Raw genomic sequence first — 60,948 nt, 5'->3', positions numbered from 1 at the left:
GTGGAGTATCATTTGCTAATCCCTGGTCTGCTGAGGTCGCTAGTCTCCCTGATCCCCTTACGGTGACCCTGAATACTGGTAGCCACTAATCTCCGACGCTGAAGATCCAAAGGCTGGTTAGCCCTCTTCCAGGAAGTTTGGTGGGGAGGGGAGAGCCCCCCCCAGTTTACAGATACCCCTAATGGCAGGACCTAGGGCCCTCACCAACACAGATAGGAGCCCTGAAGCCCAGAGAGAGACAGCAACTAGCCCAGGATCGCACAGCCTGAGATGGGCTAGGCAGCCATCCTCAGCCAGCCCTGGCATGGCCACCTCCAGGCAACCTAGCTCCCTGGCTGACCTGTCCCAAGATGCTCTGCCTTCACTGTGACCTGGGAAATAGAGCCTTTCACGGAGTTTGAAAAGGAGTGGCCAGTGCACAGAAGCCCGGGAGCAGACTCTTCTCCTTAGAGTCTGTGGTTGCCAGGGTTGCCAAGGAGCAGGTACCCTCATAATCAGGCTGCAATGGGCATTGTCTCTGCAGAATGTTCCTTTATTCTCCTGCCATCCCATAAGGCACTGGGGCCTGGCCCACCTCACTTCCTCGCTCTTTTCCCCAATGAGTAGTCAGAAGAGCAGGAAGTCCTTAAAAGCCTGAGCACCCAGGTCCTGTGCCTCACTGATGAGGTAGCTGCTATCAGGGTTGGTCAGAGCCAAGGAACCCTCTCTTCCCTCCTCCCAGTACTCCACTTCCCTGCTCCTCCCCCATGCAATCCCATCCCCTGAGGTAGCTTCCCCTTGCCGCCTTGCCTTACCCTGTCCCTCCTTCCTTCTGTCCACCTACCTCCCACCTCCAGCCTCTCAGAGGCTCTAACTCAGGTCAGGAAGAAAGCAATTTGCATTAACGAATTTTCACTAAGGTGTAAATGACTGAAAGGCTTCTAGGAATATCTGCTTTTTAAAGGGAGGAACTTGGTAACTAGCAATGTTTTTCTAGTTCAAATCTCTCCTGTCTCACCCCTTCTTTAAAACTTTTCTGTGTCTTCCTGTAGAATTTTAGGTAAAGGCCAGACCCAACCAAAACCCAAACCAAACCCACTGCCGTTGAGTCGATTCCAACTCATAGCGACCCTATGGGACAGAGTAGAACTGCCCCATAGAGTTCCCAAGGTGCGCCTGGCGGATTCGAACTGCTGACCTCTTGGTTAACCGCCGTAGCACTTAACCACTATGCCACCAGGGTTTCCAAAGGCCAGACAGCTAGGGCCAAAAAGTTCATATTAGTCACCCAAAAGCATCTGGCATACTGGACTACATTCTGCACCTGCCTGCTGCTGCCTCTTCTTGCTCGGAGTTTAAGTATAGACACAAATACTCTTTTAGATTGTTCTCTGACTGTCCCAAACCCCAACCCCTCCAACCTCCCACATAGACCCTCCATCAACCTCCACCACAGGCCTTAGCATATCCTGGGTGTGTGTCTGTCGGTCCTTCTGTTATATGGATGTCCCTGTCACCACACAGGGAGTTCCCCAAGAACAGGGCCTGGCACACAGTAGATGCTCAATAAATGTTCACCAAGTAAACTGGCATTGGCCCAGGTCAGGTTCCCAGGTGGAAGGGTGTCTGGTTGGCCTGAGCCCAGGGTGAGCCTCTCAGTACACTCTGCCCCCAGCCATGGCCCGCATCATCGACCTCGTGCCCTGGGACGATGGCTCCACCCACGTGTACGCATCCCCGGCCATCCTGCTCCCCATTGAACGGCAGCACAACATGCTGGCAGGTGTAAAGCAGCAGCTCTACCACCCGGTCCTGCCCACCCTGCGCCGCATGGACATGGACACCGTCAGGGCCTGCCTCTCCGATGAGCACTGTCAGTCCAGCACCTACTGCCGCAAAGGTCAGGCCACCTCGGCTGTCCCACTGCCTGCCGCAGGCGCCGGAGACCCTCTGGGCCTTTGTCAAAGGGGTGAATAAGTGTGAGAAGGGGAGAGGTCTGGGAGGGAAAAAGCCATAAGTGGCATGGCAAGGGGTTGATGGGGCCAGTCTCAGCTCTGCAACTCGAAGCCCAGAAAACTTCCAGCAAGTCACTTGGCCCGCCTGAGCTATTACAAACAATGCCAAAGTGGGTAACCTTCTACCCTCATTATTTCCTACTTGTGCAGCTATGAAGTAGGGTAAATTCCCAGAGGTAGGGCTGTGGGTGGGGTCAAAATGCATGTGTATTCATAATTCTGATATTATTGCTATTGGGTGCCATGGAGTCCAGTCACCCCATGTAACAGAACTGCCCGCATAGGGTTTTCTAGGATGAAATCTTTACAGGAGCAGATTGCCAAGTCTTTCTTCTGCAGAGCTTCTGGTGGATTCAAACTGTTAACCTTTCAGTTAGCAGCTGAGCACTTAAGTGCTTGTACCACCAGGGCCCCTTACCAAAAAACCAAAACCAAACCCGTCGAGTCGATTCCAACTCATCGCAACCCTATAGGACAGAATAGCTTTGCCCCATAGGGTTTCCAAGGAGCAGCTGGTGAATTTGAACCGCCAACCTTTTGGTTGCAGCCGAGCTCTTAACTACTGCACCATCAGGGCTCCTTAGATAATGCCATATTGCCCTCCATAGGGTGGAACCAATTTATACGCCATCAGGCAAGGTATGAGAGACCCTGTTTCTCAATAACTGCGCTAACTTTTCCATTGTTTCCAATCCGATAGGCAAAAATTTGTACCTTAACGTAGTTTAAACATAGATTTATCTTATTCAGTATTATTACTATGAATGAGGTTGAATGTCTTTCCATACAGTTAGGAGCCGTTTGTATTTCTTTTATTTGTGTGTAAACCACCCAGGCGTGTTGTTTACCCATTTGGGAAGGGTCTTGATTTCTAGGAGCTCTTTCTATAATTGGGAAATTGCCCCTCATCTGTAACATATTTTTCCCATTTGTCTTTTGACTTCTGTTGTATTGTTTTATGTCGTCAAAGTTGTCAATCTTTTCTTTAAGGCTTCTGGGTTTTAAATTAGAATTAGCAAGGCCTTCCTCACTCTAAGGTTATGAAGGAATTTGTCTGTTTTCTTCTAGTACACTTTTTATGCTTTCATTTCTTACATTGAATCTTTGATCTGTTTGGAGTTTCTTCCATTGTAAGGGGTGAGATATGGATGCTACTTTAACTTCAATTTTTTAAAGCTGTTAAATATTTCAAAAAATTTTTAACGCACAGTGTGGTCCAAACCTCCCCTGTGCAGGCATGTGACCACTGGTGGACAAGGCCCTATTCCCCTCTTCTCTTCTTTCTACAGATGAGTTTGACAATGCCCACTTTACACTCCTCGGCGTCCCCAACAAGCCCCTGCAGTGCTTGGTGAGTGTCCTTTGCTCAGGGGAGAGGACACAAGCCCCAGCCTGCCCCCAGCCCCCAGCCCATTGGGTCCTGGGCTCTGCTTCTGGCACAGACGCTCGAGAATTTAAGTTCACCTGCCTGCTTGTGACCCCGGCCCACCACTGGCCCTGCCTCGGGTGTCCCCTCGGTCAGATGGGCCAAGCGTCAGCTCTGGCCAAGGTGTGGTCAGGTACGGCCCCCTAGACTTCCACATCTACCGCGGTGGCCCTGACCCCCATCACCCTGGCAGGACATCACCGCCACCGGCCAGAAGCTCCAAGACAGGTACCGCGCGGGGAAGCTGGCGCCCATCGCGCCAGGCATCAACCGGGTCGACTGGCCCTGCTTCACACGCGCCATCGAGGACTGGTCCCACTTCGTGTCATCGGCCGGCGAGTTCAAGCTGCCCTGCCCGGACAAGAGGGGTCGGTCTGCCGGGCGCGAAGATGAGCTAGGGCAGGGCTGTCGCGACTACGGGGCCCGCGGGCAGCGGCAGGGGGCGTGGGCGCAGGGCGAGGTTCCTGGAGGGCTGCCGGGCTCCGGCAGGGACAGGGCGAGGGAGCCGGGGAGCAGTTGGAGCAGGAACTGCGGGCGGGACTGAGACCGGCTGAGGGCCGTGGAGGCGGGCTTGTCCTGGGGAGAGGGCAGAGCTGGGGCTCGCACCAGGCCGGAGGGGGTCCTCGGGGCCAAGGCTGGGGGCCGGACTCTTTCTGGGACCAGCGGAGCCAAGCCTGCAGGCGAGCTGGTCGGGCGGGCAGTTGAGGCGGAGCTTACTCTGGGGGCGGAGCTTGTTCTGGGGCGGGGCTTGTCGGGGGCGGGGCTTTCCGGGGCGGCCTGGGGAACGCAGAGGGACTTCTCTCCCCGCAGTCGAGAGCTTCAGTGGCTACGCAGTGCGGTACTTGAAGCCGGACGTGACCCAGAGCTGGCGGGTAGGGAGGGCTGCGCGCTGACCGGGTCCTCAGGGCCCGGGTGGGGAGCAGTTGACACGGGTCAAGAGGCCGAGAGCAGAGTCTCGCATCCCCAGGACCAAGGTCTCCAGCAGGGGGAGCTGTGTGGGGTGCAGGCGGGGTGTCCTCGTCCCTCCCCTACGGCCCCACCGCCTCACGGACCTCCCCCAAATCCCTCTGGCGCCTCAGTACTGCCTCAACCAGAACCCCAGCCTGGACCGCTACGGACAGAAGCCCCTGCCTGCCGACTCCCTGTGAGTGCCCCACACGCCCCGGCATCCCAGACCCAGAGGAGGGCGGGGAGGTCTTGGCTGCTCTCCCCAGTGCTCACCTAGTGGCCCTCGAAAATGTGCGAGGGAAAATTGATCGGCTCCAATACACCGCCAGAAAATTGCAGTTTCAGAATGAATAAATGTTTAATTCCTACCAAACGGAACACTTTTGTCACCCTTTCGGAGTGATCAGGTGAACTCCGTTAAAGCGGGGCAAATGTGCAGTGTAGTCCTTCTGGTGAGATGGGCGGGCACTCCTGGAACGGGAGTGAGGAGCCCGGCGAGGCTCGCCTCTCCCCACCTGGGCTCGCCTCTCCCCACCTCGGCTCACTCTCCCCACCTCGGCTCATTCTCCTCTTTTTTCCAGCAACGCTTTCCGACGCTTCGGCTCCCACTACAGGTATGGGAATGACTCCGTCCCCGCCCTCATCCGGCCACGCCTCCTCTAGGCTCTTTATCAGCCCCCCTCCCCCCACCCCCCATCCCCCGACTCAGCAGATTCCCAGACCCCCCACGGGGCCGGGGCGGGGACTCGCGAGGACTAGTGTCCTGGGTGATGTCAGGGGAGACGGAGCTCTTCCCTCCGGAGAGATTCTTGCAGGCAACACCCCACTGAGGGGCGTGAGGGAGAGCAATACACGTCCCACCTGCTTTGGCCCAGAAGAGGCCAAAAGGAGGGGGAGTTACTTGGGAGGAGAGCAGGGACCAGAAGAACAGACAGACATACAAGCTACGTGACAAAAACCCAGCACACACACAAAAAAAAAACCCGGTGCCGAAAAGAGCTGAAAAATCTGTCTCCCAGGATGTGGACAGGTGATAAGGGAGGAGGTTGGTGTTCCTGGCAGGGTCACCTTGCAAGTAAAGGCTTGCTGATGAGAATGAGCATGGGGGGTGGTGCAAGATATTCATTTTCCTAACTGGCCAGCTCCCATCTTTCTAGCCCCAACCCACCAGGCACAACCAAGCACTCCACCACACCTTTGCTTTGTGCTGTTTTAGTGCCTGGATGATCCTGTCTTCTCTGCCTGGGAAACTCCTACTCACTCTTCAAAGCCCAGCTCAGATGTCCCAACCTCCTTAAAGTCCTCCCTGACCCTCTGTCTCTTCTCCCTAACTCCCAGTTCACACCCCCTGCAACTGGTCACCACATTTATCCCTGTCTTATAGCACTGAGACTATTGCATTATAATTATTGCTGGGAAGTTTGCCTTTCTCACTCTGTATGCGTACTCATGGGAACACTGGTTTTTTGAGGGGAGGGATTGTTTTTTTACTATTTATAATGCATGACAGTAGGTTCACTCAGTGATTGAAAAATGAGGGAAGCAGTTCATGGTTGGGGATCAGTGGGAGAAAAGAATGAGGCAAACCAGAACTGGGGTGGGGGAGGGTAACTCGAAAACCCAGCAGAGCAGCCAAAATCAGGTGGAAGTAAATAGGGAGCCACCGAAGGCTCTTGAGCTTCAGAGAGCCTGGATGGAAGCTGTGTTGTCAGAGCCTCAAGGGCAGGAAGGTAGGCTTTGGGGGAAGGCCCAGGGAAGGACAGCCTGATTTTCCCCCAGGATACCCTGGAGTCCCCACCTCACCTCTGTTTCTCTCCACAGTCGTGTAAACTACCTGACCCCCTGGCATTAATCTGTGAAAAAGAGGCTAACCCCCAGGCTGCCAGATCATGCCACCTTAGGCCCGGCAGTGGGACAGAGGGTATACGGCAGCACCATTCATCTCCCCAGCAGTTCAGCCTGGCTAGAAATAAACTTAATACTCCCACAGAGGGGGGTACCCGCCCACCCCTGTGTGTCTCTGTGTGTGCGCGCCTGTGTGTGTGTGTGTGTGCGCTCACGCGCGCACGCACATGTGTGTGTGTTGTGGGGGCTGGGGAGGGTCAGGACCTCTGGATGAAGAACTTTGACCCTTACCTCCCCTCCCAACTACTGGGGGACTGGAGGGAGATATGGTGACCCCAGGTGGAGAGTCAGGGTCTGAGCCCCAAGGCCCAGCCAGGGCTGGGGTACAGGGGCAGGCCTGGGAGTGGGTTTTCCTTGTGTCCCCGTCCCCTGCTCACAGCCCCACACCTAAGCCTCCTCCACCTCAGACCCTGAATTTGGGCCCTAAGGAGAAAGGAGGGTTAGAAATGGATTTTTAGATGCCTCTCTCTGAGGCGCTCACCATACTAGTGTGCTTTGGAGAGCCTCCCTAGGGCCCAGAGTCTCCCTGAAGGGATGGAGGCAGACTCTGAGGGGCTGGCCAGGCCTATTGGCTCTGTTTCCCATGAAGCAGCAGGGTAAAGAGGCATCAGCCTTGATGGAGTCTCTAAGGCCATTCAGAGAAGAAAGTTCCCTGCTCCCCAAGCCACAGCCAATGAACATATCATCTAAGCAAAAAGTTGTCTGCTCTAAAGAAGAATGAAGAACACCAAAGACATAAGGTAAAGATGAGTCCAAGAGACAGAAAGGGCCACATAAAACAGAGACTACATCAGCCTGAGACCAGAAGAACTAGATGGTGTCCAGCTACCACCGATGACTGCCCTGACGGGGAACAAAACAGAGAATCCCTGATGGAGCAGGAGAACAGTGGGATGCAGACCTCAAATTCTCGTAAAAAGACCAGACTTAATGGTCTGAATGAGACTAGAGAGACCCCGGAAGTCGTGGTCCCCGGACCCTCTGTTAGCCCAAGACTGGAACCATTCCCGAAGCCAACTCTTCAGACAGGAATTGGACTGGGCTTTAAAAAGACAGAAAATGATACTGGTGAGAAGTGAGCTTTTTGGCTCAATGAGACTATGTGGGCAGCTCCTGTCTGGAGGTGAAATGAGAAGGCAGAGGGGGACAGGAGCTGGTTGAATCTCATTAAGGGGAGAGCAGCTAGGAGTACATAGCAACGTGTGTATGAGTTTTTGTATGAGAGACTGACTTGATTTATAAACTTTCACTTAAAGTACAATAAATTAAAAAAAAAAGTCTGCTCTACCTATGCAGCTCCAAGACTAGCCTTCTGCCCACCAAACTACCAACCCTAAGGGCCTCCTACAAAAGGAAGGCATGACAGCCCTGGGGGCTCCTGGGCCAGCTCCAGACTAACCCCACCCAAAGGGGCTAAGGAGAGCATCTCCATTCCTTAGGGCAGCCAGATCTTAGCTCCCGGTCTTTCCTGATACCCCATCCCTACTCCATCTTCCGGCAGCCTGCAGAACAGACAGGTAAATAGCCACCAAACTGAACAACTGACTATACAGGACTTCTGTTCCTGGGATCTGAAGGACCCATGGAACACCTCGAATCATATGCAAAGCCACGTGTCCACTTAACATATTGCCGTGGAGGCGATTCCGACTCATAGCGAGCCTATAGGACAGAGTAGAATTGCCTCATAGCGTTTTCAAGGAGTGGCTGGTAGATTCAAACTGCCAACCTTTTGGTTAGCAGCTGAGCTCTTAACAACTGTGCCACCATGGCTTCACATGCATGTGTCCACCTGCATGTGCATTTTCTATGGAAAGGCTCTTGGCTTTCATCTGGCTCTCAAGAGAGTCCGCGCCCACAAAGGTTAGGATACCCTGGTTTATACCCTCTCGGTGCTCTACGGCTGCTAACCAAGAGGTCAGCAGTTCGAAACCACCAGGCACTCTTGGAAACTCTATTGGGCAGTTCCACTCTGTCCTATAGGGTCGCTATGAGTCGGAATCGATTCGACGGCAGTGGGTTAGGTTTTTTGGTTTGGGCACCTATTGCAAACAAGGCCAGGGTGTCAGGTGGAAGGAATTTAAAAATTTAGCACCAGCACTCTCACTTTCAGACTCTGAGTTATACTATTTAGAACATATTCTCATGTGATCCATTATCTCCTCCAGGCCTTATAAGCACCTTGGAAAGTGAGCAGAACCAATGCTACTCCATTTCACAGATAGGAAAACAAAGGCCCAGATCAGGGAGTTATCTAGCCTTATGCCAGAGTGTTGATGGCAAAGCAGGAGCCAGAATCCAGGACTCAAAGCAAGTCTTAGCACTTGGCACAGTGCCCACATATAGTGTGTGCTCAATATTTGTAGACTAAATCTGTTCCCAAAATGGTGGTCTTTCTGCTGTATCTTGGATAATAAACAAGGAGAGGTGTTGTGGTGTTATTTGATATGTCAGACAGAGCCTGCCCGTTATGGATTGCATCCCCCAAAAATGTGTGTCAACTTGGCTAGTCCATGATTCCCAGTATTGTGTGATTGTCCACCATTTTGTCATCTGATGTGATTTTCCTATGTGTTGTAAATCCTACCTCTATGAAGTTAATGAGGCTGGGTTAGAGGCAGTTATGTTAGGGAAGCAGGGCTCAATCTACAAGATTAGGTTGTGTCTTAAATCAAACTCTTTCGAAATATAAGAATCTAGCAGTTAGCAGAGAGACAAGGGGACCTCTTACCACCAAGAAAGGAGCACCAGGGGCATAATGTGTCCTTTGGACCAGCGTGGCAGGGGGGTCCCTGCACTGAGAAGCTCCTAGACCCAGGGGAAGATTGATGACAAGGACCTTCCCCAAGAGCTGACAGGCAGAAAAAGCCTTCCCCTGGAGCTGCACCCTGAATTCAGACTTCTAGCCTCCTTGACTGTGAGAGAATAAATGTCTTCGTTAAAGCCATCCACTTGCGGTATTTCCGTTACAGCAGCACTAGATGACTAAGACATTTCCTTACAGACCTGAGGCTGTTTTTATCTTCTTTTAGGGGTGGTGGCCCTCACACAGAGATGAGGGTCATGGCCTGCATTTCTCTGTCCTCAGGGATGGGCCTCTGCTGACAAGGGGGCAGGAGACAGGAGCACAGGGAGGAGCAGATAAGAAGTGGAAAGCAGATCACAGAGCCTCTTCTTCCACCACATCCTGAGGGAAGAAACCCTTTCCTCCAAGCCCAGCAGGCAGCCCAGGCTGGCTGGAACCTTGGAAAGTCATTGGCAGGGCCTCCAGGGGTGTCAGAGCTTCATTCTGCAGCCTAGACTGCCCCCTCCAACATCACAGTCCAGAGAGAGAATGGGTTTGCGGGAGGATGCACAGCAGGGATGCTAGAGTCCTGGCCAATATGGGACTGGAGGTGGCCAGAGAGCTCCAGAGAGCACGCTGGGACACTGGAGAGGGGGTCCACAGTCTGGGGTTCTTTTCCTAGCCCTGCTCTGGCTACTGAGTGACTGGGCAAGACCTTCCCAGAATTCCACCCAGCAGACATTTGAACCCTGTGCTGGGGGCTGGTAGACACACCGACAAGATGCCAACCTGTCCCTGCCTTCAAGGTGCTTCCAGTTTGGTGGGAGAGCAGGCAGGCCCAGCGATTCAAACCTAAAAGCAGAAGGTGATAAGTGGGCACATCTGGACCTTGTTCCTCAAGCCCAAGATGCCAGGAATGGTAACATACACCCACAGTTTAATTAGAGATTTTTGTCCATCAACTGGACATTTAATCCTGACTTCATAAACATAAAACTGTGAGCCTAAGAATAAAGGAACTGCAGAGTAGTCGGACATAAACAAGGCTGATTTGGTACACACTCCCTATTTTTTAAGTGCAGAGCAATGTATTAAGCGCTTTGCAGGCCATCCCATGAGGTGAGTAATTTTAGACCCATTTTACAGATGTTGAGATGGGCTCAGAGAGGTCAAATGACTGGCCCAAGATCACACAGCTGGTAGTTGGCAGAGCTGGGAATTGAAGCCAGCCTGCCTGACTCTGGGCCTGTGCTCACGCATGTCCACCATACTCTACTGCCTCCTGCTGTGAAAGAGATGCAAGCCAAGAGTGGGGAGGAAACCAGAGGGGACTTCCTGGGGGTGGGGGCATCTGGCCAGAGCTTAGAGGGAGGATAGGATATCCCACCAGAAAGCTCCCTCAGAGCTGCTGACAGCAGCAGAACCTGAGGTTGAGAATCCCACCCAGAGGCCAAAGGCTAGAGGCCAAAATTTGGAAGGAAGCCCTTCACTCCCATCCAGCCTTATGGTTTCCCTGCCTAGGCCTTCCCTCAGCCTCCAGGGACTCTTTGTCCATCACAAACAGATTACATCGGAAATCTTCCCTGCAGCCACTACCTTGGGGACAGCCCGGCCTCTGTGTGGCTCCCATGCCTTCCTGGCCTGTCCCCCACCCACTCCCTGGCCCTGAGCCTCTACCCTTTACCCAAACACAAACCTACCAGCAGCTGTCTTGCTGTCTCCCAAACACCCCAGGCTCTTGTCCACTCCCAAACCTTTGTTCAAAGCCTCCCTTCTACCTGGAACATTTTTCTCATTTCTTCCTACCCAATTCCCCCTCCCCGCCCCTTTCTTCTCGGCAGGCCTTCCTCAAGTCCTCTTTTCTCCCCCTGCCCTCCCCCAAGACCAGGAGGACAGGGACCGCAGCTGTTTCAGGGGACTGACTCGGGGCCCCTTGGCCGACATGAGCTGTCAGGAACTATTGCGCTTACCAGCTCCTCTTCTCCCTCGAACTGGGTTGGGGCTCAGGAATGGGTCCTGGGGCCTCCCATTAACACTGATCTGGACTAATGGAAACAACGATTATAAAGTGATTTCGATTTCGACTCATAGCGACCCCCTGTGACAGAGTAGAACTGCCCCATAGGGTTTTTCAGGCTGTAATCTTTATGGGACCAGATTGTCAGGTCTTCCTCCCGTGGAGCCACTGGGTGTGTTTGAACTGCTGACCTTTTTGGTTAGTGCCGGAGTGCTTAACTGGTGCATCAGGGCTCCTTTACAAAGTGATGGCCATGTTTATTACAAAGTAACATACCAAGCACACATCCTGACCCTGCTGCTGGGCCTCCCGGATCCTTGAACTGCTAATTCCCAGTGCCCACCAGGGGCCTGGGGCTGGCAATGAGGGAAGGTTCTGGGGTGAGGTGAGGGCATGAACTGAGACAGGGTGGTCTGAGGTTCAGGGAGGACCCTAGCACATAGTATTTTGTACTAAGTATCAGCCCTTTAAGCATTTTTGGGTCTACCTCTTCGATTCATGAAAACCTCAAAACTGCTTCATCAGAAGTTCTTGCTTCAGCAATGCAAGGCAAACAGTAGGTGCTCATTAAAGGCGGGGGTGCAGACTCAGGGTGGGGATGGACACCCACATACACACACAGCCCTGTGGGCAGGGAGACCCCATACCTCCCCACCAGCCCGCTCCTTGACTTCCTTTTTGGGGCTTGAGGAGGACAGAGCTTTCTGAGCCCAAATCTTTGTAGACTGGCCAAAATCAATATGGCCAAGGCTTTTCCCGGAGGCGTGACCTTCAAAGAACAAAGAAACTACCGGCTTGAGGATGGGATGCAGAGTTTATTGTGGTCAGGCATGGCTCCAGAGAGGGGTGGGAGGTCCTGAGTGGATTTCCACAGCCTGAGTAGCCATGATCCCATCTGGGGCCTGCTCCACAGGAGGGAAGGAGGTGTGGGGGCTTGGGGGTCAGGATGGAGACTGGAGACTGAGAGGAGGCCTTCCAGAATGGCTTCTGCCTAGGGGTGCCTCTGCACAGACAGGAAGATGGAGCACGGTGGTTTCTGTCCCTCAGGTTGGCTGCCCCTTTGCCTGCTGGTGAAGTGATTTCCTACTCCCCTGGGCAGATCCGGTGCCGGGACCAGTCCCGGCCATTGTTCCTGGCTTCCTGGCCAGTGGAGGCTGGTTTAGAGCCAGAGCCCCAGGCCGCCATGGCTGGAGCTGGGGGCCTTCATAGCCCAGGGCTGTCCCAGCCCCACTGCCTATCCCCTACCTGTGTGTAGGTACCCAGCCCCCAAAAGTCCATGCCACTTTCATCATTACCTGTTCAGCTTTGGGCAGCCTCTGGACCTCTCAAGGGTCTGTACATGGGAACATTCAGGCCTACCCTGCCTACCTCATGGGACAGTGTGAGGCTCAGACCAGCTGGTGCATGGGAAGGTCTTGTGAACAGGGGTTGACATTCAGATGGGAGGGCTGGGCTGGCTCTCTCTCTCCTCTGAACTCTCAGTGCTCTTCCTTGTCTGAGTGGCTACAATGTACCAAACACTTCACATGGATAGAGTGAGGTGCCATTACTGGCTCCATTCATAGATGAGGAAATTGAGGCTCAGAGGGGTAAAACAACCTGCCCAAGGTCCTGGAGCCACTGAGTGGCAGAGGTAAGAATCTAGTCAGGTCTGATTGTGGTGTTCTCTCTTTTTTTTTTTTTTGGTGAAAATATAAACAGTCATATACCATTTTAACAGTTTTCACATGTACAACTCAATGACATTGATTACATTCTTCAAGTTGTGCAGACATTCTCGACATCCTTCTCCAAACTGTCCCATCACCATTGACTTATTAAACTCACTGCCCTCTAAGCTTCTCGTCTAAGCTTTTGAGCTGCTGTTGTCAATTTGATCTCACATAGATAAAAAGCACAATGCTCAAGGCAGGCATATGTTACTAATTAAGCTATTTTTTGGCTTAAAAGAAAACTTCAGGGGAGAGTTTTGGTTTAAAGTTCAAAGATTATCTCAGACCCATAGCTTTGGGGGTTCATTGAGCCTCAGTGGCCCCAGAAAGTCTGGATTCCATTGAGAATTTGAAATTCTATTCCAATTAATAATCAGGATTCTTCTATAGAATCTTTGATCAAAACAATCAGTAATGGTAGTTGGGCACCATCCAGTTCTTCTGGTCTCGTGACAGAGGAGGCAGTTGTTCATGGAAGTAACCAGATATGTACACCGTTTCCTCCTCCTGTTCCTGACTCTCTCTCTTCCTTTGCTGCTCCAGGTGAATAACGACCAATCGTACCTTAGATGGCCGCTTGCTAGCTTTTAAGATCCCAGGTGCTACACTATGAACTAGGCGGTAGAACAGAAGCAATATTAGGCCACCTGACAGGGATGTCCTTCAAAACTATGACCCTAACCCTACTGACTGAGGTGTTCTTAGCTATGACACAACACCACTGCCACCATGTCCATGAGTACAGGCTCAACTCCCAGAGAGCAAGGTCATCTGCAGTCTCCCCGTAAGGCCTAGCAGAGCCAACCACATAGCAGGAGTTCAAAAAAAGCATCAGACGGTCCACTTGCTGGGAAAGCCCTTTGGCTACCTGCAGGTAGTGAATTACTTAATATAGCCCTTAGTGATTCCCACACAATGATTGGGTGGGACTATTCAAATAAAGGGTGTGTGGCCCACCAAGGGGACTGGACAGCCTGCTAATAATGTGTGTGGAACATTCGTGGGGGTAGGACCATGTAAATTAAGTGTATGGAACCCTAACGAGGGGATGGTAAGTTTTGCCATCCCACTAGATTTTAACTGAGCCATCCCAGAGGCTGGGAATTTAGGACTTCACTACGGTCAAGAAGAAAACCCTGGTGGCGTAGTGGTTAAGAGCTGTGACTGTTAACCAAAAAGTCAGCAGTTCAAATCCACCAGTTGCTTTTTGGAAACCCAATGCGGCAGCTCTATTCTGTCCGATAGGGTCGCTATGAGTCGGAATCGACTCGACAGCAACGAGTTTGGTTTTGTTTATCATCAAGAAAGAAGACCTAGGAGTGGAGCACATCCCTTGGACCCAGGATCCCTGCCTGCACTGAGAACCTCCTAGACCCAGGAGACAGAAAGAACTGTAACACGAGAGTTGATGAGAAGTGGCGGCAGAGAAACGGCAGCAGCAGAACCAGGATACTGGTGTGAGAGAGTGCGGTGGGCTTCCTGGCCCATAGAGCAAGGAGGCTACAGTGGCTGTGCTGACCCACAGAGCAAGAGAGCTGAGAGCCTTTGGGCAGGAGGCTTCCTGGCGGAGTGGGATGCCTCTGGGCATTTATCGGTATAGCTGCAGAGCTTTGTAACACTCTCCTGAGCAGGGCAAAGGCCAGGCCTGAGTGGGACCAAGGGCCAAGGGTTGAGAGAGGTGGCCTGTCCTCAGGGGATTGAGAGGAGCCCTGCACAGCTGAGAGGAGCTGAGAGAGCTGTCCTGCACTGAAGAAGGGAGATTTTGCCTACATGCTTCCTGATCCTGATTCCAAGTTGTAACCTGTTACTTCCCTAATAAACCCCATAATCGTGAGTGTGGTGTATGAGCTCTGTGTGGCCATTGCAGTGAATTATCTAACCCAGCAGAGAAGTAGAGAGTGCTGTGGAAGGGACAGCTGGTGTCAGAATTGGGAAAGAATTTGGAGACAGGAGATATGCCTGACCTCCACTTCATAGGAATCAGCCTTGGGCTGTTGCCGATCCTTGATTCTGTCTCCTTCCCCTTGTGAAGTCAGACAGGGAGGTCTGACAACGCCACCACACCATTTTTACACCACCCCACTTGCCTTGGCACTGACCTCTAGGACCCGGGAGAATGGTCCCTGGAGTGGCACCCCTTTACCCTAACTTTAGAATATCAAGTTCATGTCAGCCTCTCCCTTCTTCCTCCACCCACCTCTGTCACCCCCAACCCAGGCACCACCCTCTTCCCCATCCTGTCAGTGACTGGGGCAAGGGGACTGATCACCTGGAGACTAAAGAAGACAGTATTAGTGTATAGCCCCAGCACAGAATCTGAGTTCCCCCGTTACAACGCTCTGCTTGAGAGAGGGAGACTCTCATCAGAAATGGGACACAGGAAGCTGAAGTCATCCCGTAGGCCAAGTTCGCCAGGCAGGTAGGTGGCAAAGGTGCCTGGGCATGTATGGCTAGGGCAGCAATTCAATCCCAGTTTGTGCTGTTTCTCCCACTTGCAACCAAGAGAGACCAGACTGAGACACCGAAGGGGAACAGGCTGGAGGCCAGGAGAACAGGGCAGAGAAAGGGGACACAGGCTGATGCTCTCACCTTCCTAGAAGCGGAGCATCATGTCTGTAAAGTTCCTAAGAGATCAGGGGTAAAGAACCACACTTCAGACAGGTCCCTTGTTACCAAATGGCCAGAACTTGAACTGAGCAACCGGCTTCTCAGGGTAGGGCTCTATCCATGACCCTGGCTGTGGCCCAGGCTAGATCCCAGAGTCCCAGAGCCAGGTGGGAGCAGCAGGAGCCCCACTGCTTTGAGCTGGGGTTGGGGGTGGGACAAAGGAAGAAAAGCCATTGTAGGTTCCATGTGAGCTCAGCCATGCCCAGCCAGGGCTCCTCCTGCCCCAGCACAGGAAGCACATGGAGGGCACGTGTGGTGTGATGGATCAGCTTTATATGGGCTTTCTCCCTATAGTCTTAGAATAGTCACCAAATAATTGGGTGGGGCTATGCAAATAAGGTGAATGGAACCCTAAGGAAGGGATTGGTCAGTTTTGCCATCCCGCTAGGGTTAAAAGAGAGCCAATCCCAGAGCAGAGGGGCACCTCACTAGCAGAGGCCTATCTACAGAAAATGGCGCGTAGGGCAATTAGTGTTAAATTGCTGAATGATCTCTCACAGCTGGCAGTGGAAACTGTGGTGGTAAATAGAAACTGCTCATTGGCACCCTGCCTTAAGTGACACCCAGGGCACACACGTGACACCCAGGACACACACCATACCTGGGTTCCCCCCACCCCAGTTAGGCCTCTGCTCACTACCACCAAGAAAAGCTAGGAGGAGAGAACATCCTTTGGACTCAGGATTCTGTGCTGAGACTCTCCTAGACCTAGGAGAAAAAGAGAGAAAGCTGTAATGCCAGAAACGACAAGAGACCGTGAGAAGCAGCGGCAGAGAAATGGCAGCAGCAGAGGCAGCAGAACCAGGAAACCGGCAGGAGACTACAAGGTAGGATTCCTGGCCCACAGAGCAAGAAAGCTGAGCGCCTTTGAGCAGAAGGTTTACTGGTGTAGCGGGGTGCCTTCAGGCACTTGCCGGTGGAGCTAGGCTTGCAACCCACAGAGCTAGAGAGCTGAGTGCTTTCAGGCTGAGGCTTACTGGTGGAGTGGGGTGCCTCTGGGCACTTACTGGTGGAACTAAAGGGTTTTGTAACACTTGTCTGAGGAGGACAGAGACCAGGCTGGCCCTTGAGGCCAGAGAGGCTGAAGGCTGAGAGGCAGAAGGCCAGGGAGACACCTGCCTGTGGGCACAGCCAAGCTGCCCTGACCAAAGAAGTGTATCCTGAGTCGTTCCTGATCCTGAATTGTAGCCTGGTATTTCCCTAATAAATCTCATAATCATGAGTATTGTCTGTGAGTTCTGTATGGCCATTGCAACGAATTATCTAACCCATCAGAGAAGTACAGAGTGCAGTGGGAAGGACGGCTAGTGTCAGAATTGGTAAAAAGGTTGGAGAGAGGAGGTACGTCTGACCTCTGCTTCATAGGAATCGGCCTTGGGTTATTGATCCTGATTCTCTCTCCTTCCCCTCCTAAAGTTAGAGGAGGCCAGATGCCCCCAACACACCACCATTTTTATAGCATGCCAATGCTTTCCAGCATCTCTGTGAGCTGGGTGGAGTTTTCCTGAGGTTACACAGCCAGAAAAGAAGCTGGGGTTTGAACCTGGCATAGATACAAGGGGCGCTGGTCATCCTCTTGCTGAGCAGTGGACCACAGGCACCATCCTGTGGGAACAAACTACATGGATTCTTAAGGGCAGCAACAAGAGTGTGGTGTCTGTGTCAGAGATGGGGCTCCCCAGCATTCCGACTAAGCCTTCTGCACCCAGTGTCTGAGCCCCTGGGCATGGGTAGCTCCTTGCCCTCCTGACCTTCTAACCTCCCTCCCTTCCCACCCTCTCCCCAGGGCAGGGTGCTCTTCTGATCCGTCTCCACAGGCTCTCGGATGCTCAGACCTGGCTCTTTCTCCCTCTTTCTCCCCACCTACATCCTCACCTTTGAGAAATGGAAGGGGCCCCAAATGCAGTTGGGCCACTAGGTGGGCAGGGGTGATGGTAAAAAGAAAAGGTGCGTAGAGGGGCTAAGGCGAGGGTGGCTGAGCTGGGCCTGCAGGTGGGGCAGTGTGTGACAGGCGAGTGTAGGTGGACAAGAACAGGTGGTCCTCAGAGGTGGGGCTGCCTGGGGATGGGGGAGGTCCCTTGGTTTCCCAGCAGAGCTGAGCAAGCTCTCAAGTTTAACAGGCCTGAGGCCCAGCTTCTGACCCTCCATCGGCCACTGGTCTCTCACAGCCTGGCTCCCTTCTCAGGGGCTGCACTTAAACTCCAAGGAGGTCAGGAGGCTGCAGGCCCATTCCTGTGAGGCACCTTTCCCAGCAGAGCCTCCATACATGAACTTATTCAATTCTCACAATAACTAAGATGAGTGTTAAACTCTCCATTTTACAGATGAGGCAACTGAGTCTCAAAGAGGTTAAGTGATTTGCCCAAGATTCCACAGCCAGAACAATTGAAGCTCAGGAGTCGAACCCAGCCCTCTGTTTCTACCGCAAGCCTACTGCCTGGCCTGAGCACCCCACTCTCCCCCTCCGCAGCCCATTCCCCTGTAGAAGAACGACCAGAAAAAGTTGTGCTTTGGTCTGTGACAGTCAATGTCTTTACTTCTAAAGAGTACATTGGACTCACTATATATTAACATCAAAAGTGGCTACCTAAAATGGAGTCATCCTTTTTAAAAATCCAAATTCTGATTTTTATATAAGATCCAAAATGACATGAAATTAAACTATACAATATAATGAATGGTATAACAAAATGCTTTTAGAAAGCAAAATGAAAGGAAAAAATTAGCAGTTGGGACTTTGTAAGCTTGGGTTCCATGTCTTTTGAGGCATTGTGACCAAGAGCCAGCGCCAAGGGGGGAGGAGCCGTCCCTCTGTGGGCATAGGAGGGGGACCCAGTTAGATTGAGGAGGCATATGTGGGCTTTTCAGACTTCGTAAGGTGAGAGAGAGGCAAAGGAGCATTTCCCTCCTTCTCGGGGCCCTTGGTGCACTGGTTAAAAGTCTTCTTTCAAGACCCATGACCAGGGAGAGGTAGGGCTGGAGGAGGGCAGGGAGCAGAGCTGGGTTCAAAATAATAACCTGGATAATAAATGTCCCTCTGGGCTTCCCAAGGGTGCCTGGGTGGCATAAACGGTTCGCTATCAGCTAACTGAAAGGTTGGTGGTTCGAACCCACTCAGAGGTGCTGTGGAAGAAAGGCCTGGTGATCTGCTTCCACAGAGATTACAGCCAAGAAAACCCTATGGAGCAGCTCCATTCTGTAACACATGGGGTCACTGTGAGTTGGAATCAACTCAGTGGCAATAGATTTGATTTTGGTTTTTCTGGGCTTCCTGAGGAGGGGCCAGGTGAGTCTGTGGAGGGCCTAGGCCATCCAGCCGTGGCGATTGACTCCATCTCCCTGCCAAGTACATCATCTACTTCTGTCCTTCTTCCACCACCCATTCCCTAAGCCCTGGACACCTGAGGCTCCTTGAGCTCTGTGGGCAGCCAGAGATCCAGAAGGACCCTAGAAGCACCCAAGGGAGAATGCTCTGGCCTTGGAAATAGCTGGATGTTGTCCCAGGCATCCTGTTAGCACAAGGCCCCTAGGGTCCAGGCCAGCAGTCGGACTGACTGGCTGGGGGAAAATTCCCAGGGGCTGGGAGGGCACCTGGGGTTAGAGGCTGTTCCCAGCCACACCCTTGATGCTTTGGCTCACATAATTTAGGGGAAGGACACTTGTGTGTTTCTACTGAGGAAACCCTGGGCTTGCCTGCTTGCTCCTGGCCCCAGTGGTCTAAGAGTCCCCTCCTCACACACCACTTCTGTCTGGCTGACAGCACATTGCCCAGCACTGCGCCAGCGATGCTGCAAAGGTCGGAAGGGTGCTTCCAAAACAGCAGAATCAGCCCTCAGCAAAAAGAGGCCGCCTTTGCTCCTTTCCCCCGGACGGGACCAGCCCCAGCCAAGGGTGTCAGAGGACTTCTCTGGCCCCCCTCTGCCTGGGCCGGCCACTCTCTGGGTAGACCCAACCCTGAGACCTCAGCTGGTACATCTTGCCCGTCAGATAACCTGCCAGGCACAGGCATCCCAAGTGGGAGCAGACAAAAAACATGTGGCTCACTGCCTGCCCTCCTGGTCCCCAGGACCATGTCACAAATCTGGCCTGCTCCCCCAAACAGCAATTTGAGGGGGGTTGCCCTACATCCAAGGTCCCTGGGTGGCACAGATGGTTTGCACTTGACTACTAACCTAAAGGTTGGGGGTTCAAACCCACCCAGAGGTGCCACAGAAGAAAGACCTGAGAATTCGCTTCTGTAAAGATTACAGCCAAGAAAACCCTGTGGAGCACTTCCACTCTGTCACATACGGTGTCGACGACACGAGTCATCACCGTGACAACAGGTTTGGTTTTGGTTTTTGCCCTACATCTGACTGCCCTCTGGGTGCGGGCCCTTCTCCAGGCTCTGCCGTGGTCATTCTCTTTCCTAACCTATCTGGTTTCTAATCAGGCTGAAAGGGGTCGGGAAGGTTGGGCTGGCATCACCCCCTCCTTGGGGTGGGGAGAGGTCACTTGACTTCCGGTCTGGCTCCAGGTCCCCTCAAGAAACCTAATCCCATGATGTGAAAGAGGCTTCGGGAATCAGGGCCAGCCACAGCAATCAAGCTGCCCCAACCCAGGCCACGGCCAGGAGTGTCGGGCAACCACCCCCCCCCCATCTGCCCACTGCCCTCTCTGTGCTCGGGGACCTTGGAACACCAAGCTGGGTGGGAGGCTGGGCCTGTGGGGGCCCCTGTGAGCTTAGGGCAGGCAGGCGGCCACCTGGTAGGCGCCCTCGGCGGCTGCGGCAGCTGCGCTGTGCTGTGCGCTGTGCTCCTGCAGCAGAGCCACGTCCAGGAAGCGCTCGCCGCACCACACGCACTTGAACTGCTGCTCGCGCGCGTGCACACCTTGGTGCTTGTTGAGATGCTCACGCTGCTTGAAGGCCTTGTCGCAATTGGGGCACTTGTAGGGCTTCTCGCCCGTGTGCACCCTCCGGTGCCGCTGCAGGTCGGACGCGTACTTGAAGCGCTTCTCGCAGTCCAGGCACTTGAGCGGCTTCTCACGGGCTGGGTCACAGCGGTGCTGCACGAACTCCGAGGAGGAGAAAAAGCGGCGCTCGCACAGGGTGCAGCGCAGGGGCTTTTCGGCGGCCGCGCAGTGGGCCAGCTGGTGCTTCTGAAGGGCTGACGCCCGCTTGTAGGCCTTGTTGCACACAGGGCACTTGAAGGGCCGCTCGGCAGCGCCGGGCAGGCACTTGTGCCGCAGCAGCTCGGCCGACTGGTCGAAGCCCTTCTGGCACACAGGGCACTTGAAGAGGGTCTCGAGGGTGTGTACGTGCTGGTGGTAGAGCAGGTGGCTGGGCTGCCCGAAGCCCTTCTCGCACAGGCCGCACTTGAAGGGCTCCTCGGTCTTGTGCGTGCGCCGGTGCCGCATCAGCGCGTACTGCTGCTTGAAGCCCATGGGGCACAGGTCACACTTGAAGGGCCGCTCGGCGCTGTGCGTGCGCTCGTGCTGCCGCAGGTCCGACGGCCGCTTGAAGGCCTTCTGGCACTCGCCGCAGCGGAAGGGCCGCTCCCCGCTCGGCGTGCACGGGTGCTGCAGCAGCTCCGACGACTCCTTGAAGTGCAGCTCACACACGTTGCAGCGGAACAGGTGGTGCTCGCCCGAGTGCGCGTACATGTGGCGCACCAGGTGAGAGCGGTGCTTGAAGGTCTTTTCGCAGACCGCGCACTTGTAGGGCCGCTCGGCGCTGTGCGTGCGCTTGTGGTGCACCAGGTGGGACGATTGGCTGAAGCTCTTGTCGCACAACGTGCACTTGTACGGCTTCTCCCCCGTGTGGATCCGCTCATGCCGTGAGAGCTCCGACAGGTGCTTGAAGGGTTTCTGGCAGATGGAGCAGCTGTAGGGCTTGTCCGTCTGTTCAGCAGTGGTGACAGTAGGTGCCGGGGGCAGCGCCGGGGCAGCGGTGGCCGCTGGCTCAGCCGCCTCTGCTGGCTTGTAGGTCTTCTCACAGATGGAACATTTTACCAGGCCGCCGGCACTGCTGTGTGCGCTGTGGTGCTGTGCCAGCGAGGTGAGCAGTGAGAAGCCCATCTTGCAGACACCACAGACAAAAGGCTTCTGTTCCGCCTGCACACACTGGTGCTCCAGCAGGTCAGTGGCCTGGTGGAAGATCTTGAGACACTGGGTACACTGGAATGAGCGGTCGTGGCCCGCCAGGCACTGGTGTTCATGTGGGCTGGACAGGTGCGCCAGGTCGTGCCCACACACCCCACACTTGGGGCTAGGCTCACCTGCCGCCTGCAGGGGCGCGTGCTGCGGGGGCTGCAGGCCTGGGTCAGGCTGCAGGAGGATGCCATAGACGGCACAGCCCAGGGGGTTCTCGGCCGTGCCTGTGGGCAGCGTGTGCTCAGCCAGGGCTGGTGGTGGCTCTGCATGGTGCTGAGGCTGTGGAGGCTGTGGCTGCTGTGGCTGCTGCGGCTGCGTCTGTGGCGGCTGCTGCCAGCTTTCTGACATGCTTGGGAAGATGAAACAGGGTTTGGAGAGTAATGGCTTCAGTTTCCCACTTAAGGTGACTCAACCCAGAGAGAAGCTGCCCAAGTTTGGGGATGGACAAGGACCTCAGACAAGGCACAGCAGAGGGACTGGTCAGAAGTCCCAACTCATGAAGCAAGAAGTCAGACTACAGGGCTCTGTGGACTGGACAGAGCGCTCTTCCGGGCAGGGTTCCAGCATGCCAGGAGGGATCCGCCTTCCTTGACGATCAGTTCTGTGGAGAAGAGAGAAATCGTGAGCATAGGTAGGAAACACGAACAGCCGTTCCCTGGACCGTCCCCGTCCTGCGTGCATTCACCACATGGGCATAAACCACCTTAGGGAAGGGCGAGACATTCAGGGCTGGGAGATTTGCCCCCTTCACACATGATCAGAGATGTCCACTGGCAGCTCAGCTCCTCTAGGCAAAGGGGATGGCAGAGGTCTCCCACTCAGTCCCACCCACTTCAGTCTCCCATCCCTGGGCCTGAGCTGAGCGTGTCAGCCTTCCAGAGTTCCCTCCAGCTCTCTGCCAACCCTCTTTAATCAGGTGTCTCACCGGTGAGAGACTGGACTCATAAGCCCCCAGTATAGAGAAGCTACAAATTCTCCTGCCTCTACTCACGTTCTATGAGTCACAGTATCCAAAAAAATAATTTTAGTAGTATAAACATTTCACAAATAAATTTTTACTTGGAAGCCCAATGTATAAGATAGATAAAAGCACAGGGGCTCCGGCTGACACTTCCCTGGATTGCCAGCTCCTCCCTCCCTTGCTACTTCGAGCCTGACTCAGGACGACACTGCTTGCTCAGGGGACCACAGCAGCCTGCTGAGTAGAAGAGGCCAGACGTCCCAAATCTGAGACCCAGCAGCAAACTGCCTCTGGCAGTCAATATTTAGGACAGCTGCATAGAACCGAGGACAATTTCAAAAACCCTCTCCAGTGAGGTGCTGGGCCACACCCCTCAACTATGCCCTAGCCACCCATCCTGACCACATAACAGGTATGGGTGGCCTTGCAAGGACCTGGGCCAATGGATGATAGGGGCTAGACGATAAGTTCCCAGATCCACCCCCCCAACCCCGCCTCCATGTCCATGTCCCAGAGCAGCAAAACAGTCCAAAATCATCTGAATCTCTCTGATGGTGTCAAGGCCTGCAGGAAAATACAGGCAAATCCATGGGGTTGCCTCCACAACGTGGGAAGGAGCATGCTATCCCCAGAGTGTTTCTCCTTGTCATGTTTCCTGAGACAACCCTCTTCCCTTGCTGCAAGGCTGAACATTCCGGGTACTCAGCGGAAGGTAAAGGAGACCCAGCCTAGGCAAATCTCTAACTCACCACTTTGTGGCAGCACGAGGTAATGACAGCAGAAGGGAGGAACTTTTAGAGTCAGATGCAACCCACTTCCAGGTTCCCAACTCATCTGCCTCTTACATTTAAAAGTTTGTAAGTTTTCTAATCAAGGGAGAAGAAGGAAGGGGCTGCCTTCACAAGCCAGCCTGGCCTCTAACTGTTCCACCAAAGAAATCTAACAGTCAGGCTAAAAGCTGTCATCCTCAGCATCTTCCAGGAAGATTGGAAGGAAAAGACCTGCTGCTCCGGGCAGAGGCAGCAGGTTGCAAAAGCAAGTGGATACCAGTCCGTTATCTAAACCTCCCCAGGAAAGAGGGCAGCTGGGCTGTGGTGTGCGCCTTCTAGGTCTGGCTGAGCCAATCCAACTGTTTTTTCGGGCGTGAATGGCTGCCAGACCGAGGGCCGCTCAGCCTGAGCCCCTGGCCCCACTGGCCACCCGGGCCCTCCACCTCTGAAAGGTGCAGCTGGGAGGCCTCTTTGGTCACTCCCAGAAGGGAGAGAAGAGGGTAAGGGAAGCCCCCACCTGCGCCCCACCCCAGCCCTTCCTCTTCCTTAGGAAATCGCGTTGAAAGAGGATCGCCTCCCCGCCCGGCCCAGCTGGGCTGCCTCCTGTCAGCCCTGCCCGGGATAGTGGACCACTGTGTCCCTCCGAGGGAGGACCCAGGGCTGCAGGCCGGGCCCAGGAAGTGGCTGCGCGCGGAGGCCGGGCCTGGGCAGCCCAGGAGCTCAGGAGGCCACCGGGTCGGACCAGGAGGTGGAGGGGGCAGCCAGGCCCTCTGGGAAAGGGGCGCGGCAGGCAAGGGGACGGCTCCCAGCTGCAGCCCCGGGCGCCCCGCCGCTCACCTGCTCCAGGCCGCCCGCGGGGCCGGGCGCGGGTAGAGCGTGCGGGCGGCAACCGGCTGCTCTCACGGCCGCCCCTTTATTCCGGCTCCATCGGCGGCGGCGCGGCCTACGCGCGCTGCCAATCCCCGGCCTCGCGTAGCGGCGGCGGCGGGCCCGGGGGCGGGGGACTGGCCAGCGGCGGCCAGGACGGAAGAAGCGACGCGCGCGGCCGGGGCGGCGGGGCTGGGGTGGAGGAGCGCCGGGAGGGCGGGCGGACGGATGGACGGCCTTGCGGAGACAGGCGGACCGGCGGGCGACGCGGGGGCCTGGGAGGCGGGGTCGGGGGAGGAGCGGTAGCCCGGGCGGCGGCGGCGGCGGCGGCGGGAGGAGCAGGCGGCGCGGAGCGAGGCCGCCCCCTGCCGGGGACCCCGAGGCCGGACCGGGCCGGGCGGGCATGCAGGGCGCGCGGGGCTGTCTGCGAGCCGGCCGGGTAGGCGAGCGTCAGCGACCAAGGGAGGCGCTCCGTTTCCCACCCCACCGCTCGGTCTTAGGGGAGTGGGCTCCGGTGGTCTGGCCCCTGGCCCGACTCCTACACTTCAGAGAAGGGGCCTCCTAGCCTTCTGATCTTCTGAAACTGGCCCGCCTCTGACCGCTCAGCTTAACCCCTGGGAGTGGGGACCCTGGGGCTCGGACTTGGGCCCACTTTGAGGAGGAGGCTCCGGGACCTCTGACCTTGGCCGAGCCCCGAGGACAGGGATCGCTGCCGGGTCTAGTGCGCTAATCCAGGGACCGTCCGTGGCTGAGCGGTCTGGTCCCGGGTAGCTGCAGACGGGGCAGTGGACAGAGAGGTCAGGGCTCAGAGAGATCTGTGAAATGGGTACACGAGGGCTGGAGGCTCCGGGTAGCAACTCAGGGCGCAGCCGGCTTGTAGGCAGCGTGGTCTCAGAGCGCAGCTTTTCACTAGTCTTGCGGGGTCCCGCCCCCTCAGCCGGCCCGCCCCTCCCGGCCCCGCCCCTCACGGCCCCTCCCCGAGGAGGTGCTAGCCCAGGCCACGCCTCAGCCCGGGCACTTCCGGCGCAGCGGAACTCGGGGCGAGGGGCTGCTGGCGGTCAGGCCCTGGCTTCTCGGAGGCCCCATGAATGCTGGTCCCCTCGTGGGCTACAGCAGCAGCGGGTCCGAGGATGAGGATGAGGCTGAGGCTGAGGCCGGGGCCGGGGCCGGGGCCCGGGCCAAACCGAGGGCTAGCAGCGGCCGTCGGTAAGTCCGAGGAAGTCTCCCTGGGGAAGGTGCGGATTAGCTCGAGACCTGGACGGGGGGAGGGGGGCAAGCGACGGGGGGCTCGCCGGGAAAGGAGGCGCAGGGAGGAAGAAGGGTCTAGAGGGCATCCCTTGATAAGGCCCCAAAATACCCCCACCTGGCCAGGCCAGGCCAGGGTTAGCAGGCAGAAAACGTGGGTGTCCAGCCTCTGCTGCTGACTCAACCCATCTCCTAGCTTGCGCCCCTTCACCGTCCTAGGTCTGTTTCCTCATTTGAACACAATTGCAATAATAGTAGCTAAAGCTTATGGAGAGCTAGTTATTCATTCTTCCAAAAAATATTCATTGAGCATCCATGCAGCGCCATGCAGGGGACTGGGGAACTCAGCAGTGAACAAAACCATCAGAGGCTCTTACTCCGTGGCACTTCGGGTCTTGAGCGCCAGACCTTATGCTTGCTGGGCGGTTTATAAGCAGCATCTCATTTGATCTCACAATAACTCCATCAGGTAGAAGTACACTTTACCAATTAGGAAACTGAGGTCCAGAAGGGGGACGTGATTTGCCTAAGACCAAAAAGCTAGGAAGTGGTACTCAGCCCAGGCCTGTCCAGCTAGGGAACATGACCTCTGAACCACACCTTCCACCTGCCCAGTTGTGTCCTGTTGGGGCTGTTTGTGCACCCTGCTGAGGTCTGCCCCAGAGTTACTGGGAGAACCCAATGAACGCCTGAGGAAAAGCTTTGTGGTTATCTAGAAGCTACTTCAGGAGCCCTGGTGGTGCAACGATTATGCACTCAGCGGACTAAAAGCTTGGCAGTTCGAAACATCCAGCAGCTCCACTCGAGAAAGACGTGGGCATCTACTGTCATAAAGATTACAACCTAGAAAACCCTGTGGAGCAGTTCACTGTCACACGGGCTGGCTATGAGTAGAAATAGACTCAACAGCTCCTAACAACAACAACCAGAAGCTATTTCATGTAAAACCCAAAACCAGACTTGTTGCCGCTGAGTCAACTGCGACTCATAGTGACCCTATAGGACAGAGTAGAGCGTCCCATAGAGTTCCCAAAGTTGTAAATCTTTACAAAAGCAAACTTCCACATCTTTCTCCCACAGAGTGCCTGGTGGATTCGAACCACTGCCATTTCAGTTAGCATCCAAGCTCTTAACCACTGCACCACCAGGACTCCTTCTACTTCAAGTACCCGGTTGGAAATAGATGCTCAGAGTCAGCACGTATAAGGGGTTACGACTTGGATTGTATGAACAAGGTAGAGAATGCTAGGGGGATAAACTGTACTTATGTTCTCTTTTTCAATTACAGTGGCCAGACCCCCCTTGCCAGCCAGAGGCTGCCGGTGCCCGACAGTGTGCTGAACATGTTTCCAAGCACTGAGGAGGGGCCTGAGGATGACAGTGCAAAACATGGGGGGCGGGTGCGCACCTTCCCCCATGAGCGGGGCAACTGGGCCACTCATGTTTACATACCCTGTGAGCATTCTAAATGTCTATCAATACCTGATGAAAAAATTGTGGTGGATCTTAGTGGGTTACTATGGAGCTGTAGGAGCCCTGGTGTTGCAACAGTTAAGTGCTCTGCTGTCAACCAAAAGGTTGGTGGTTTGAATCCACCTGGTGGTCTGCCCCCGTGAAGATTATACGTTGCTGTCAAGTCAATTCCCACTCATAACGACCCCATAGGACAGAGTAGAATTGCCCCATGGGGTTTCCAAGGTTGCAATCTTTAAAGAAGCAGACCGCCACATCTTTCTCCTACAGAGTGGCTAATGGGTTTGAACCACTGACCTCCCCATTCACAGCCAAGTGCTTAACCACTTCGTCACCAGCGCTCCTTTCCCATAAAGGTTATGGCCTAGAATATCCCATGAGGCAGTTCTACTCTGTCACCTGGGGCCACTGTGAGTCAAAATCGACTTGATGGCACCTAACAACAACAACGTGGAGCTGTAAAAAAATGATTTTGAACTCTTTGTTCTGATGTGGAAGAATGCCCAACATGTAGTGTTACATGAAGAAACCTAGTTGCGCAGCAGTTTGAATGCTGTGCTCTCATTTTTTTAAACAAATAAAATACATACGTTAGCAAATGTGCTGAGAAGGAGCTGGGCAAAGACGCACCCACGTTTTTGTCAGTCTTTAGGGTAGTGATCTTGAAAGTGGGGTGTGTATGCCCTGGGTGGGTCGTGGTGATCCATTAAGTTATAGGAAGAAGAGTAGTTAGAACTTTTTCTTGTACAGACATATGCTGCATAATGTCTTCTCAGGCAACATCCAACTGCGTATACGTCCATGGTCCCATAAGGTCATAATAGAGTTCAGAAATCCCAACAGGACGTAGCAGACATAATCAGATGTAGCAAACACAACAGCTTCCTGCATGCAACACGTGTATCTCATGTCTCATATACACAGGGATTGCGCTGCCAGGTGTATAATGGTATGGTACATATATAATCTATAACACGTGTCTTGATAGTCACGATAAACACCTGTGTTACTGGTTTATGTATGTACTGTGCTGTACCTTCTATCATTATTTTAACATGAACTTTCCATACTTAAAAATAAGTTTATCATTTAACAGTGTATCCTTCCACTTGTGGGCAGCGGGATCCAATCTTCTGAGGGCCAAAGGAGGGAAGGGTTCACTCCTTCAGTCCATCAGCCAGAGAGTAAAGACTAAAACTGATCTCCAGATCTAGTGTAGCCCCGCTCCCCTTCATTTGGTTGTCACTGTCAAATTTACTGAGTCTCTTGAGTGTTGCAGTGTTACCTCTGTGTTTAATTTTCTTTGCAAAATATTACTATGAAGTACATCATGGCTCCCAAACACAGCAAAACCGGTACTAGTGACAGGAGGAGCAAGAGGCAAAGGAGAAGTGTCAGTTTGGAAGTGAAACAAAAGGTATCCACGTAACTTTGTTAAGTACATAGTATAGTGTTTGCACAATGTCCAAGTCACATAACATCTATTTCACAGAATGTATTTTGGACATGAAGTGGTGTGTGACTATACTTATTTTTATCACATCTTAAATGTTTTTGAAAGTACACATTTTGTAACATAATTTTACAGAGTAGCACGTGTTTGTAATTTATAAATAAATACACGTTTATTGGAGATATGTATTCGAACTTGTTTTACTTATGGCCTATATGATCAAAATAGCTTGTTCTGCTCTAGGTGATAGGATTTCAGGAGCCCCTGCTTTCTCCTTTACATACTGCTTTTTTACTTGAATTCTTGACAACGAGCAGTTGTTACTTCTATAACCAGAACTTTATATTAAAGTATTATTAGGCTGCTGTCATAGAAATTTTCTCCCAAAACCCCAAGTAAAAAGGACCTCTCTCTGCTTTTTGGGCTTCTTCATTCAGCCCTGCCTCCTTGACTGAGAGGACAGCCCAGCCCCTCCACTCTTTTCCAGATGAAGCTGGGGAGGACTTTCTGGACCTGCTTGACATGTTGCTGCCCCACGCCCAGACCTGCGTCCCCCGACTGGTGAGGATGGAGGAGTTCCACCTCAGCCTGTCCCAGAGTGTGGTTCTGCGCCACCACTGGATCCTTCCCTTTGTGCAGGCTCTGAAAGACCGCATGGCCTCCTTCCAGAGGTGAGTGCTTCCCCTGCTTCTCACCTCCCTCCCCTCCAAGGCTCCTTGTCTCCTGGAACCCTGTGGGATGTAGGTACAGGGCATATTACCTCAGCAAGCAGGCGAAACCTACAGGTCAGGCCACTGGACGTTCCCTGGACTGCCTGCCCCACACATTGTCCTGTGCAGCCTTAGACAGGCCACATCAACTCTCGAAGCCTCCATTCCTTACTGCACACAGGTCATGGTCATGGTGGTGGCTGCCTCAGATGGGGCTTGTGGCAGTGAAATGAGGTCATGTGTGCCCTCAGCGTGGCACCTGGCAAAGGGGAGTTTATTAAGGCAGAGTCACAACTGGACCCACTTCTGGTTTTATCTGCCAGCCTAGGGCTTTTTTTTTACCCCCCTAACTACCTCGTATTGCCCTTCTTCCTACTAGATATAGCTTTTCTCCTAGACTTGACCAGCTCAAACCTGCTCCTTCATGGAGGCTGTACACAATGGTCGCCTCCCCAAGAAGCTGTTACTCCCAGGGATTATCCTGCCTTGCAGTAGTCCGTGCTCCAGATGTTTGCACCCCTACTGCCCATTTCATTCATTCCTGCATACGGTCATTCCCTGCTCAACTTCCCTTCTGGAGCCCAGGTTCCTCCAGGTCCGGGACTGTGGCTTCCTTATGAACAGCCCCACAGCTTTTTTCCAGGTACTTTGCTCACTGTAGGCTTCTTATAGATGTTTATTGGTTGACCGAGCAGTAGAGAGGGAGCCCCGAGAACACCTCCTCTAGAGCCCTCTGTGTTCTCTGAATCTTGTCACTAGAAGGAGCCTAAGAAGTCATCCAGGTGGTAGCTTTCTCACTCTGGTTTGATCTGCAGAACTGTTTTCTTCGAAGGAGGCAGTACACAAAGACCCGATGGGTAAGACTTGTAAAAGCAGAACTCTTTTAGCCAAAGCCCCACCTTTGCACCTAGGAGACCTTAGTTCCCCAGATTCCATAGAACTGCTCTGCCTGTTTGGAAAAATGCAGATTTAGTTAAACCCCTTCTGAGGGCCAGAGGAGGGAAGGGCTCACTCCTTCAGTCAGTCAGCCAGAGAATAAAGATTAAAACTGATCTCCAGATCCAGTCTAGCCCCGCCTCCCTTCATTTGGTTGTCACTGTCAAATTTACTGAGATATATGCATATTAGTCAGGATTCCTGATCGAAAGTGCCTAGAACCCAACTCGAAGTGGGTGGTTTAAACCAAAGGGGACTTTATGTCACCAAAGCTTTCAGAGGCACCGCTGGCTTCTTGCATGGGTGGATTCAGGTGACCAGAAGATGTCAAATGACATCTGACTCTAACCATCTCTCAGCTCTGCCTCCCACTGGGCCGGCTTCATTCTCAAACAGGTTTTCCCCACCATGACAGAGGAGGCCACCAGCATCTCCAACACCAACAGAGACCCCCCTCCGCTCCCCTCACTAAAGCATCAAAGGTGAGGGCAGGGGCTTTGGAATCCGGCTGACTGAAGTTCAGATCCTGGCTCTGTCCCTGACTAGCTGGGTCATCTTGGCCAAGGTATTCAACCTCACCAAGCTTCAGTTTCCACGTCTGTAAAGTGGACATAGTTTAGAATGCCCTCTTCACAGAGTCGTATAAGGATTCCATGAACTGATGTGCACAAAGCCCTTAGCTCCGTCCCTGACCGATGGGAAAGGTTCTTGTTTAGATTAGATTGCAGTTGGCTTTTTTTTAACCTGCAAGGAAAAGATTAGCCTTTAAATGATCTATTATCACCTAATTGATGAATAAGATTTTCTTAGTTCCCATCAATCAAGTTGAGATAGTCTCAGATTGTTTAGTAGAATGAACTGCTGTTAACAAAGTAGACTTCATACCAGCGTCTGGGTGGTGCTGTGTTTTGTTTGGACTGGGTAATTTTAGGGTGTTGTCCAACTGTAATATTTTAGGGTTCTGTTTCTTTGCCTCAGTTTACCACCTACATGATAGGGGGCAACTAAATGTGAAATGATAACTGACTGTATTTTCAAAGTACTATTTATTAACATGAACTTTTTTTTTTTAATTATTAATCTTTCTGGAATGTGGCCTTTTTCCTTCTTCTAAATTTCAGATTCTTCTTTACTGCCAACCGGGTAAAGATTTATACCAATCAAGAGAAAACCAGGTGGGTGTCCCCCTAATCTCCCCCCGCCCCACCCCCCACCACTTCCAGCAGAAAATTCTTTAGTACAAAGATTGAGGGGGTGCTTTACTCTTGACCTTGCCTGTCACGCTTTTTGTTTGTCTTTTTACTACCTCTGTGACTACAAAAAGGAGCCCTGGTGGCAAAATGCTTAAGTGTTCCCTGCTAACCGGAAGGTCAGTGATTTGAGCCTACAAGCAGCTCAGTGGTAGAAAAGACCAGGCAATCTACTCCTGTAGAAATGAAAACAGAAAAACCAAACTCATTGCCGTTGAGTCAATTCTGATTAATAGCGACCCTGTATAGGACAGAGTAGAACTGTCCTTTATGGAAGCAAACTGCCACACCTTTCTCCTGTGGAGCAGCTGCTGGGTTCAAACCATCCACCTTTTGGTTAGCAGCTGAGTGCTTACCACTGCACCACCAGATCTCCTCCATAAAGATTACCAAACCCGCTGCGGTCGCGTCAATTTCAACTCACAACAACCCTGTAGAACTGAGTAGAACCACCATTTAGGATTTCCAAGGAGCAGCTGGTGGATACAAGCTGTTGACCTTTTGGTTAACAGCTAGGTGCTTAACCACTGTGATACCAGGGCTCCCCATAAAGATTACAGCATTGGAAACGCTATCAGGCAGTTCTCCCCTTTCCTATAAAGTTGCTATGAGTCAGAATCGAGTCGATGGCACGCTACAGCAACATGACTACAAAGGCAGCTGTTCCTGAATCTGAACGCTTTTTTTCATTAAGACAAATAACTGAGGGAGGTTTCTGGGGTAGGCGGAAGTTGAGAAAACTGTCTTGGTACAGTGAAAAAACCTCCAGGACTGAAAGAGAACCTGGGTTCCTGCCCCAGCTCTGTCCCAGTTGTGACATTTGGCTCCTCTCTTCCCTTCCATGACCCATTTCCATGCTGTCAGGTGCCTCCCCTTGAGACACTTATCACTGAGTGATTGTGAGGCTCAGATGAGCTGAGTGAGTTTTGAAAAGTAAAAAAATTAAAGTATTAGATGAACATAAGAAGGAATTATTATCAAGCCTTCAAAGTCAGCCTCTCTCTCTGATCCACTCACTGAGCCCCTCCCCCTATTCCTCTCAGCACTCTGAAAGGAAGGCTCATTCATTCACTCATTCTATTCTGCATACATTTATGAAGCACCGACTTTGTACCAGGCCCTTGTTATATGCCAGAGATTCAGCAGTGGACAGGGTAAGCACAGTCCCTGCTCTTAGGGATCCTAAACTCTGCAGGGGAGACAGATAATAAACAAGCAAGCAAGATCATTATAAGCATGATGGAATAGAAGTAGATGGCCAAGAAGGGCACCAGGAAGGTGGCATTTGATGGCAACCTTAGAATGAGAAGGAGCCAGGCTTGGGAAGAGCTGCTGCAGGAGCCTTCTGCGCAGAGGACACAGCAAAGGAAGTGACTTCAAGGGAGGCTAGAGGTTGGCATGTTTGAGGAAAGCAGTGGAGTGGAACCTGGGGAAAGTAGCAGGAGGCAGGTAGGCAGGGTTAGTTCATGCAGCACCTTCAAGACCAAGGTAAGGAGTTTGGACTCTCAATGTAATGGAAGCCATTGGAGGGATTTGAACCTAAATTAGACATGATCTAAGTTTGTAAATGTTGATCTGGCTAGATTGTGTCTGTATCTGTGGCTAATGAGTCTGGAGAAAAGATGTAAGAGAGCAAGTGTAAACACAGACCAGTGAGGAAGCGTTTGTAGTTGTCCAGGGGAGGGCCCAGTGGCGGTCTGGACTAGGGTGATGACAGTGAAGGAGCTGAGAAGTAGACACATTGGAGATCCAGTCAGGTAGAATCAACTGGAATTAACAGTGGGTTGGATTTAGATGGTAAATTTCTGGGTTTTTGGTGTAAACAACTGGATGAGCAGTGTCCCATCTTCTGTGATCAGAAACACTGGTGGAATAAAAAGCCAAAGTTCTGCTTTGTACATGTTAGGTTTTACTCCCTGTTAGCCCCCAGGTAGTAAATGTCACACTCCCAGGTGGAAATGTCACATATGCAGTTAGATATACAGAGAGGTGCCAGTTGGAGATAGAATTTTGGGAGTCATCATCTATGTGGTATTTAAAGTGGGGACTGGGTTAGATAGTAGACAAGAACTGTTTTAGGTGAAGGGAAAGACAACACAATACAGGAGAGGTCAGCACAACAGGACTAAACTAAAAGCAAAGAAGTTTCCTGAATAAATCAAATGCTTCGAATGCCAGAGTAGCAGGGGTAGGGGTCTGGGGACCATGGTTTCAGGGGACATCTAGGTCAACTGGCATAGTAAAATCTGTTAAGAAAACATTCTGCATCCCACTTTGGTGAGTGGCCTCTGGGTCTTAAACACTAGCAAGAGGCCATCCAAGATGCATCAATTGGTGTCAACCCACCTGGAGCAAACGAGAATTAAGAACACTAGAGACACAAGGTAATCATGAGCCCAAGAGACAGAAAGGGCCACATAAATCAGAGACTACGTCAGCCTGAGACCAGAAGAACTAGATGGTGCCCGGCTACAACCAATGACTGCCCTGACAAGGAACACAACAGAGAATCCCTGATGGAGCAGGAGAGCAGTGGGATAAAAAAAAAAACCTCAAATTCTCTTGAAAAGACCAGACTTAATGGTCTGACTGAGACTAGAAGGACCCCAGAGGTCATGGTCCCCAGACCTTCTGTTAGCCCCACACTGGAACCATTCCCAAAGCCAACTCGTCAGACAGGGATTGCCTGGACTAAAAGATAGAGAATGATACTGGTGAGGAGTGAGTTCTTGGCTCAAGTAGACACATAAGACTATGTGGGCAGCTCCTGTCTGGAAGGGAGATGAGAAGGCAGAGGGGGACAAAAGCTGGCTGAATGGACACAGGGAATACAGGGTGGAGAGAAGGAGTGTGCTGTCTTATTAGGGGGAGAGCAACTAGGAGTACATAGCAAGGTGTATATAAATTTTCGTATGAGAGACTGACTTGTAAACTTTCACTTAAAGCACAATATAAATATATAAAGCGGGACTGGGTAAGATCAGCTTGCAGGAAAGTACAGATGGAGAAGATACGAGGGCTGGGGATTGAACTCTGCTCAGCGTCCCTCCCCATTTAGAGGTTGGAAAGAAGAGAGGGCAGCAAAGGAGATGGAACAAGGATACCAGAGGTAAGTTCAAACTAGGAATGTCTAGTGTGTGATGTCTTGGAAGCCAAGCAAGAAAGGGTTTCGAGGAAGGAGTGGTCAGCTGTGTCAGATGCTGAGCAGTTAAGATAAGGGTAGTTGAATTTGGTAACATGGAAGCCATTGGCGACCTTGACGAGAGCAGTTTTGGCAAAGTGGGTTGGAGATAAGAGGTGAAGAAGTAGAGACCGTGAAGGTAGACAAATTTTTTTCAGACATTTTACTGGAAATGGGATGGCTGAAGATAGGAGTTCAAGAGAAGGTTGTTAAAGATGAGATATACAGCATCTCTGTGTGCTTATGGAACAGCTAACTGATACCAGAGAGGAATGTCCTTGTGAAAGGTCCAGAGCAGGGTTTGGTTGCAACAGGAGTGATGATGGAGCACATGGGTGCAGAAGCTTCTGGGTTGGCAGATGAAAGCCCTCCTAGGAGGTTGTTAGACCTTGACGGGGAAGGGAGGGGAGATGTGGTTACAGGTAAGGAAGGAGGCTTGAAGATGGTGGTGGAGGAATAAGTCAGCTCAGAATTTTAGTCTCTGTAGAAGAATCCTGATCAAAGGGAGGGCGAGGATGCAAAACAGAATTTCAAATTCTCATGGACTCCAGGCTTCCTGGAGCCATGAAAATTGGATGAACCCCTGAAACCGTTGCCCTGAAATAATCTTTAAGCCTTAAACCAAAAATAACCCCTAAAGTCTTCTTAAAACCAAGGTAATAGTTTAGCTTAACTAGTAAAAGAAAGTCTGCCTTGAGCATTAAACTCTTTTAAGAACTATCTATTTGGGATCAAATTGACAACACACAACACTACAGCAACTTGAAATATAAGCTCGGAACCTTAGAGGGCAGTGGATTTATGTTAATGGGGGAGGAACAACTCAGAAAAGGAGGATTGAGAGTAGTAACACAATTCAAAGAATGTAATCAGTGTCACTAGATAGTACACTAGAAACCATTGAATTGGTGTATGTTTTGCAGTATATATTCTCAAAAACAACAACAAAATTAAAAAAAAAAAAAACAGAACAATAGATGTTGGTGAGGGTGTGCGGAAATTGGAACCCTTACCAAAAAAAGAGTCAACTCACAGATTGGACAGTGCATTTACCAGGGAGCTAGGATCAGAACTCATGGCCAGACCTCTATGTTTCCTGTCTGACACGTCCTCTGCCCCAGTTTGATGGTTCGTGTTCTCGGAGACTGCGTCTCATGTCCATGATATCTCCACTTCTGTCTCCCCCCAGGACTTTTGTTGGGCTCGAGGTCACCTCAGGGCATGCCCAGTTCCTGAGCCTGGTTTCAGAGGTGGACAGAGTCATGGAGGAATTCGCCCTCACCACTTTCTACCAGGTAATGGACGGGGCATTCTCCTCCCCATTGGCCCATCTGTAACTGGAGTAAAACCATCCTGAAGCCTTTGTTAGAGGCAAACTGAAGAGCCCTCTAGAATTTTCCCCTCAAGAAGTATTCCAGGTGCCTACCTTGAAAGGACACACATCCCTGGGGAGTTAAGGGATCGGAGGTGTGGTCTGATGTAGCCCTCCCAAAGTCTACCATTTCTTAGGAATCTTGTGTTAGATCTTAAATATGTACAGGATTTGTGTATTCTACTCCGTAATCATGTTTGTTTTTATATGTTTTAAAATAGTAGTTTTCCCCAATATTTTTTAATAAAATCGACATTCCAGGAAGAGTTGTAGTTTCAGGTGCCTTCCTGCGCCTTGTCCACCGCCCTTCAGGAGCATTTGGACCCCAAGCTGAGTATCATGGTTTTAAAGGGGCGTTGGTTTTATGTGATACGTTTTTAAAAAGCCGTACTGACATGTATAAGTATAGATTTGAATAGAGGTAATTATCATTTCTTCCTAATTTTAGACATTTTCATTTTTATTCATTTAGTCTTAAGAAGTATGGCATCTGTTAGAATGTTTGAGATCAGGAAATAGAGTTGGAGCCTGGGTTTTCTTCCATGCCCCCAAATGTAATGGCTTTCTCTATGATATTAAAGGAATGCCTCTGAAGAAAGGACCAACCGGGGCTATTTGGTCTGTCCATTGGGGGGTGCTCGGGAGTGCTTGGGGGATGGGAGTTTACTTACCCATTGAGCAGGCTGGGATCCAGTAGGGACACCATGACAGGTCTGTCACAGACCTGTCTATGTCCCCCAGGGCCTCTCTGGGGGTATCTGGGTGACTGCCTGTCTCTCTGGTGTTCCTCCTCTCCAGAACCCATCATTCCATGTCAGCCTGGCCTGGTGTGTGGGTGATGCACGTCCCCAACTGGAAGGACAGTGTCTGCACAACCTGCAGGTAAAGTCTCAATGTGGGAGCACAGGGTGCTGGGCTCTAGCAGCGTTGGGATGCATGCTGGGGAGGAGGGGGCGGGCAGCCAATTGGCCTTGAGGATTATGAGTCCAAACCAGAATTCCTGGGAAACTAATGATATTACCTATCCCATTGCTGTTGAGTAATTCCGACTCCTAGTGACCCTATAGCAACCCTATAGGACAGAGCAGAACTGTCCCATAGGGTTTCCAAGGAGCGGATGGTAGATTCAAACTGCTGACCTTTTGATTAGCAGCCATAGAATGACATCATACGAGACCTTTACACCTTACCTTGCTGCTCCAAGTGTGGTCCCCAGACCTGAAGTGCCACCATGATCTGGGGGTTTATTAGCAATACAGACTCTGGCCCCACCCTAGACCTAACGAGTCAGAATCACATTTTAACAAGCCCCCCAGGAGAGAAGCACTGGCCTAGAACACTGATCTGAGAGGATGCTTCACGCCTGCCTGGGGTCCTGGCCTCTCATCCAGAGGTCGAAGGCTTGGGTGTCCATGGGGATTGGAAATGAGTGAAATGTGGCAGCCCTCGCAGCCTATGTCACACTTTGATGATGAGATGAAATAGTCCACTTTTTCTGTCAGTGGCTTTAGAGGAGAAGCAGCCGTGCGAGTGCAATGGAGAGTGGTGGCTGACACGCCACCCTGCGGGGGAGATGGTGGGAGCACTGTGGACTGGGGAAACGGGCCCTGCAGGAATGCAGACCTGGTGTTTTCACGAGAAGCCAGAAGGCCAGGTTTTTATGTGTAATCTCCCTGTTTTCAAATGTTGGCAACTAATTTGAATTTTTAAAAAACATTTTGAAGTAAAGTGAGACGTGCAGGCTGGACACAGCCCACGGACCATCTGTCATCAAGTGGCCACCTTTGTGCTCAGCCTGACCATGCTGGAGGCAGCAGCAGTGTGGCATACAGAGGAGCCTGACTTTGGGCTCCCTGGAGGGGCCAGGTCCCAAGCCTGGTTTCAGTGGTTTCTGTAACCCAGGGCTCTGAGCATCTGGTCTGTAAAGCTAGGGTGGTAGCACTGACCTCATTAGATTCCAGAGCCTATTAGACAAGGTAACGAAGTGTGGAGCCTGAAGCCTCCCCTCAGCCTTGCCTGGCCTTTGAAGGATTCCCGTAGACTGGTTTTGTTTGCAGTGTCCTCTGAGTCCCCAATTCACTGAACGTGACGACTGTCCTTTCCTCGTTCCTGGTTTAAGGAAATTGTGGATGAGTTTGAAGACTCTGAGCTGCTGCTGCGTGTGTACGCTGAGCAGATTCGCTGCAAGTCCGGGAACAAATTCTTCTCCTTGCCTTTGAAGTGAACTCAGAAGACCTCCTTGCGCAGGCCCCTCTGCAGGCCAGGCAGAAAGGGAGGAGCCTGTTGGCATCAGTGGGGATGCTCCCAACCTCCCACCAGAACCCACCAGAAGGGCCCCACATACCTTCCCCCTGGCAGGAGGTGTAGCCAGCCACTCCTGGTCTGCCCTGTGTGCCTGTATTGTGGTCATTCCCAGAAATTACCGGTAGAGGGCAGCCTGGGCTTCCCGGTTCCTGTTCTGTGGTTCCACAAAAATTGGGGTCACCAGGTGAGCCCACCCACACTCTCAGCCAGAATCCCCGCTGTACAGTCTCTCTAACCAATAGCCCCTCCCTCCTGCCCCACAGTCCCCCTTCAGCTGTTTGCATTTTGATGCCATTGGCCTCTAACCAGGGTTTTTTAATCAGCATGCCCTGGTTCATCCCTGCTCAAGCCAAGTTGGGACATAGGGTGCTACAGTGGGGCTGTCACCCTCCCTGCTTAAGGGTGTCACCTTTATTTATGTATTTTTACTCTCACCCCCTCCTGCTCCAGCAGAGGCCAGTTCAGGGCCAAGGTACAGGGCGCTGATTTGTGGTTGCACGTGAGTTCTCTCCATCCCTTCCTCCCACTAGACCCCGTCAGGTATCTGAGGCTGGAGCAGATGTTTCATCTGGCCTGGCTAGTGGCTGACAGCCAGACCTCCAACGCTCTGTTACCTCCTGCTTCCCCATCAGCTTCCCCAAAGAGGCAGAGAGGAGCCTTCCCTGGTGAGGTTCTCCGGCTGCCGCCCCTGCCTGCTGCAGCCTGCAGCCATTCTGAGAGGAACCTGGAGGGAGGGCTGGGAGGCACAGAATTTATTTTTTCATCAAGCCCTCACCAGGGCAAAGGACCAATCCTGTCCGGTTGCTACCTGGATTTCTGGTAATGGATGAAAAGATATTTTTTTATGTTATAGTTTTAAATTGCATTCAACAAATAAAAATTACAGCATTTATTTTGGATTTTATTGTGCTTCTGTTCAACAAGGTGAAAGAAAAGACTTTACCCCCACCCTCTGCAGCACTGCTTCACAGTTTAGCGGGGCTCAGGAGTCTCTGTTCTGACTTCTGAGGTGGCCTTGAGGAGCAGTAACAATGCCCCAGAAAGTGAGGGTGGTGTCGCCTGGCCAGCTGGGCCTGTGCACAGAGAGGCCGAGAATCCCCCATCTAGCACAGGGCCTGGCATGTGGCCGGCTCCTGTCCCCATTGCTCATGAATGTGAGCACAGACATTTATACCTTATTCCGCTCTTCACACTTTCAAAGGCCTTTCTAGGATTTCTCATCTATTCCTCCTAGTAACCCCTTGAAAAAGGAGCCCTGGTGGCACAACAGTTAAGCTCTCGGCTGCTAACTGAAAGGTTGACCCTTTGAACCCACCCAGCAGCTCCATGTGAGAAAGACCTGGTGATCTGCTCCCCTAAAGATTACAGCCTACTACAACCAATGCCCTGACAGGGAACACAACAAAGAACCCCTAAGGGAGCAGGAGAGCAGTGGGATGCAGACCCCAAATTCTCATAAAAAGACCAGACTTAATGGTCTGAGACTAGAAGGACCCTGGAGGTCATGGTCCCCAGACCTTCTGTTAGCCCAAGACAGGAGCCATTCCCAAAGCCAACTCTTCAGACAGGGATGGGACTGGACTATGGGACAGTAAATGATACTGGTAAAGAATGAGCTTCGTGGATCAAGTACACACATGAGACTATGTGGGCGTCTCCTGTCTGAAGGGGAGATGAGAGGGTAGAGGGGGTCAGAAGCTGGCCGAATGGACACGGAAAGAGAGTGGAGGGAAGGAGTGTGCTGTCATTACGGGGAGAGCAATTAGGAGCATATAGCAAGGTGTTTATAAATTTTTGTATGAGAGTCCGACTTGATTTGTAAACTTTCACTTAAAGCACAATAAAAATTAAAAAAAAATGTTTACAAAAAAGTGAAAAAGCAGGTTACATAGTACTATATACTGCATTTTACTATTAAAAACGCAAGTCCCCACGATTCGAAAAAGGTTAAAAAGAAAAAAAGGTACCATAAAATGTTAAGGATTGTTAAAAAAAAAAAAAAAAAAGATTACAGCCTGGGAAGCCCTATGGAGCAGTTCTACTCTGTCACGTGGGGTCGATATGAGTTGGGATTGACTCAATGGCACCTGACAATAACAATCCCTTGAAAAGCAAACTGGGTAGGAGTGATCATTCCCTTTCTACAGAAGGTGAACAGGCTAAGTGCCTCGCCTGGGGTCCTGTGAGAAATCACGCACGATAAGGCCTAACGCAGTGCTAAGCTCACCTGCTCTGCTGCAGCCCTTCGCACCGCCTGCTGGTCAGGCCTGGGCTCCAGGCTCCACCTTGGGCCTGAGAGGAGGGTATGGGGAGAGGGTGTGTGGCACCAGCCCCGCTGTACCTGCTCTGAGCCCACCCTTGCTGCAGCAGGCTCCTGGTGGCTGTGCCGAAGACCCAGGAAATCATCCCTGTGCCTTGTTCCCCCACACCGCATTCATCTGCTGATTCAATTCCGACCAGTCTGGCTTTTGAGGTCACACTGGAGAGGGAGAGGAAGCCAGGCATCCTCCCTTGCTTGCAAGGAACATGGGCAAATCAGCTGTGCAGCCAGCGCTTACCAGCACCTGCTCTGTGCCAGGCGCTGGAGTGGGCAGTTGGGTGAACAGACTTGGTTGCAGCCCTCACAGTTGGGGCAGGCAGGCAGTATGGAGAAGAAGCCCCCTCCTCAACTCTGATGCCAGTCAGATGGAAGTACAAACAAATCTACCCCCGCTTTCTGCAGGTTCCGGTTTCAGGGCAGAAGCTCAGCCAACAGCAAGGCAGGTTCTGCGCCCACAGACTACCTGACTTTCCTCATCAGGGACCCCAAGCCTTGGGCCCATGTGCTTAGCTGACTTCTTGGGAGTGGGGCCAGGTGTGGTGTGGCACCACCATTCACACCCTCAGGAGGACTTACTGGGCTGGTCCCGTGGGGGAGGATGTGGCGCAGGGAGCCTGTCTGTGCCGAGGGTGGAATTTAAAGTGCAGCAACTTTGAGAAACGGCCAAGATCAATACCGGCTCTTCAATGGAGAATGGAAGGTGGTGATAGAGGAAGGAAGTAGGCGATTCGCTGAGCGGGGAGGGGGTCGGCAGGCTGGGCCCAGGCAGCGGGCCTTGGCAGACACCCAGGCCTTGAGTGTGCCTCTGAGGAAGAGCATGTTCAGCAGGCACTGGCGCTGACAGGGCAGAAGCAGCCAGGGCTCTTCCATAAGAGGAGATGTGCTCCATGAAGCCCGGGAGACTCCTGGAGAGGCAGGAGGAAGACCCGAGCAGGCGGGGGCCACCCCTAGGCAGGCTGGCATATAATAAAGAATTACACTTGATGGGGGTTTTATCACACCAGGGAGAGTGCGAAGGCAACACATTTGGCCTCCGTGTCCTCAGATGTTCCCTGCAGGCCAGGGGAATGATCATCTCTGGGCCTGTTTGGCTGATTTCCACCTGGCACACCCTGCTCTCACCACACGCCTCTCCAGACCACCCCAGCTTTGTTTCCAAGGCAGAGGGAAATTACCTCGGCTTGTTTGTTTATTTTTCCTCTTGGCACCAAAAAGTCCAAGGGCCGCCTCACCTTTGATGGTGTGCCTGGTGCACCAGCCGAGGGGCCCCGCAGGAGGCAGCCTTGAGGGCCGGGGCCTGGCTCCAGCCCACAGCACCTTTCCTTCTCTGGACAGGGAATCTCAGCTACTACCTGGGCCAGAGCCTTCCTTTTTCAAATGAGGAAACAAACCCAGGGAGAAGAAATGACTTGCTCAAGGTTCTCTAATACATTAGCCATGCTAGGATGGGAACTTAGTGACCTGGTTTCTACTCTAATCCAGAACTTTCTATACAAGCCCTCACACCAGTCAAGGTCCACAATGAAACTGGGCTGTGAATAGACATAATATCTGGGCTTTTCTTTAAAAAGACTCCAAGAAGAAAGGGCAGAGAGGGATTAGGGTAGGGGTAGAAATGAAAGGTATTAACAAAATGTGAGTCATGTTTGAAGCTGGCTGATGGAATGCCTGGAGTTCACACACCTCAGTCTGATAGTATCTCCTTGGGCCTTTCAAGTTGGCCGGACCCAGTAGAAACTCAATAACCCTGATGGTTGCATGCACTCTGACCACAAGCCCACCTTGGAGCCCATGGGCACCTGTAGGGACCAAAGCAGGTACTTGAAGCTTCAATGCCTGGCCGCCAAGAATGGCACTTCTTTACTGTAGGATTTACGCCAAGAGAGGAACCTCCAACCAAGAGAAAAGAATTACCAAACTTGTCTACCACAGGACTCTAAGAATACTATTGACATTTCCTAGGCACCTCTGTAGCTCCATAAACCCAAACATTATATCGTGAAAGATTACAAAGCGTTCAATTAAGTTAGAGAAACCCAGTTGTCCATTTCTGACATTTTTTTTTCCAGCTCTACTTTTATTGTGATTTAGGTGAAAGTTTACAGGGCAAAACAGTTTCTCATTAAACAGCTAAATACCAAATTGTTTTGTGACATTGGTTGCCAATCCCCCCACGTGTCAACATGCTCTCCTTCTCCACCCCAGTTCCCTGTTTCTGATTCTTCAGTTTTCCTGCCCCTTCCAGTGCCTTCTCATCTTTGCTTTTGGGCTGGTGTGCCCATTTGTTTCGTATACATAATTGAACTATGAAGCATGTCCCTCACATGTGTTATTGTTGGCCTTATAAACTCATGGCCAAGTAGTCAATTCTGACTTGCAGTGACCGCATAGGACAGAGTAGAACTGCCCCATGGTTTCCCAGGTGCCTGGTGGACTTGGCCTTTTTGGTTAGCATCCGTAACTCTTAACCACTATGCCACCAGAGTTGGCCCTATAGAACTGCCTAATCTTTGGTTGAAGGGTGAACCTCAGGAGTGACTTCAGTACTGAGTTAAAAGGATGTCCAGGGGCCATACTCTTGGGGGTTCTCCAGCCTCTATCAGACCAGCAAGCCTGCTTTTCTTTTTTATTTTTGGTGTGTGAATTTGAATGTTTTTTCTACATTTTTCTCCCACTCTGTTTATTGTGATCCCTGCCAGAGCAATTGGTGGTGGTAACCGGGCACCATCTAGTTTCTAACATTTCTTAAAGCAAATTTCAAAGTGAAAAATGTAAAAACTTCATTTCTCGAATGAGTGATCCCACAGAGAAGTTAGCTTGTAGAAATGGATGGAATTGCCCGGACTTTTTTAATTCTCTGGCATGCACCCGGTAACATCTACCATGGGAGCTCTTCTCTGCTCCTCACAGGCCAGTTTAAACAGGTCCTTTCTAAAAAGCTCTGCCAGATCTCCGTTGATTTCCGGGAGGTGAGGCCGACTCTGAAAACCACCTTCAGGTAAGGGAGGCTCCCGCTACCGGAGCTGGGATGTGGAAGAGGAGAAAGTCTCCGCCCTCCTGCCCGGCCTCACCTGCCAGCCACGGCGCCAGGGCTGCCCTTGGACTGGCCGTGCAACTTCGGCTAACCTTCGACCCAGGCCCCCACCTCCGGAGCCCCCAGGTCGGGCCTCCTGCAGTCACACCGACCCAACTCTCAAACTGTTCCCAGAATAGAATTAAATCTAGCACATTAAGCTCCTTGGGCAGGTGTGCCCGCCCGCCCTGCGCCTTGCTGGGCCAGGCTGCATTGTTGCATTTCACTTGCACAAAATAGTAGCCAAAGTGGTGGCCTCTGGTTGGGCACCTACTGTGTGCCAGACCGGGAGCCCGAAGCCTGGCCTAACACTCACCCCAGCCCTCTGCCCATTTTCCAGGTAAGCAAATGGAGGCTTAGAAAGGTTAAGGAACTTGCCCATGTCCACGCCGCAAGTAAGTGGCCGGCGCAGAACTCGAGCCGATCTCTCCTAAACCTGCGTTCTGACCGCCGCTAAAGGGCCAAAGACACTCCAGGGCTTTTGGAAAGAAACCTCAGACCAGCAATTTCTACATTTTTATTAATTTTTTTTTTAACTAAAGACACTTGAATCCCCCCTCTCCACCCACTGCTGCCTCAGTATCCCTTTACTAGGTGGGAGAAGGCGTCTTCATTCCTCCCTAGCAGGGAGACCTCGCCTTTCTCTCGCCCTCCCTCCACTGAGGGTCGTATTGGAGGTCAACCCTCCCCCTAGTCCCTCAGGAGCAGGGATGGGGGTGACTGGGTGGGGCTGGGAAGGTTTCTGCTGTCAGGGCCGCCTGCCGGGGTTTTCCACCCGCACCTGCCACCAGGATGTCTCCTGCTAGGGGACCGCCCCCAGCCCCCGGACCCCCACCCGGGTCCTCCCGCAGGGAGCGCACTGGCCCTTTAAGAGCGCCCACAGTGCGCAAGGAGGAGGGCTAGGAGCGCTCCGAGCCGCGCTGAACTCGCCGGGGACGTCGGGCGCCGGCTCCGTGGCTCGCTTGGTCGTTCCGGCCAGCTCCCTGCGCCTCCTCCCGGGACCGCGCGGGTACCCCGGCCCGGTCGGGCGCTGCGGCAAGCAGAATCCCCTGGCGGGAGGCGCGCGCTCCGGCCAGAGCCCGACCCCGGGCATGGACAGAGGGAGCTGGGCGCGCAGGGGGCGCCTCTGGACTGGGCGGCCGGAGCATTGAGCCAGACAAAGGCTAAGGAGTTGCGCTAGCTCTCGGGAGCCGGGCCCCCAGCTCCGGGCGCCAGGGCAGCGGGACCCTGCGGCAGGCGGCTCCGGCAGGTCCTCTTCCCCGCTCCGCGCTCGCCGACCGCCCTGACCGTTTCTTCCACGACTTGGGGATTTGCCGAGGGGGCCTAAACAGCTCCGGCGGGGACGGGGAGCGGGAGATCTGCCGTGCGCCCTCGGGGCCGGGAGCCAGGGAGCGTCGTAAGTTTCCGAGCCGCGCTCTGGGCCCCGGTGCCCGCGAGCTAGCAAGACACGCGTGCAACGCTCCGGCCTGGGCCGGGTGCCGAGAACATGGGCAGCAACCGGCGTGCTCCCGGGCAGCCGGACTGGGCGGGCAGCCTCCTCCGTGTCTGGGAGGTGGCGGCGCAGACGCCACTGCTGCCGCTGCTGCTGGTGCTTCTGGGCTGCCTGGGCCGCGGCGCAGTGGCGGAGGACGCAGAAGTCGACGCCGAGGTAAGGATCACCGCCCTGCCCCTTGGCTCCGGGCTTGGGGGGAAGGTGCACGCCTGCAGCCTGGGGCGTGGAAGTGGCGGGAGAGGAGCCCCTCGCCAGAAGGGGGAGCGGGGAAGGAAAGGGGGACCAGGCCGGCAGCCCCTCCCCGGCTTGCCCTTTGCGACGCACCTCTTTCCAAACCCTTGAGGGTGTAGGGCTCGCCCCGGCTCTTTGCTCCTACAGCTCTGCCGTGGGCACCGACCTGCCCCAGCCCATGTAGCAAGAGCAGCCCCCGCCACCCCCAGTCCTTGGCTTCCCTCCTTCCTTTCCCCCCGGCTACTGATTCCTCGAGAGCCCTGCGGGCGCGCGGTGGCATTCTTTACAAGAGGGGAAGGGGGCTGCTTCAGGGGGACACTGAAGGAGCAGGGCAGCGACAGCTCTCCTGCCTTGTAACCTATGGTCTGGGTGACACCGAGCCGCGTACGGCGGCCCAGGATGGGGGGATGGAGTGCGAACCGCTAAGGCAGCAGACTACAGGTAAAGGGGTGCTTAGGCTACTTTCTTGGACTCTTGCGCGGAAGCCGCGCCGCGCCGGGTGGGTCCAAGGGAGAGACCCTGTCTCCCCCTGCGCTTCCTCCCACCCAGCGCCCCAACGCCGAAGCCCAAGTCAGAGAGGGCGCATTCCTCTTCGCTTTTCGCAGGGAGCCTTCCTGAAGTCCTCGGAGGTCCCCTCTCTGAATCTGTCTCGCGGGTGATCAGGTGCAACTTCTGGCTCAGAACTGGGTCTGGCCAACGCCCCCGCCCCATGGGACCGCCCAGCTCCGTGCTTCCAAGCAGGGACAGTGAGGGCGCCAGCTTGCTACTCCAGAGCAAAAGCAGGGTCCATTCTTTCCCTCACTTCCAAGACACTCCTCCCTGCCTCGAACAGGGGAGGAGAGGACTGCTCAAGACTGAGGGCAGTAGATGCGCCCTAATGCTGCCTCTGTGCCGGGGCTACCGAGCCGCGAGTCGGGCATTCCTCGGGCCTCGGTGCCCTTGGGCCGGCCTGGAGCCTCAGCCTCCCGGGCTGCGGGCCTGAACGCTTTTTCTATTTGGAGCCCGGACGGTGCTCCGTCCCAGCCCCCCAGCGGCTTCCCCACCTCCCTGGGCTGCCTGGGAGATTTTTCCGATGGAAGCCTGCCCTTCCCCGCCCTACTTTAATAAAAGCCTGGAGGAAGGGCAGGGAAATCCTCCCGGGCTCGAGTTACACCTCTCAGCCAGTTCCCCACCTGCTCTGCTCTCACTCCGTGGCCAGGCCCCAGGGCAAGCTGCAGGCAGCCAGGCCCTGGCGGGGTGGGGTGGGGTGGGGTGGAGGCCGACTGGGAATCCAGCCCACCCCCTCCACAGGGGCAGGCGTTTATAAGGGGCTGCTGATGGGGGAATCCCTGGTGGCATTGTGGTTAAGCGCTACTGCGGCAGTTCGAATCCACTAGGCGCTCCTTGGAAGCCTTGTGGAGCAGTTCTACTCTGCCCTATAGGTTCACTGTGAGCCGGAATTGACTCCATGGCAATGGGTTTGGTTTTTTTCGTTTTACTGCTGATGGGGAGCCCTGGGGGCACAGTGGTTAAGAGCTCAGCTGCTAACCAAAAGGTCAGCAGTTCAAATTCAGCAAAGCTCCTTGGAAACCCTATGGGGCAGTTCTACTCTGTCTTGTAGGGTCGCTGTGAGTCCAGACTCTAACAGCAACTGGTTTTTTAATGGGTTACTGCTGATGGGAATTACCCTCAGCCTGTGACCCAGGTGCTGGGCAGAAAGGGCTGTGTGGGCGTACTTGCATACTGTGGAGTAGAGTACCAAGGAATTTCAAGTCACAGACCCATCCTTGAGCTCCTTAATAACTTATTTAGGGATGAAATGTCCACACAGGAAGCAATTATGGGCCATACTGGAATTTGGTGGCCACGCATTATGCACTGGCACCTTAGATAGCCAGGAGCTGGGGCACAGGGGCTTGTGGTTTAAAGGGGCGTAATCACTTTCCTTTGCTTCTGCTCTTCCACTGCTAGCCCCCAGCCTGGACTCTCCGCTTTTGGCAGCCCTGGACCTCCAGGGAAGAGGTTCCTGGTTGTGTTGAGACCACAGACCATGGTCCTAAGCCAGTGGTACTGGCCTGGCACTCTGTGACTGGCCTACAACCCCTCTCCTAGGGGAAGACTCGAGTTGGGCCTGCGACTGTTGGTGGAAGAGACTCAAAGGTTTAGGGAACCCTTGAAAGTTGGAAGCCAGGGTGGATGGACTGCTAGACAGGTATGCTGCCCCAACCCTTGGAGCTGGCTTTAGGGAGCAGGCTCTTCCTTAGGGGCATTGTCAAGCCTGGCCAGATCTGGGTCTAAAGGGTCAGATGGCCTCAGCAGCCAGCCCATCTGCCAGGGGCTGTGGAAAAACTGTCCCCAGGTCTACTGTGTCCAAGGACCAGCCTCAGGGACTCCTTGGAGAAGGGCATTGGTCCTCATCTGGCAATCCCCACAGCTCCAGGGCTCCAGGGCTCTGATCAGGTCATGGCGGGACCTTCTTTGAGCAACTCGGCAGCTGAGCCAAGTGAGCCAAAGCCAGCCCCTTTCCCTTCCTCTCCCTCCCAGGGAGTTCCACTGAGCTAAGGAATTGGGAGCCTGGTGTAGGTTCCAGAAGCCAGCAGATACCTACAGCCTGCCAGGCCCCAGTCTGGAGAAGGCTGTCATCCTGGGGGAAGTCACCCCGGAGCCGCTCTGCCCTGTCTACTCCCTCTCTGCCCAGCCCTAAACATCAAACTGAGCTCAGGTGGAAGGATGGCTCAGCATCCAACATGGGTCCTCAGATGTTAGGTCTCAGTCTAGAGCCCCACCCCCAGCCCAGCCCAACCTCAGGGAGCCAGGTGGGAAAGCCTAATCTCTCCTGTACAGACCCAGGTCCTGGTGACTGAGGTGCCATCTGGAGTACCTGCCCTACCCTTTTCAGGTGTCCATCCTGATCTTTCTGGTTATAACACCTGGTCGACTTAACTGCCTCTGGTTTCTACTGGAGAAGCTCTGGTCTCCTCCCATGGCTCTCCTGCCGCCCACCCCCAGCTAAAACTTCAGGCCCTCAACTTGTCCTGTGGGGGTGACTCAGGTCCCCAAGGTTCACAGATGTGGTGCCACCACCACTAAAAAGGGTCACATCACCTTCCCTGAAGAGACCCCACAACACACCAACTGAGGAGGATGAGCAAAAAGAGAGGCGAGTTGCTATAAATTCTGGTCTGACCTTCAAGTCTGACTGATGAGTCTCAGCCCCAGATTCCTGTACTAGAATCTCTATTCCCACTTCCATGCTAACCCCTGAGGGCCTTACTGCCCTCCTTAGAATACCCTTTCTTAAATATGGAGCAGAAATTGCGGAGACCCCCTGTACCCACCCTCCAGGAAGAAGGGATTAAAGTGAAGGCACCTTGTTGGGTGCCTACAGAAGCAGAATCTTCTTGCCTTCTTCTGCTTTTTACTCTACCAACAAGCTGCTCCTGTCTGTATTTCCTATTTCAAAACTCAGGGAGAGCTGGTCTGATGGCCACAGCCGGTGACCAGGGATTCAACTGTGCTGTGCCCTTCATGCCCCACCCCTTGCCAGGTCCCCCATGTTTGGGCTACCCTTGGGTCCCATTTGTCATCTGCCTCCTTGTGGAGGACAGCCCAACATGTGCTCCTTCTCTGAACGGTGTGGGCTTAGGACAAGTGAGACATCTACCCGACCTGTCCAGGACACATGGGCACAAATGTCTTCCTTTGCCCCACCCCAAGAAGGGTGGAGACTTTTAAAACCCTGAATGTAGAGAGGAGTCAACATGCAAACACACCCAGCCCCCCAAAGATGACTGATATTCCAGCGCCCACTGCCCTCTGATACCAGCTGTGGGGAGTCTCTTCCAGTGGAGGGAGGCTTGGGACACAGGGTACAGGCCAGAGCTGCCAGGGCATGGGAAGCCCTTCAGTGCCAGGCACTTGGGTTCTAGTGGCCTTTCCTTGCCCCTTTTGGTGCTTGATCCAGACGTTCCCTGCCACCATCACCTCTGTCCAGCTGCCAGTTTTGCTTCTGTCTGACACTAGCTGTGGTGGTGGTCATGGAGGTACTGCTGCTCCTCAGCTCTGATCAAAATCGGCATCCTCAATGTTGTCCCAAGAGTTGCGTGTAGCAGACCCAGCTCACGCAGACAGATGCTCAGGTGGGGCAGAGCCCATGGCCAGCTCCGTTTGGGCATGGAGATGTGCTCTCTGAGTCAGCAGAAGCCCAGGGGTTGGGGGCTCTCTGCTTAGATCTTTCTCCATTACAGTGAGGTCCTGGGAGGACAGTAGAAATGAACGTGGGAATCTGGGACCCTGAAGGTGGCTGAACACTCCAGGCCTGAGGCACACATTGGCTAGATAACCCCCCCACCCCAGACCAGAGTGAGAGCTCAAGGGGGCTGCTCCCCAGTAGGACCGTGGTTCTGGTGATGCCTGGAGACCAGCAACAGTGGGGCTGGGCCCTCAGGGGCAGGGCGGGAAGTGACATAGATTTTGCAGCCCAGGCAAAAAAGCAGAGGTGAGCAAGCTAGGCCTAGATCAGAGACAAAGAGGGATATCTCTCACCAGATCCCATTCCCCCATAGGGATGGCAGGAAATGAGCAGGAAGATCCCCAACTCAGCCTCCAATATCAGGAGACAGATGAAGGCCCAGGTACCAGCCCAGCCACTAGCCAGCTCTTGGAGATGTCCCACATCCTGATGACTGAGCCTCTGGAGCCATATGGGCTCTCCAGGGCTGACCCTTAGGGCATGGGCACTGCCTTGTCCTTCCCCCAGGAGTGACCACCACCCCCAAGAGTTCAGACTCCAGCTCCATGTCCAGTGCTCATGAGCCTGGTACGTGGTACATAGGAAGCACTTGCTAAATGGCAGCAAAATGCAGTGGCAGCAAGGAGCAAATGGCATGTGTTGTTGGGCAAGTCATTGAACCTATCTGAGCCTCAGTTGCCCTGTCTATGAAATGAGAATAATAATAGTATCTGTTTGATGGAGTTATCAGGGTAATCTAGTGCGTTTGTGTATAAAATGCCGCAGGCAGTGCACAGTGGCTCGCCCGTGGGGCCCAGTGAGAATCAAGCTTTACTTTATCAGCAGGGACTTCAGCTGCTGAATGCTGAGCACATGTTGAGCACCTTCAGCATGTTTGGTTCTGTCCTAGGCATGGCCTAGCCTTTTCACATTTAGTCCTGGTGATAACCCTGCAAGTGTAGGTGCTGTTGTTACCCCATTTTGTAGAAGAGGAAAGTGAGGCTTAAGAGGTAAAAGAAATTACCCCAAATTCCACAGCCCGGGAACAGCGGAGCTAGATTTGAACCTAGCTTTGTCTGCCCTGGAGCTCCCTGCCCCCATGCTGGGTTAAAGGTGCGGATCAGAGCCCAGGGTGCCATCCTGTGGAAGTCCCGCCTGGCAGGAGCCTGCTGGGCCTGAGCCAGGTAGGGAGGAGGTTGCAGAGGTGGGGCCAGAACTGCCCTTAGCTCTCTGCCTCCACCTATCCAGCCATCCTGTGGGCAGGCCCACCTAGCAGTAACACCTGTAGGGGGGTTTCCAGGTGAGGCCTCAAGGCCTGGCCCCCTGCCAGCCCCAAACTATTGGCAGATAGAGGCCTCTTTTACCCCGCCCCTTCCTGCCCACTGGCCAAAGGACCCCTTTGTTTTTTCCTCAAGAGTGAGGGGGCGGGGCAGGGAGGCTTCAGGGTAGAGAAGTGGCAGAAACTCAGGCCTGTCTTCTTCCTGCTTCCTGCACTGGGCGTCCTCCACCCCCAGCCACTATCCCCACCTTCCAGAAGTCGCTTCCCCCACCTGCAACTTTGCTTAATGCTGAGTGTAGGGAGGATTGGGTGTCCTCCCCGCATAGTGGGGGACGGATTTAAACCTAAAATAAGCAAGTGTGTCTGTCCTTCTAGAACCATTCCAAAGGCAGCAGGTCACCCCCTACCCCCAGCACTGAATGGCCTGGCTGGGTTCCCCTCCTTCACTAGCTGTGGGGCTCTCAACCCTGGAAGGTAGGTGGGGAGGGACAGTTTTGACCCCATTTTGCAAACGAGGGAACTGAGGCTCAGAGAAGGCGTCCTAGCTGTCTTCCATTATGTGAAGGCCTGTATGTGGATAAGCAGTCAGGACCAAGGGCCAGGCGTCCCCAGGAGGCAGATTCCTGCTCAGCCTGGGGACAAGCTTCCTAGCAGTCCCTGGCGCTGGAAGGCAGACTGGGCCACTTTAGAGGCCACGAGCATCCTGTCATTGGAGAGGGAGGCAAGCTGAGGCTGTATAAGCTCTTGCCCAGCTGTAGTCCATGGAGGCCTCAGTGAGGGAGCTGAACTTGACGGCATTGAGGCCCTTCCAATGCCATCAAGTCTGGTCCTTGCCCAGGGTCCCCTCGCCGATAAGCGGGCTCCTGACTCAGATCCCCTGGACAGGGTGGCCTGAGGGGCTAGAGCACACCAGGCTCCTGGCCCGTGTCAGCCCCAGCTCTGTGCCTGGCACAGCTGCAGTACAGAGTGCTCCCATGAGCCCTCACTAGCAGGGTGCAGGGTAGGGGAGTCGGTCACAGTGAAGACCTCACAACAGCTGGGTCAGGTCTGGGGCCTGAACCCATGGCTGGCAGCCTTGACAGGACTCCTTTTGTGTCTGGCTGGACAGCCCTGCCCAGGGTTGCCAAGGGAGCTGGGCTGAGAGAAGCAAAGCAGAGCCCCGCAGAGACTGTCCTTATCCAACAGGGTCTGATAAGGGCCTGGTGGGAGGGGGCTACTGGCGTTGTTGGCAGTCTCAACCTGTCTGAGCCCAGAGGAGCTGGCTGTAGGGGCAGCAATGGGTGCTGGCCCCTCCTCGCTCCTAGGACTGCTGGTTTACTGCACTGTATCTTTCTGGCAGCTCCTGCTCAGACACACCCTCCCTGCAGGCCTGCCTTGGTGGCACTGTCTCGGCAGTTCTAGGGGGCGGCCCTCCTGTGGTCCAGACCCAGCTAGAGATGCTGGGTGTGGGGAGGATTAGGCACTCTCCCTGAGAAGGGCCAGAGCCCAGAATCCCCAGCCCCGGGCCAAGAGGGGTCCGTGATGCTTCAGAAACAGCCTGGCCCAACAGCCCTGCTCACTCGGCCCAGCTCTGGCCCAGGCCAGCCGTGTGACCCTAGGTGGGCCCCTCGCCCTCTGAACCTTCCTTTCTGTAAAATGGGGATAATAGTGCTCTTGCCTCTTTAGGGGTGGCTGCAGTGGTTAAGCATTTGGCTGCGAACCAAAAGGTCGGCAGTTGGAATGCACTAGCCGCTCCTTGGACACCCTAGGCGGCAGTTTTACTCTGTCCCACAGAGTCACTATAAGTCAGAATTAACTCGATGGCAACTTTTTTTTTTGAGCATTGAAGAAGCCCTGGTGGTGCAGTAGTTAAGCACTCAGCTGCTAACTGAAAGGAACCTACCAGCTGCTTTGTGGGAGAAAGATGTGGTAGCTAGCTTGCATAAGAATACAGCCTAGGAGACCCTATGAGCGGTACTACTCTGTCCTATAGGGTCACCATAAGTTGGAATCAACTCAAGGGCAGTGGATTTGGTTTGGAGGTTTCCCTGGAGATTGCCTGAGGCCAGACACTCACGTGAACCACCCTGGAGAAAAACTTAAGGGATGGTACCAGGAGCTCAAGAAAGACAGGGCCAAGAGAACCAGGAGGGGCAGGGTCTCCTGTAGCAGCCCCACCCCGTCATCCTGGGCTGCAGGTGGGAGGGGCTGCCAAGCCTCTTCAGAGCCCTCCCTGCTATTGGACAGTGGCCCTCCAGGAGGAGGAGGAAACCAAACCCTGGTTCTAATCCTCCCCTACTCTGCCACTTACTGAGCTCCCCGAGCCTCAGTTTCCCCACCCGAGAAACAAAGTTTGACCTGCTTGGCTCACCCCACCTGTGTAGGGGGCAGCCCTTAGGGTGGGAACAGCAGTGACTTAAACATGGCCCCTCCTCCCACTTTGGGACTGGGAACCACACCCTTTCATCCCTGGCAGCAGAGTGCCTCAGCAGCCTCGCTCCGAGGGGTGCAGGCTATCTCCCCTTACCTGTACCAGGCATCTGTGGACCCCATCCCACTCTGTCCTTTCCCTGCCAACACAACCTCACCTTCTGAGCTTGTCACAGCACAGCAGTAGGGTCACGGGAGACTTCCTCCTGGACCCTGGGGGAAGGAAAAAGCCCACAGCCCGGGGGGTGGTGTCTGCTGCCACCCCAGAAGATTGCTTGGCGCTTGGCGTTCGGCCACTCTGAGCGGACATTTGCCAGAGTCAGGCAGACTCCATCAGCCTCCTCGCCTTGTCATGCTGAGGCTGGTTCTGCTTACCCCACCCCCACCCACTGCCCAGAGGTCCACCTGTCACAGCCTCTGGCTCTCCTCCCTGGCAGTGGCAGTGAGGCATTAGTCACCAGGAGGCTGAGGGTTCAAGGCTTGGCTGAGCCTGAGAGAGAAGCTGCTTCCCTGGGCCTCGGAGGGTGCACAAAGGAGGGTCCACAGCCCCTGAGCTGCCCCTGGAATTGAAGGGGCTCCCCCTGCACAGGCTCAGGAGCTCTTCACTGCAGTTCTCCTCCCCCTTCCCCAAGCCCCAGCCCTAGGAGCCTTCTCCCTTCCCCCTCTGTCGCTCTGCTGATGCTGCTAATCAGCCCCTTGGTGGCCTGTGATTACATTCCCGAGATATTTTTACTTTATGCAAATAGGTGATATAGAGGTGCCCTCATCTGTCAGCAGCCAGCTCCTCCTCACTTTTCTCCCTGCTGGATTCCTTTCGCCTGTTGGAGTTAACCAAGCACCATGGCCTCACTTTCTGGGTCTCTCCAGGCGTCTTCAGGAAAACCGTTTCCATTAAGGGTGATGGACCCCCAAACCCCTTCAGTAGACCCCCCCACACGCCATACTTGCAGGAGCTTCAGGGCAAGGCTTCCCTTCCTGGGAAGAACACAGAAGCTCCCTATGATGTTGCCGGTGTCAAGGAGCTGAGGGAAGGAGGCCTGGACCAGAGAGGTTGGGAGGGTTGGTGAGGAAGCTATGGGCCCTGCCCTCACCTGAGGCTGCTGGCGGCACTCAGACCCTGCTGGACCTGGCCAGTTCCCAGTGGTGTGAAGCCTGGGCGATTTGCCCCTGCTGGTAAAGGCAAAAGCTGCCTGTCCTGGGACAACCAGTCCCTGTCTCTGTCCTTCTTCCTCACCAAATTTAAATCATTAATAATACATTTATTGGGCTACTTTTCCTGCCCAAAGGTCCCTGGGTGGTGCAAATGGTTTGTGCTTGACAACTAACCTAAAAGATTGGTGGTTCAAATCCACCCAGTGGCACCATGGAAGAAAGGCCTGGCAATCTGCTTCATTAAAGATTACAGCCAAGAAAACCCTATGGAACATTCTACTCTGAAACACATTGGGCTGTCATGAGTTGGAGTTGACTCAACAGCAGTGAGTCTGGTTTTGGGTTTTACCCTGCACAGCAGTGCCAAGCTAGTGTGGATTTTCCCATGTAATCCTCACAGCAGTCTGTGAGAGGAGGCAGGTCTTAACACAGCCCTGTTGTACTGATGATGGACTGAGGCACAGGGAGGCTGGGTGTGCCTGCAGTCACACCTTGGAAATGGCTGGGCTGAGATTTGTCCCCAGCCCTGTCTGTCACTGAAGCTGATGGTTGTTTCTCAGCTCTGTGTCTCTGCCTCATTGCACTATGGCTGTTTCCCGGTGTCCTGAGAGGCCTGACAGCTGTGACTGGGCATCAGGCTCCAATCTGGCAGTTTCTCTGCCTTGCCCTTCTCAGCTCAGCAGCTGCTCCCTCCTTCGGCAGCCTGGGCACTGCAAGCTAGGCCGGCCACATTGGGGGCCTGGCTGGGTGCCAGGGCTGGGCTCTTGAATGGCACTGACAGAGCAAGTACCCAAGGAGTTGGATGTGACGTTGGTGGCAGATAGATGTGGCCGTGGCTGGCCAACTAGAGCAGCCACCATGTCCCTCCATCATCCTGCCTTGTGGACCCTTGCTGTGCAGCCATTGCATTCTGGGGCCCCTTAGAGTAAGCCCCCAGAGACCCAGGGTCAGCTAGGAAGGGTTCAAAGGACACACTTCCACGCAGCTAAGGCCCAGAGCCGCTCTTGGCTGCCATGCTCACCGGCCTCCCATCCAGCAGTCACCATGCTCTCGTGGCCTTGAGGACATGAGGTGGGCAGGGCAGAGTGCCCTTTCTTACCACAGCTCGACGTGGTTCCTTGGAGCCCTGAGGGGAATCCTTCCCTCTGCTGTGACCACCACGGTCCTGTCAGCTTACAGACTCACAATGTGTGAATTCCACACTGTGGGTACACAGGGTCTCCCTGCGGAGGTCATACATCCTTGAAGGTCCAGATGCCTCAGCGTGGTCCCCGCAATACCAGGTGGCATGGCACCCAGCACAGAGGGTGCTCAGAGAAGATTTGGCAGGATGGATGGGTGGGTGGGTGAATGGGTAGCTGGATGGGAAGACTTGTCCATCAAGCTCTGGAAAGGGACAGCACAATCATTGTGGTGCTTTTCCCAGGGCTAGCTCCCTCAATCACTACCACCACTCCCCCCGCCCCCGGCACCCGAAACTTCCCAGATGAGGAAACTGAAGCTCTGAGAGAAGCAAGAGTTCATGGCAGAGTGGAGACTGGACTTCATGTCTCCTGTCCCACCCTCTTGGGCTGGGCTGGGCTGCCCGAATCAGTCTGTTCTCCTTCCTGGGGGCTTAGAGCCCATGGGATAGCTGCACCAAGGGGCTGATTTTCCACTTGATAAAGCCTTAAGAGGCTCTGAACCCTCTGGGGTCCCCAGCAGTCTGACTGGAGCAGTTGGTGGCCTCCCCTGAGAAGCCAGTGCAGTGATAAGCACAGCACCTATGGACCGCCCTGGTGGAGACAGCTTCTGTTCTAACGGGGGGAAACAAACAACAGTGAAATGTTAGCTGCTATGGAGTCAGTCCCCCCAACTCATGGCAACCGCATGCACAGTAGAACAAAACACCACTCCTGCCTCATCTCCGTGATTGATCGGAGATCAGACCGTTGTGATCCACAAGGTTTTCATGGGCTGATTTTCAGAAGTAGATCGCCAGGCCTTTCTAGTCGGTCTTAGTCTGGAAGCTCTGCTGACACCTGTTCAGCATCACAGCAACACACAACCCTCCACTGACAGATGGTCAGTGCTGTACCTGAGGTGCAATGGCCAGGAAGTGAACCCAGATCTCCTGCCTGGGAGGTGAGAATTCTACCTCTGAACCACCAATGCCCTCATAATACAGAAATTTAAAAAACAGAAACATTGCCGTCAAGTTGATTCCAGTTCATAACGACCTCCTGTGATGGAGTAGAACTGCTCCATAGAGTTTTTTGGCTATAATCCTTACAGAAGCAGATTGCCAGGGCTTTCTTCCACAGTATCACTGGGTGGGTTCGAACCACTGACCTTTAGGTTGGCAGCAAACTGTTTACACCACCCAGGTGCAGTAGGTGATAAGTTCAGGGAAAGAAGACAGGGAGTGCAAGGTGGCCAGGGGGGACTTTTTTTTTTTTTTTCCTCTGTCAGAGAAAGCCTCTTGTATATAAGGTGAGGTTGAAGCAGAGACCTGAAGCAACTGAGGGCAGGAGTCATACAGGTGTCTGGGGGAGAGCACTCCAGGCAGCAAGTGCAAAGGCCGCCAGGCAGGAGGGTGCCTGGCTGGGGCCGGATGGAAGGAGTGAGGTCAGACGATGAGGTCTCTGTAGCTCCTGTGAGAGTTGGCTTTTACTCTGAGATGGGAAGCCATCGAAGAGTTCTAAGCCAAGGACTGAGCAGATCTGATTTTAAAGGCCCTTTGTTCTGGCTCTTGTATGAAAACAGTCTCTAGGGGCCGTGGAAGCAGGGAGAGCAGTTGAGAGGCACAGGCAGTCATGCAGCTTGGAGGGGGTAATGGTGCTGTTGGTGGTGAGAAGTGGTCTGATGCAGACTGTGCGTTGAGAGGTGTCGGATCCTGCCAACGCTGAGTTGTGGCTTCTCCTTTGCAGAAGTGGCTGCGGCTCTATGGCTACCTACCGCAGCCCAGCAGCTACATGTCCACCCTGCGCTCCGCCCAGATCCTGGCTTCAGCCCTTGCCGAGATGCAGCGCTTCTATGGGATTCCGGTCACCGGTGTGCTTGATGAAGAGACCAAGGCGTGAGTCCTGCCATCAGGCCCCTCAAAGTCTCCACTGGCACCTGCCCTGGGCTTGTCATGTGGAAATCCCACAAAAGAATGGCCTAGATAATAGAGAGCAAATGGTTTGGTCCTCTGTGCCAGTGCTCATTGTTTGGTAGCGGCTGCCTGAAGCCTTAGGTGAAAGCTCTTAAGGCAGAATCCAATCGTGGCAGGAAAGAGCACAGTGATTGATTAGTTACGTCTGTCATAGTCATGGGAATGGGGAGGTGCAGCATGCTGTCCTGGAGGGGACAGCCTAGCCAAGCTTGGTCTGAATCTAACAGCTGGTGGGACTCCTCATGTCCTTGATTAGAACACACAGCATAATGTATCAGGGACCTGAAACCTCAGGAATAACTCCTGTTCCTGGGTAATACTGTGAGAAGGACCTCACCTTTACTGAATCACGGCTGGGCACTTCATCTCCCAGTATAGGATTGCCGTATCCATTTTACAGATGAGGAAGCCTGAGGTTAGAGAGTTTCCCCACCACACTCCTATGAGGGGTGCTCTGAGGCCAGAGGCAGGGTGGGGTGGGGAGCAGAAGGTAGACTACCTGGAAGAGGCAGGGCCAAAGATGGCGGGGTGTCGAGGGGAGGCTCTCTGCTCACCCCTCCATGCCCATGACCCAGGTGGATGAAGCGGCCCCGCTGTGGGGTGCCAGACCAGTTTGGGTTGCATGTGAAGGCCAACCTGCGGCGGCGGCGGAAGCGCTATGCTCTCACTGGGAAGAAGTGGAATACATACCACTTGACCTTCAGGTAGGGGCCAGGCTGCCCAGGGCGGGGCGTCCCCAGAGTCTCTCACCCCCTTCCCACCTGGGCTGAGGCTCCAGTTCCCAGCCATATTGTCTGGAAGGCTTCCTTTCCCAGCAGCGCACCCCAGGGTGGCCGGCGGAGCTCCCACACTAAGGAAGTCAGTCCCACACCCTACGCAGTCTCTCCCTTCTGGAGAAGGTCGGGGGCCCTTCTAGTGGCTTCCTCTCTGCCCATCCCCTCCCCCAGCAGCCTGGTGCTGGGCTCCCCCAGGCAGGGTGGGTTTCTGGGCTGTCCTCACAGGAGGGAAGGGGCTTCGGGCATTTTTTTTAAAGCACAGCTTAAGGCATAGTTGTTGTGTTGTAGTTGTTGTGTTGTTGCTGTTGAGTCAGTTTTGATTTATGGTGACCCCACGTGTGCAGAGTAGAACTGCTCCTTAGGGTTTTCAAGGCTGTGACTTTTTGGAAGCAGGTTGCAGGCCTGTCTTCCGAGGTACCTCTGAGTAGGTTCGAACTGCCAACCTTTAGGTTGAACATAGTCAAGCTCTTAGCCATTTGCACCACCCAGGGACTCCTGGCTTCAGGCATTTGTGAAGGGCTGGAGGGAGGGCTGTAAGAATCCAGCTATGTGCCAGGTAGGCAGGCAGCTATTACCTGCAAAAACCCCTGGCCTTGGGCACCCTTCTCCTTTTTGCTGAGTCCTTGGGAGACCCTCCCCCTTCCCCTCCCCACCTCCCCCCACCAGTCCAGCCAGGGCCCCACCAGAGCTCCATCTCCCTGAGGAAAAGCAGCTCCAACAGTCACTTAGACTTTAGGCCCCAGAGTGAATTAATGGTTCAACCAGCCAAAACACGCCCATCACAGTTAATGGAAATCTGCCCAGTGCACAGAAGCTTAATGTTATTAACATGAATAATAACTCATCTCGATGTTGTCATGTGCCAGGCTCTGTGCCACGTGTTCTACATGAGTGATTTTATTTAGTTCTCCTGGGGACTCCATCAAGAAAGCGCGCCTCGCCTTTCCCCCGTTTTACAGATGAAGAAGCCGGAGTTCAGAGTCAAGTCACTTGCCCAAGGTCACACAGATAATGTTAGACTTGAATTCAGGCCTGCCTGACTCTGAAGCCCAACACTTAGAATCACTTGGCCAGTGTTTCCCAAACCTCAGCCATTTGCATCCCACTTTCTAGAACTTTGCCTAGGCTACATAATCACCTGTACTTTTATTTACTTAACATTTTTCTTAAAATATGTGCATTTGCCACAGTACAGTCTTATTTAGTGACATCTTAATGAACTGTGTTTGACATGCTTGTTCTGTTTTTCAAAATCACATCAAAGTCACTAACAGTTGATACTGGCTAGCGTTGTTCATGCATCAGGCCAGTTGGGTGGTGTAAACAGTTAAGTGTTCAGCTACTAACCAAAAGGTTGGCAGTTCAAGTCCACCCAGAGGTGACTCAGAAGAAAGACCGGGCGATTTGCTTCTGAAAGGTTGCAGCCACTGAAAACCCCATGGAACACAGTTCTCCTGTGACACACAGGGTTGCCATGAGTTGGAATCAACGCAATGGCAACTGGTTTGTCCACACACCACCTTATATCTTATGTACAGTGCTTGGGGAGGTTGTGTCCCTTGTCCCCAACCCAGTGGATGCTGTGACCCTGGACAGTAGTCCCCAGGGCCTGGCTTGCTCACATGTTTCCCGGTCCACCTGCAGCATCCAGAACTACACACCCAAGCTGGGCTGGTACCACTCACTGGAGGCGTTGCGCAGGGCCTTCCATGTGTGGGAGCAGGCCACACCGCTGGTCTTCGAGGAGGTGCCCTATGAGGACATCCGGCGGCAGCGGCAGAAGGAGGCTGATATCATGGTACTCTTTGCCTCCGGCTTCCATGGCGACAGCTCACCATTTGACGGCACGGGTGGCTTTCTGGCCCACGCCTATTTCCCCGGCCCCGGCATGGGCGGAGATACCCATTTCGATGCAGATGAACCCTGGACCTTATCCAACACTGATGTGAATGGTGAGGACAGCTGTCCAGGGCAGGGGCAAAGGAGGCTGCACTGGAGCTGGGTGGGCTCAGTAGCCACAGGGTAGGAAGGGGAGAGTTTGCCCTGTGCAGTTCTTCAAAGCACTGATACTTGGCTTCAGTCTGTTCTCCCACAGTCTGCAGGGCGTGGTAGAAAACGGAAGGGATCATTGTACCCATTTCTTAGATGGGGAAATTGAGGCCCAGAAGTCAGAGCGGCTCAGCCACTTCCAAGAGTGAAGCAAGGGCAGGCTATCTGGCAGCCTCAGCTCGGAGGGTCTCTAGGGTGGCTGGGTCCCCAGGATGGGCCAGAGCTGACCATGCTGCCTGCCCCCACTGCAGGAAACAACCTCTTCCTGGTGGCGGTGCATGAGCTGGGCCATGCGCTGGGGCTGGAGCATTCGAACAATCCCACCGCCATCATGGCGCCCTTCTACCAGTGGATGGACACAGACAACTTCCAGCTACCCGAGGACGACCTCCGGGCCATCCAGCGGCTCTATGGTGAGTGGGTGGCACAGCTGTAGCCAGCAAGCTTTGCACACTGCTCCCAACTAATCCCTTCCCAGCCCTACAGGGCATAGGTACTGCCACTATTCCATTTTGTAGATGAGGAAACTGAGGCCCAGACTTGCCCACATCACACGGTGAGTAGATGGTGGTGCTAGAAATCAAGCCCAGGCCAACTCTAGGACCTGGCCCTCACCCAGAGCCCTCACCGTGGCTCCAGGGTAAGGTCCTCGAGGGGACACACATGACCCTCTTTTCTTCCTTAGCAATATTCTCATTAGACCAAGGGTGTCC

General features: G+C 53.5%; 4 protein-coding genes across 13 annotated transcripts in view; 3 read left to right on the top strand and 1 right to left on the bottom strand.

The window, feature by feature from the left end:
• The first annotated feature begins 1,656 nt into the window (after positions 1-1,656).
• Positions 1,657-9,278, top strand: SPMIP8 (sperm microtubule inner protein 8). The gene is made up of 7 exons (XM_003416280.3): positions 1,657-1,879; positions 3,284-3,345; positions 3,614-3,788; positions 4,231-4,292; positions 4,500-4,564; positions 4,950-4,982; positions 6,190-9,278. The coding sequence occupies exons 1-7, from the start codon at positions 1,657-1,659 to the stop codon at positions 6,218-6,220; spliced, it is 651 nt and encodes a 216-aa protein (XP_003416328.2). The 3' UTR covers positions 6,221-9,278.
• Positions 9,279-17,696: 8,418 nt separating this feature from the next.
• ZNF319 (zinc finger protein 319) lies at positions 17,697-24,260 on the bottom strand. Its single transcript, XM_064273974.1, has 2 exons — positions 24,155-24,260; positions 17,697-22,187 (listed from the first exon to the last, which is right to left on the bottom strand). The coding sequence occupies exon 2, from the start codon at positions 21,932-21,934 to the stop codon at positions 20,177-20,179; it is 1,758 nt and encodes a 585-aa protein (XP_064130044.1). The 5' UTR covers positions 21,935-22,187; positions 24,155-24,260; the 3' UTR covers positions 17,697-20,176.
• Positions 24,261-25,205: 945 nt separating this feature from the next.
• Positions 25,206-39,059, top strand: USB1 (U6 snRNA biogenesis phosphodiesterase 1). Of its 10 annotated transcripts, none has more exons than XM_064273968.1 (9): positions 25,206-25,390; positions 26,718-26,884; positions 28,843-29,026; positions 29,881-29,922; positions 30,361-30,483; positions 31,123-31,176; positions 35,622-35,727; positions 36,603-36,686; positions 37,924-39,059. In XM_064273968.1, exons 1-9 carry the CDS (start codon positions 25,269-25,271, stop codon positions 38,026-38,028), a joined length of 987 nt encoding a protein of 328 aa, XP_064130038.1. In that variant the 5' UTR covers positions 25,206-25,268; the 3' UTR covers positions 38,029-39,059. The 10 variants fall into 10 exon arrangements, 6 of the variants coding, with proteins under 6 accessions (XP_064130038.1, XP_064130039.1, XP_064130042.1 ...); XM_064273970.1 differs by having other exon boundaries at positions 25,284-25,390; positions 26,510-26,884; positions 37,924-39,056; XM_064273969.1 differs by lacking the exon at positions 29,881-29,922 and having other exon boundaries at positions 37,924-39,058.
• Positions 39,060-44,987: 5,928 nt separating this feature from the next.
• Positions 44,988-60,948, top strand: part of MMP15 (matrix metallopeptidase 15) — a 20,177-nt gene continuing 4,216 nt past the window's right edge. Inside the window, exons 1-5 of the mRNA XM_003416278.3 lie at positions 44,988-45,149; positions 57,184-57,332; positions 57,986-58,114; positions 59,831-60,138; positions 60,487-60,648. Of these exons, the coding sequence (XP_003416326.2) occupies positions 44,988-45,149; positions 57,184-57,332; positions 57,986-58,114; positions 59,831-60,138; positions 60,487-60,648 (910 nt within the window). The remainder of the gene's footprint in view (positions 45,150-57,183; positions 57,333-57,985; positions 58,115-59,830; positions 60,139-60,486; positions 60,649-60,948) is intronic.

This window comes from Loxodonta africana, chromosome 21, assembly GCF_030014295.1.
Source record: "Loxodonta africana isolate mLoxAfr1 chromosome 21, mLoxAfr1.hap2, whole genome shotgun sequence".
NCBI classification, from domain to species: domain Eukaryota; kingdom Metazoa; phylum Chordata; class Mammalia; order Proboscidea; family Elephantidae; genus Loxodonta; species Loxodonta africana.
The sequence above is the reverse complement of the archived record's forward strand: the minus strand, read 5'-3'. Positions and strand labels throughout refer to the sequence as shown.

Coding starts and splice junctions, on each gene's coding strand:
- SPMIP8 (XM_003416280.3), top strand. CDS start 1,657: ATGGCCCGCATCATCGACCTCGTGCCCTGGGACGATGGCTCCACCCAC. Junction 1,880..3,283: donor CAGCACCTACTGCCGCAAAG/GTCAGGCCACCT, acceptor TTCTTTCTACAG/ATGAGTTTGACAATGCCCAC. Junction 4,983..6,189: donor CGCTTCGGCTCCCACTACAG/GTATGGGAATGA, acceptor TTCTCTCCACAG/TCGTGTAAACTACCTGACCC.
- ZNF319 (XM_064273974.1), bottom strand. CDS start 21,934: ATGTCAGAAAGCTGGCAGCAGCCGCCACAGACGCAGCCGCAGCAGCCA.
- USB1 (XM_064273968.1), top strand. CDS start 25,269: ATGAATGCTGGTCCCCTCGTGGGCTACAGCAGCAGCGGGTCCGAGGAT. Junction 25,391..26,717: donor AGGGCTAGCAGCGGCCGTCG/GTAAGTCCGAGG, acceptor TTTCAATTACAG/TGGCCAGACCCCCCTTGCCA. Junction 30,484..31,122: donor CCCTCACTAAAGCATCAAAG/GTGAGGGCAGGG, acceptor TCTAAATTTCAG/ATTCTTCTTTACTGCCAACC.